This window comes from Cyprinus carpio, chromosome B12 (genome assembly GCF_018340385.1).
Source record: "Cyprinus carpio isolate SPL01 chromosome B12, ASM1834038v1, whole genome shotgun sequence".
NCBI classification, from domain to species: domain Eukaryota; kingdom Metazoa; phylum Chordata; class Actinopteri; order Cypriniformes; family Cyprinidae; genus Cyprinus; species Cyprinus carpio.
In genome coordinates, this window is record NC_056608.1 from 16,229,804 (window position 1) to 16,301,514 (window position 71,711).

At 37.7% G+C, this 71,711-nt stretch overlaps 5 protein-coding genes across 10 annotated transcripts; 3 read left to right on the forward strand and 2 right to left on the reverse strand.

The window, feature by feature from the left end:
• Positions 1-3,582: 3,582 nt before the first annotated feature.
• On the forward strand, positions 3,583-22,130 carry adgra1a (adhesion G protein-coupled receptor A1a). Of its 4 annotated transcripts, none has more exons than XM_042735653.1 (7): positions 3,583-4,026; positions 4,471-4,626; positions 12,095-12,222; positions 13,625-13,748; positions 17,590-17,741; positions 18,982-19,077; positions 19,285-22,130. In XM_042735653.1, exons 2-7 carry the CDS (start codon positions 4,624-4,626, stop codon positions 20,753-20,755), a joined length of 1,974 nt encoding a protein of 657 aa, XP_042591587.1. In that variant the 5' UTR covers positions 3,583-4,026; positions 4,471-4,623; the 3' UTR covers positions 20,756-22,130. The 4 variants fall into 4 exon arrangements, with proteins under 4 accessions (XP_042591587.1, XP_042591588.1, XP_042591590.1 ...); XM_042735654.1 differs by having other exon boundaries at positions 3,583-3,964; XM_042735656.1 differs by having other exon boundaries at positions 3,583-3,934.
• A 7,726-nt stretch (positions 22,131-29,856) lies between these two features.
• On the reverse strand, positions 29,857-39,333 carry si:ch211-214e3.5 (zinc finger protein 518A). The gene is made up of 2 exons (XM_042735657.1): positions 39,001-39,333; positions 29,857-36,408 (listed from the first exon to the last, which is right to left on the reverse strand). The coding sequence occupies exon 2, from the start codon at positions 36,388-36,390 to the stop codon at positions 31,945-31,947; it is 4,446 nt and encodes a 1,481-aa protein (XP_042591591.1). The 5' UTR covers positions 36,391-36,408; positions 39,001-39,333; the 3' UTR covers positions 29,857-31,944.
• Positions 39,334-42,434: 3,101 nt separating this feature from the next.
• Positions 42,435-44,054, forward strand: mxtx2 (mix-type homeobox gene 2). Its single transcript, XM_042734845.1, has 3 exons — positions 42,435-42,532; positions 42,718-42,890; positions 42,995-44,054. The coding sequence occupies exons 1-3, from the start codon at positions 42,514-42,516 to the stop codon at positions 43,697-43,699; spliced, it is 897 nt and encodes a 298-aa protein (XP_042590779.1). The 5' UTR covers positions 42,435-42,513; the 3' UTR covers positions 43,700-44,054.
• A 684-nt stretch (positions 44,055-44,738) lies between these two features.
• bms1 (BMS1 ribosome biogenesis factor) lies at positions 44,739-57,505 on the forward strand. Of its 2 annotated transcripts, none has more exons than XM_042735658.1 (23): positions 44,739-44,938; positions 45,466-45,645; positions 45,781-45,971; positions 46,102-46,181; positions 46,551-46,739; positions 46,817-46,959; positions 47,053-47,174; positions 47,749-47,942; positions 48,164-48,303; positions 48,637-49,172; positions 49,629-49,730; positions 50,120-50,274; positions 50,394-50,475; positions 50,608-50,687; positions 50,783-50,989; positions 51,407-51,595; positions 51,796-51,976; positions 52,411-52,469; positions 52,607-52,729; positions 52,877-53,024; positions 54,752-54,927; positions 55,028-55,189; positions 56,544-57,505. In XM_042735658.1, exons 2-23 carry the CDS (start codon positions 45,476-45,478, stop codon positions 56,769-56,771), a joined length of 3,657 nt encoding a protein of 1,218 aa, XP_042591592.1. In that variant the 5' UTR covers positions 44,739-44,938; positions 45,466-45,475; the 3' UTR covers positions 56,772-57,505. The 2 variants fall into 2 exon arrangements, with proteins under 2 accessions (XP_042591592.1, XP_042591593.1); XM_042735659.1 differs by having other exon boundaries at positions 44,921-45,054.
• Positions 57,506-61,404: 3,899 nt separating this feature from the next.
• On the reverse strand, positions 61,405-67,979 carry LOC109110395 (SH2 domain-containing protein 4B). Of its 2 annotated transcripts, XM_042735661.1 has the most exons (9): positions 67,856-67,979; positions 67,467-67,741; positions 65,857-66,016; positions 65,518-65,671; positions 64,233-64,371; positions 63,844-64,153; positions 63,505-63,632; positions 61,848-62,068; positions 61,405-61,633 (listed from the first exon to the last, which is right to left on the reverse strand). In XM_042735661.1, the coding sequence occupies exons 2-9, from the start codon at positions 67,627-67,629 to the stop codon at positions 61,541-61,543; spliced, it is 1,368 nt and encodes a 455-aa protein (XP_042591595.1). In that variant the 5' UTR covers positions 67,630-67,741; positions 67,856-67,979; the 3' UTR covers positions 61,405-61,540. The 2 variants fall into 2 exon arrangements, with proteins under 2 accessions (XP_042591595.1, XP_042591594.1); XM_042735660.1 differs by having other exon boundaries at positions 67,467-67,963.
• Between the last annotated feature and the right edge of the window lie 3,732 nt (positions 67,980-71,711).

Consider the following 71,711-nt stretch of genomic DNA (forward strand, 5'->3'; position numbering starts at 1 on the left):
TTTAATATCTATTTGCATAATCCAATACACCGAATTTTCCTAGGAGCAATTATTTCATTTTGTCTTAAATTGAAAACAGTCAAGAGTAGACTTGTTGGCATGGAAACCAAGTCACAGGGTTTAATTACGCTTGGCTAGTTATGCTTTTAACGCAACAACGACTGGATCAGGGACCTTTCAGCATTCTCTAGGGCAATTGCTTTATAAATTTCAATTAGCATGCTAATACAACCATACTGAATAGCATTGTAGTGTAACTGCATATAATGAGTCTCAGAGAAAACAATAACAACAACAACAATAACAAAAAACAGGCACACTTTTGAAAAAAAAAACATGCCAGCATTGCATGAAAGCTAGCAGCTGTTCCACTGCTGATAAACAGGTAGGCCTTTAGTTGTGGACTGTTTTCATTTAGCAATGTGGGTGACAGGGTAAAAACGTGTCCCAAGGCATTGCGATACTGAGACCTAACATGGTAGAAAACAAGTGGGCGATCATAGTCTTAAGAGAAATTTGAAAAGAGTGACAGTTGTACCACCTCAGGGGGAAAAACACATCTTTGGTGTATATATAGATATGTCTATCTTTGTCTGTATTCTGCTTCTAACCTTAATCCAGAAATAAAAGTGTCATCACAGATATCTTCTGACTTCTCTGTTCATTTTATCTTATTTTTCTGAGCAGCTAAGAAGCTTATTGATAATTGGAAGATGCTTTTACTCACTTGAGTCTAACTGTGGATTAGAAAAAGGCTACAAATTTGCATTTTTTTCCTCCACCAAGCATGTAAACTTATTTTATTGCTGATTTTCTATGGCCTTTGAAGTGTTACAGTAGTTAAAAGTACTTAATATATTTAATATTGTGTTTTGCATGTTATTGGTGACATAGGAAGTGTGGGTTATTGTGGGATATTGCTCATTCTTTTGTTTTGTAATATCACTGCATACAAATATGTCTTCTATATAGACCTTATGTATCTCCGCCACTCAGCCCTGCACTTTCTGTCTTGTGGTTTGTATTTCCACAGCATGAAGGTAAGGTAGTATGAATTTATGAATGAATTGCTCGTTTTAAAATCTTGCTGATCTACTTACATTTATTATCTATTTCGAACATTAGCCTACAATGCACATGATAACTTTTGTTAACCCACTTCACCAGTTAATTACTCTTAAGCAGTGATGCTATAGAAATAAACAGCTACTGTGAAAACAGAAGTTCAAAGACAACTTTCTAAAGATGGCTGCACACTTGTTTCTCTGACAATAGGAGCATTCTAAATCACACTATTCTATGGCTGCGTCCGAAAGCACTAAAATGCTGCCTTCAGAGGCAACATTCCAAGGCAGAAAGGCAGCAAGGTATGTTCAAATCCAAAATTTTGCTTTACTTCCTGTCTCCGGAGGTACCTTCTTCTGATCGAATTTTGAAGGCAGCATACATAAAGGATACATTCTGTAGATGTATCCTTCACTGCCTTTGATATCCCACAATCCTGTGCATTCCATTCCGTGACGGTTGAGCTAAAAAATAAAGATGGCGTCTGAAAGTTGCGTTTGGTGGTCAGTTTGTGTAAATGTATATTTCTGACTAACGTTTTGCACTTTTGATGTTATTTCTAGCGAGAAATTAGTATTATAGTAATTAAATATTTGTTTAGTTATCACCAAAACTCATTCTATTTTGTTGTAGATCATTAAACCGTTACGCTGGCTCAGAAGCCTGTCCGAAATCAGTTTCATGAGGTGCCTTCATGCAAAAACGTTGCCTGCAAAGTCATTGCCTCATAAGGCAGCGAGGGAGCAAGTCAGCTGCCTAGGCTTTCGGACAGAGCCTATAACGTTTTGTAGTGTAAATAGTGCGAGTAGTGTGCTCACACTGAAAATTCCAAAACGAAAAAGTGCACTTGTAATACCCAGATGATGCACATAAATAACTGAAATAATGAAGTGTGGAATGTTGAACACTTCATGCACTCACTGTCGCAACTTAAATTACATTGTGAAAGGGAAGGTCCTATCAGACTCCGATTATTAATGACAAAATAACCTTAAAATTAATACACTACATGGTTGAGTACATAATGCATAAGTACATAGTGTATGAGTACATAGTGTATAGTGCGTCATTTGAGACGCAGTAAATGTCTGGCAAGGTCTGTAGAATATATGCCAAAAGAGTAGTATGTCCATAGTTTTCAAAGACAGCAGTTGGAAAGTACCCGGATGACTTACTATTTCCTAGACTGTGGGCATTCAATGGACACTTGGATGTAGTACATTAAACTTTTATTCATATTCATACTACATAGAGCAAACTCTTAACTGCTGTGAAGTAGCCTGTTTCAAACCAAATGTAGTAACTTTTCTAGACAGTAGGGTATGCGATTTCATACGCAGCATAGGTTTATTTACTCAATTGCACGACTGGTGATGTCAATGTGTTAGCAGCCATGAAGGAGCAACCCGCTTTTTGAGAAATATCATTAAGTGTTGGTCAAGTAAAAACTTTTTTAATTAGCAGAACATTACTAAATACACCTTTAACATAAAATTATACTAAAATGAGCATAAAACCTCTCTTTCATTCATGCAAATACGCAGACAAACGCAAATGGAAATATTAAGAAACGCGCACTATTTTTAGTGCGGCTTTTAAGCAATAACGGTGTGGGGTGAAACCTCCCGACGTGATTCTCCAAAACGCGCTGCTTGCGAAGGGTAAAACCTGGTAGGTTGTCTCTTTAAATCAGCGCTGCAGCGGTGATGTGCCCACGAGCTCAGACGGTTACAACCATATCCAACTTTGCAGTGGGTAACTTTAACCGCGCGGTCAACAGCGCCTCTCACGCGACACATGACATTCAGCTTTCGCACACGGTCTCTTCTACAGATTGGCAGATCCCACGCTAAAGTGAAAACTTGTCAGACGCCTTATTAGGGGGAAGAAGAATTTTTCCAAAAATCCAACCCACGATATTTCTGAGAAACTGTTTTACTTTTCTGCCCCCTCATATGGCATTGCTTTTATAAGAGCCATCCATCATCAGATTCTGGTTCCTTAACGGTTCAATTAGGCTAACTAATTTTTTTAGTACTTTTGATGAATAAACTTTAGGGGGATAAAAAGAAACGGATTTCTAAATGGCTATCAATATGTTTCCAATGATACCAACAAAAACATGGGCTATCAAAATTAGCGTAGCCTACATACAATTAATGCAAAAGGTCTGTTTACAAATAGGCTATTTATTCATTATTTTTCACATACTTTTAGGGGGCAACAAATAAATGCTAAATGTGGTAACATTTGATTTATTTATTTGCTTTTACAAATTTAATAATATGAACACGATGCCAGTAGCCTATCACAAGCCTTAAATCCAATAACTGTAGGCCTATTTCGAGTCGGACATGACGAATGTAATAACTTGGTGGTCAGAAAGTGAGTCATATAAATTCAGTAGCTTAATTGTTCAAAAGTGTTTTGATTCACAATAAAGGACCAACTCATGAGAGTCCTTTGCTCGAGAATCGGACAAAGCTTCTTGCGCTGTGTGTTTTGATTCACTAAAAAGAATCGGCTCATAAGAGTCATTAAAACACTGGTCTCGCTGTGTGTCTCACGCTGTAAGATTCATTGGCAGTGTTGCGGTGCATGGTAGTACGGGAAACACAGTCAGAGTATTTCACCACAGTGTTCCTTCTGCATCGGTGGAACAATGAAGATTCGAGAGCCGTTAACGGAACCGAGCGTCATGTAAATCATTTGGTTAAGCTATTTTGTTTGAAAAATGGAACCGGTTCCTCGGTCCTCGGTTCAAATCCCAAGACCTGATATTTGTCTTCCTTATAGATGGAGTAGCCTATAGCCTATTACACGCGCTCACGCTCGTCAAGTTTATCAGATAATTGGACGTAAAGATGGGGTACGACACCAGTTGCTCTCTTAAAAATAGGTAACGTAAGGATATATGAGGTGAATGTTACGTTCAGATAGCCTATATCTAATTCTGATACGGTAAGTGATTTCCACGAAATAGGGTAGCTCATGAATTCATGCTCCTGCGTTCATTTAAAAATATTTTCCGATGAAGTCTTGAGTGTGCCATTTTGGTATAAGGTAAGGGGTGTTGGCTTTTTGCTCGTCATAGGATTACGGTTTTGGACACACGAGGGTGTTAAACCGTTCTTAGGGCTCCGAAATGACAGTAAGACTGATTTAAAACCATCTTTACACTGCCTACGTTGTGAAGAGGTCGCACTGTTGTTTTTCTCGAATGCCTGTGCTTTCACATTTCACGAGTGATATTTCTAAAGACTTACGTCACGGCAAATGCGCACGTGCCCGACGGAAATCTCCGCAAATGACTGAAGCTAATCAATTCTGAGCTGACTTTTAACGAGGAAAGGGTTTATGGTGATGTTCGCTTTGTTTTTTGCTTTTTTCTCGGATGTTCTGCAGCCTCTCCTGCTGGAGAATGACCCCCCCTCAGCGCCTGTCGGAATGCCGTTTCTCTCCGCGTGCACAAGGGCCACGCGCCAGATGGCCACATCATAACCGACTGTGATACTTGATCCTATTGCTCTAAAGCTGGACCCTTACTTTGCGGATCTGATGGTGAGTGATTTAAAGTACCTCATTTATATTTTTAATTACAATTTAGGACAGTTCACGTTACAAGATAAAACTTTGGTCTCTCTTACTATGTAATCCACACACACACACACAAAAAAAAACTTTCGGTGACGATATAAATCAGCTGCTTTTCTGTGTAGTACCAATGCCAGTCATTTGAGAGTTTCTCCCAAACAAGCGGGCGTTTACGGTGGGCATTAGCATTGATCTCCGATGTGATATACGAAATTGAAGCTATGCCTCACAATGGCATCGCACCATAGATTATCGTTGCGTTTTCTCAGCGGCAGCGAAAGAGGGTCCATTTGTTGCAGTGCCAGGCGCTTGCTTTATATCGCTGCACTGTTAAATTAACTTTATTCAATTACTTGTAGTCGATGTCTTTGAATCTCTGAAAACGGTAGAGATTGTGTAGAAGGGATTTAGTCAGAGGGTAACCGCACTGGTGGCTCTGGAAGCTGGAGAGCGCGTGCAATGAATATCAATTGTCTTTGTCAACTTAATCATCACAAGGGGCTGTGGCGTGTCCGTGGCCTTGGTTATCCCTGAGGCAAAGGTGATTTCATTTTGTTTTCCGATTACACTGTTTTTATCTATGACAGCACCAAAGTATACTCGGGGCTGTATGACGTGGATAGAGGATTTAATTGTGTGCGTTATGACGTCTACATTGTCTGTATGACGCTTCCTCTTTTCAGATATCCAGCCAATCAGGTCACTTGTATCAGCCAACCAGGCAAAAGCTTTCCACCATACAGAAAAGACACGTAAAACCACAGCAGCACCATGGAGAGTGCCTTTAGCGCTTTATCTGTTTTAAGCACCAAGGACAGAGACCCGAACCAACTAGGCCTACAGTCAGTGACAGTGTTAGGAATTGCCTTGATCTAATAATTTAACAACATAGATCTTAGCAAGGGCATAGTTTTGCTTTAAAAACAGGGACATATTGCAAAGAGGCAGGGGAAAAGATTAAAATAAGATTATAATCTTTGTAAACAAACAAGCTGTTAAAACAGTGAATCACAGGACCTTGATCAGTGTTGATGCTGAGAAATGCCATTGCGGGAATGTACATCTGTTAATATAACAAATAACATTTATTTCTTCTTATCACAAGACTCATTTTGTATACTTTTCTCAGTACCTCAATGTGATAGATGACAACTGCATTCTGAGGTTTTTTTTTTTTTTTTAACCATCTGCTTACTTGTCGTTAAACACAGGTTCACTACATTAAGTATTATTCTTCTCTCAGTGGCAAAGCTGATCATAGGGTGGTCATGTTTGGCACACAATGTACTGATCAACGGATGTTATTTATTTAATTCATTTATTTATTTTTAAAGAGGAACTATTTGCTTTTTATGTTATGTTATCTGTACTGTGTAATATAGCTGTTTGTGCATGTAAACAAAGCACAAAGTCTGTGCCAAACAGAGTTAATTTTTCAATAGAAAACATATTAAATGCCTCATTTGTAGTTATTACATTATTTCCGTTATATAGCTACATCATTATGTCCATCTACTGACTACTTTATACTTCGTACTCACTGATTATGGACCAGTCACAACAGACTGGGGCCGGTTGACCAATCTGAGCAGACTGCGCTTTTTGGAAGGCGAGCAAGAAAGCAAAAAAAGAAAACAAAACTAAAAACAGACTGTTCAGAAAGTGGATAAAAACAGGCATTGCAGCAATGTAAATAAATAATAAAAGAAAAAAACTTTTTTTTTTTTGGAACATTTAATCATGTAAACCAATTCTAGTAGCCCACCTGATCAAAATTATGAACCTAAATAATATTAGTCATTTTAACTAAACATAGGACTGGTGGTGGTGCTTTTTTGGCCATTCTGTTTTTCTGTTAAAAAAAAAAAGGGGGGGGGGCTAGGCAGGCCAGCAGGCGCTTTATGTGAATATAAATATAGACATGTAAATACATGTAAATATTTTAAAAATATATACTGTATGTGTGTGTATTTATATATACATAATAAATATACACAGTACACACACAGAATTTATGCAAACAAAAACTTATTTTGGATGCAATTAATCCTTTGACAGCACTAATAATAATACTACAAATTCTACCAATAAGAACAATATAAAACGCAGTAAGGATTAACAAGCTGCTGGATTCATGAATATTAATCAGGTTGTGTGCATTCGCTCGAACTGATTTGCTGAAATCAAAACAGGGATGATAAAAAGTGAGCGCCAACCAATGAGATTGCCATTTGCTCATCAGTTCCGGCCACTACTGGAAAACCCTGCAGTTCTTAAAAGCTGAAGTATTTTGACAGGAAAAAAACAACAAAAAATATTGTTTACATTTAGCACGTCAGTTCTGCATGGTACTGTATGTAAGACACTCTTGCTCTGTCTTTCTCTTTGTGTGTGAGAAAAAAGCAAAGTGACGGCGAGTCGTGCGCCTTCACACTAGAGTTTGAGGCACGCGAAATACAGGTGCGCTGCGCATCCATTGAGATGAACTGAAAAATCACAGATCGCTTGACTGAGAGAGAACTCTGAAGCGCTCATTCAGAATGTTCTGTGAGTGAAAATATATCTGTTCTTAACTTATACTTAGCCTCCAACTCACACACTGGCAAGTAAAATCTGATAATTTATTAGCCAATGGCTAATATTAGACATCATTTAGTCGCCCAGAGTTAAGATTTAGTCACATATGCGAGTGATTTACTCGCAATGTAGAGGGTTTTACATGCAACATGAGCAGTTATTAATCTAAATTCGATTGTATAATTTTGAAATTTGAAGCAAAAACAGAATGGTCTGACTTCAATTTTGTGAAACTATAAATAAAAAATATCTGCATGAAACAAAAACATTAGACGAGCTGAACAAGATGCATATTCACTCGATGCCAGCAGGCGCTTAAAGTGTTTTCTTTGGTTTCCGATGTAAACAAAGCAGCGCTACACTTATGAACTTTAATATGCATTATACAGAGGCAAGATGAAAAGAAAAAATACACAGTAAGACAGTAAGTTCCCCTAAGACATACATTTATATAAACTCCTACCCCTAATTGAATCGCGATTTGTTTAGCATCTCAACCGATTTGAATTGTCACATATTTGAATCGATTTTCGGGGCATTTTACGCTTTGGTTGCTAGGGACATTTTCTTACCATCTCTACCATCTAAAGATACATCTACAGATCTCAGAAGGCTTTTAAATGTAGTCAGTAACAAGTTGTTTCTTCTATTTATTCGAGGTCTTCTTTGTGTCTATGTAGTGCCTCAGCTTCTACAGTTTTTGAAATTAAGTGATTAGGATCACCCTGAAGATATTTAAATATGAATAGATATAAATAAATAAACTGACGTTAAATATTGATTTTTCATTAGCCTTCTTGTCGAGACTATGGAGAGAAAGAACACAAGTTAAATAGAAAACAGATAGTCTAGATGAGCAGTCAGTTGTACAGCATTGCCTGTGTAGAAAAATATCTGAATGCTGCGAATGACCAATCAGAATCGAGTTTTCCAGAGAGCCGTGTAAAAATACAAAGTATGTTCTCCCGAGTGCCACATTATCCATTAGACCTTGCAAAAGAGCTTTTTCAGATTACAGAGGACATGAAAGTGCAAGGGATGTGCAGAGCAGCTCTTTTAAACCGCACACAAGTGCACACTTTCCACAAGAATTACAGTGAAGATCATAGCTCCCTACCACCAACATTGCAGAGGAAAACTTAATTACATACTGAAGTCAGTTTAATTATAGATCATATGGTAATTCATTTTAGTTGTTTATACGGAAGCAAAATCTTGAATATTAATTTTTTTTTAGAAAGAATACAAAGATGGTTATATAATGAGTCTTTTACTGCTTTTTGTTTTGTGCTGTGTGTAAGAGAGAGTAAAAAGAGAGCATGTGTGCATGCAAGCCTGTAGGCCTTCTGGATGCACATGCACGTGACTTTTATATATTGCACAACGTATGTTTGCAACATTTGTGTGTATGTATGCGAGTGTGCATAGTTGCTTTATGCTTATGAAGATATGCCTGCAACAAACCCAAGCAGTCATATTCTGTTGGAGAGATGAGTCTGTGCACTGGAGCAGACTGATTGACCAAGTTTTGTCTCCAAGATAAGCATGCTCACTGAGGCACACAGAAGGAGAAGCCAAGAACATTCTTAATGCTCAAGATGCATCAAAGACCTAAATATGGAGAAGTCAAGGGAATTTTTATAACAAAATAATGATAGGTTTTATGAGATTGAACAGTTTTAGCTTTGTGGAACACTTTAAAGATGCTGTATTGATCAATCAATGTTTACTTTTACACTTGGCATTAACATGCGATCACCACGATCCGATCAAGCAGATCGTCAGTCAATCAGAACACGGCACATTTACAATTGGCAACATCAGCTGACTTCTCTATCTGGATAACCAATAAGATCTGTCTTTCCTGCGCAATATTTAAATAAGTCTGCAGAGAACTGGCCTGGTGCAAATTCAACTTGAAGTGGTGGGTTTTCTTTTGAAAAGCATTTTCAGTCGCGGGACATTTTACAAACCAAAGATAAGTGTAGAAGTCTCACTAGCACTCCACACGAGTGTTCTACATCTTTCTTGTGACCGTTCAGGAGAGAGAGGGCAGGGTTTTGCGTGATGTTGACCTGCGAATGCAGACACGATGGCTGGATTGCATTTACATTACACTGAGATCCGATCACAATGCATCCTCGACTACCTCTGGAGCAGGACACGCTGATCGGATAACGTTCCGATCAGAAGCGCGTTTACACTTGTCTTTTCAATGTGTATGTGGACAACATCCGGATACTGTTCGCATGTTAATGGCAAGTGTAAACACAGCCAGTTTCAATGCCTTATTAAATGTCACTTTCCTCATACGACTGCGAGAAAAGTGTCAATCACAATGGCATATGATTGTACGATGTGCACTAAACAATTTAAGTGATTTCGCTAATTGTATAGAATCCAAGCACAGCCTGTCTGAGTGAGAAAGCATGGTGTCTTAGTGACAGCAGCCAGTCCTTCCCTATTGGATTCCTAATCATTTTCTATTTTTAACTGTTTTAAACTCATTTTAACATTTTTTAATCATTTTCAAAGTTTTTAAATTCCTTGTTTTATTGTTGTGATAATTATTTTAATTATTATTTTTTTTATTTTCTTTTATGTAAAGCTCTTTGAATTACCAATGTGTATGAAATGTGCTATATAAATAAACTTGCCTTGCCTTTCCTACTGTTTCACTGCCTCCATTTGCTTCAGAATTGGATCTGTCAGTTTTCATATGATCACCATCTCAAAACTCCCTACAATTTGTCTCTCAGTGGCACACATTTTAAAAATGATTCAAGTTTGAAGTTGAAGTCAAGTTTTATCAGTTCTTGTATTTGTGTAGTATATTTAGCTTTCTTTTTGCAAGTCTGTGATATTGTGATTGCATTTACACTTCTGGCATGGATGTTACTGCTTGAAGAATGAGGGTCAGTGTGCAGAATGATAGCAGGTCCTACTGAGCCAACAATGATCCCTTCCTCTCTGCTTGCTCGTTGGCTGAGACCTGAAATGGCATTTCTTTAGAGCACACTTTTTATTCACTGACCTTTTTTCTACTTGCTTGCTGATTGGCTAAGACCTGAGGTTAGCAGGTTCATTCATGTGATTCAATTAATCGAATCGGTAAATATATGGATGGTCCAATGCTTATGTCCTGAATATGATTAGGTAGGTGTTAGGCAGATAGATCGATTGATTGATACATATGTTGATTGGATAAGACCAATCTGGAAATGAGAAGTGAGTTTAGCAGCTCCAGTCATGTTATTCAATACATTATGTCATAAATACTGGTAGATAGATACAAATACTGTACACTACAGTTCAAACATGTTTTAATAAATTAATACTTTCATTCAGCTAGGATGGATTAAATTTATTCATCGTTCCATTCATCAAACAATTCTGAAAAAAAGAATAAGCAATGTAACTGTTTTTAACACTGATAATAATAAGAATTGTTTCTTGAGCACTAAATCAGCATGATGAATGATTTCTGAAGAATCAGTTGCTAGCATGTGTGTAATCGCCACAGACATCCGCTGGAGTTTAGTTTTACCCAACTCTAATGGAAGATTGTATTTTTCCCTGATATTTTTACATTTCTTACAAGTGAATCATTGGTTCACCTACAAGAGGTTTGGCTGCCTCTGCTGATATCAAATAAGTGACAAACACTGCTTTTACATAGGCCTATATACACTACAGTGGGAAATTCAGATCATTCATGTAGTGAGGCGACACTGATTAGATCTTTAGTACAAACTCTGACTATAGTATACCCCAAAGCCTTAATAACCGTTTTCTGGTCACACTGTTTGAAATGACTTCCTCTGCTTGGGGCATTAGAGGAGTTGATATTAATCAGCATTAACTTTCAGTGCAACAGTGGTTTGATGTCTTAGGGCATTAAAGGTATGGTATCTTTGCTGAAGAACTGAGGTTAAAGGATCAATAATGTGACGCTGAGTGATGCTTTATGGGAAACTGATTAATGGACAGCAATTGTGCTGATCTCACCTTGGATTGAAGCAGACATGCACTCTGGGAGTCAGAACATAATGGGCCCAAGTGCAAAAAACACTGCAAGGCTAAATCTCTAACTGGCTAAATTCAGGATTTTAGGATTATGTTTCCTTTTCGTTGTATGATAATTTCAACATGTATGTTGCTCTTTCGTTTATATGCAAGCTGTGGTTTAATTTTCAAATGGCCTATCTTGTGCATAATAGCATTGTGCTGATTGTACTCCCAGATATTGAAAGAAGTGTTACATGAGGTCTGCATATTTGTCACATATTTAAAGATGGAGACTAAGGGAAATTGGCTGTTGTAATGAAGAGCGTAGAGAGTATTCAGTCTGTTGGAGTGTAAAGACATGCATGTACATCTGTGGTGCTGCTTTCCAGAGGGGAAGGAGCCCTTCAGGCACACAACAAAGGGGCTCTTCGGGCTGGGTGATAAAATAGACATACTGAAAGAGATTGATGCATATGGGGGCGTAGTCTTCGGCTCACAGGGACAGCGCTCCCTTCTTGTATTGTTTCTCTTTCTTCCTGTCTCCTCCTCCAACTCACCCCTTTTTCTTTTATTTAGACAGATAAAACTGTCTTAATGGTCAGTTTCTTAAATCCAACAGCTTTCTTCATGTTGTGTATCTGTACTGCCATGCATACTTTACCATTAAGAGACTGCAAATGTTAGAAGCTGAGATAGACACTAGCAGTATATGCATTAATAAAATCATAAAGAAGCAAATTAGCAGACTGATGCTATTAGGCAATTGCATATATGCAATAAAGACTGGTGTGTTTTTATCATTTGACATGTTCTTTTATTTCTCATGTTTTTATTCTGATTTTATTGACAGGATTTAAAGAGGGTGCTGTCCTTTCCTCCATATCCAGGGGATTATTTGCACCCAGTGGTGTACGCCTGCACTGCAGTGATGCTGCTCTGCCTGCTGATTTCTATCATGACATACATTGTACACCACAGGTATGTGTTTTATTGCAATTAAGCTGCACCAGTGGCATAAATTATTAAATACAGTATAGATCTGAAAAATAAGCTGTGTGGTTAGTGATTAGTTTATTAGAGTTAAGGATGCACTGATATCAAAATTCTGGCCGACATTATATCATATTATACCACTATTCAAAGGTTTGGGGTCAGTAAGACCTTTTTTTTTTTTTTTTTTAAAGAAGTCGTTAGTCATTTATGTTCAACAAGGCTGTTTTTGTTTAATCAAAAATACAGTAAAAACTGTAAATTTTGAAATAATGTTACAATTTAAAATAACTGCTGTTTGTTTGAATATATTTTAAATATTGAATATATTCCTGTGATGGCAAAGCTGAATTTTCAGCAGCCATTACTCCAGTCTTCAGTGTCACATTATCTTTCAGAAATCATTCTACTATGCTAATTCAGTGCTCAAGAAAGATTTATTATAAATGACAAAAGAAGTTAATATTTCTGTGGAAAAATGAATTCACAGAACAGCATTTATTTGAAATAGGTTATTTATTTTTAAATCTTAGTAACCCCAAACATTAGTGTAGTATGACAGATAGATAAATATTATTTTTATCTATTTGAATGGAAAAAACAAGAATTATAATAAAGGTAGGATTTTGGGGATGCTCCTTAAAAAAGACTTTGGTACCAGAAAATAGTGTTTTTGTGTGAAATGTGTGTATAAACTCAAAAGCTTCACATATGACACAGTGTGAAAATCATTGCTTTGGTTTAAATGGATAAATTAAGAAACCTAATTTTAAGCTGAAATGAGTTTTAAATGAATAAACATCAGTTGATAAATATCTATAGGCATAGATATTTGCATAATATAATATATTTGTTTTGGTCCAGTGTATTTCTGCAGCCGAATTTCAGCATTTAAATTTAGTGTTAATGTGTAATTAAATCTAGTGAAATGTTGTATTTTCCATGCTGCCTTTTGCATTGTTAAACCATTTGCTTCACTCAAAAATAGTTGCAGTTTTCCTCTACTCAAAACATGCCATTTGTAGCACCAATACTAACACTGGAAGGTCACAGTAGGGAATGTTTTTGGGACAGACTGCCACCATAGTGCTGTGATCCTGAGTCAGACTGCCAATATTTATAGTATCATCACCCCTGACTGTCACAGATATTTCCAGTGAGTAATGCTTGCTCTGTGGAGAAGGGGCCACTTCTAACCTTAGAGGGACAGTGCCAAATTTAGTGAGCCGCTCTACTTTGAGACACTTTGCAGACGGGTGAAAAAGATTCTTTAGTCATAGCATTGTGCTTCAAAGGCAGTTACTTGTTCCCTTTAGTAGTAAGCTGTTGATGTATTACTCATGGCGCAACTGTCTCTTCATCTGATATGAGTGTGTGTGTGTCTCTGCAGCATAATCCGAATCAGCAGGAAAGGATGGCACATGCTCCTCAACTTCCTCTTCCACACTGCCATGACGTTTGGGGTGTTTGCAGGAGGCATCAACCAGATCAAGTACCCTGTGATCTGTCAAGTGGTAAGTCTCCCAGTTCTCTACCCTGTTTCTTTGGCCTGAGTAAACCACATTATTCATGCCCTGTGTCTGTGGCTCTCAGCTCAGAGTCACTAGCATATGGCCTCTTTGACTCCCGAATTGGCATGGTCGCCATTTACTAAGGCACAGAGGGCTATGTTTGGCACGGCTGCCCAGTGTTGAGAGGCTAATGCACTGGGGTTCAAGGATTGCTATGGCCTTTCAAAGTGTATCTACTTATTCTTTCATCACAGACAATTTCCAGCCTGGACCAGTGAGTTAGATTAATTGGATTATGTTTATAGCTGCACGCTTATTAAACATATTTCAGTTAATGACAGCAGTTGATTCCCTGTCAGTGAAGCTTTAGAATTAAAAGCATCAGATTTATGATTGAAGGCATAATGAGCAAAAATTTGAGACGCGGCCTAAACACAGTATACACCGGGGCGGTGAGGGTAAAATACTGCATGATATAAATGATGATTAATGTCATATTCGTCCACTTTCACACTAATCAAGAATTAAAAGAAAAATGATGTTTGTTAAAATATATACAATTATAACATAAAAATATTAGAATTGTGAATATCAATTGATCGAAATATCAGCCTATCAATCTATCTTGTTTTTTTGTTCATTTGTGACAAACTTTGCTTTTGTAGTTAAAATTACATGTATCCACCTTTTTATAGTGAGTCTATTGCATTTTAAATTATGGGATATTCCACTCAAAAAGACTGAAACAAATAATTTATAATCATAAGGTTGCACTGCAAATAATCTGTCAGTTTGACTGAACGACCTGAACATTTTTCAAATGTCAGAAGAATAACATAACTGTTGGTATTTTATTGTGTATTACAAGAATTACAATGGTGTATTACAATGGTATAACAAAAATATCTCTGTTAAGAGTGCTTTTTAGTCTGCTGCATTATTTTCTTCCTTATTATTTTATTTTTGTGAAATCTTCATGTCTCTTTTCAGGTTTGTTTTCACACTGATTCTTTAAAATGTAATTGTCTCCTTTTTTCACTGCTAATCCCTGTCAGTTGCGTTTATGGGAATGTTTCTAAAGTAGGTAAATACAATATTTGTTATCTATTAAATTAACAGAAATTTATTTGAAATAGAGAAAGGAAAAATTGAAATCGCATCATATGACCCCTTTAATAATAACAGTGAGTGAGTCTTTGGAGTGTTACAAGCTTTTGGTGCATAAAGAAGATCTGTAAAGTTGCAAAGACTAAAAGTCTCAAATCCAAAGAGATATTCTTTATAAAATTAAGAGTCAACCACTCCTACCTAAAACAGCTCATTCTAACATGCCCCCACATGTCTATGTCACGATGTGGGAATATTTGCATAATGCCACCCAAATGTTCACGCAAAGAAAGAAGGCGAAACTTTTATTCTTACTGTTGCCGCAGCCGCCATGTTGTGGAGATGCTGTGTGTTTCACTGTGAAAGAGAAGCTACTTTGTTCGGCCTTCCAAAAGAGGACACAACTAGAAATCAGTGGTTAAGTTGTATTTACAACACTGTTCCAGAACAGTTCAAACTAAATATTCAGATGTGTGCAGTGCATTTTGCGGAGGACGAGAACTGTTTACTTTGAGAGTAGCCTAGCCAATTACAATGCACTGGATCGCTGGCCAATCAGCGTACACCTCACTTTTCAGAAAGATGAGCTTTGTAAAATTCTATGCGTTTCAGAAAGGCGGGGCATAGAGGAGCAACAATAATGTACATTATGTGGAAAATAATGTGTTCCTTAAACCGCATAAACACATTGCATTACCAAATACACAAATTAATGTTCTTTTTAGCAACGTCATATGACCATTTAATTAGAAATTTTAATTAAGGCCACTCATTTTACATATAATAGACATATATAACTATAGTGATATTTAAAATGTGTATGATATTGATGACCGGAATAATCATGCTTTTGGGGTTATTCATGATATGTTGAAAGTAATTTGTTAATGCTTTAAACACTTTTAAATTTCCTTTTAATGATCGATGGTTAAGGGGTGTGTATAATAATTTCTCCTCATTACCCAGTAAAAAAACAAAACAAAAAAAAAAACGTATTATTGTGTTCATAGAGTGAACCTTGTGCTGATTGTTTACAGTGTAATGGAAGTTACTCCCATAATTCATGCAAAGCATCATGGGGCATAGGAAAACATATGTATAGTATTTCTGTATGTAATAAGTATTTCTTCGAATTTCAGTTTATTTTAATTCTACATTCCTAAAAATACAAATTGCAAATCTGTTTCCTGTTTGCTACAAATTGCTTGAATAAAATTAAGGAATTGAATTGGTGTTTAAAAGGAATTGTCAATTACATTCTGGAAAATAGGTCAGGTTCACTACTGTAACTGTATGTAAAAATGACTGATTGAAGTTTGATTGAAGGAAACTGCAATTAAGTTGCACAATACAAAATGTTGGATGATGTCAAATGAAGGCATGTGCCAGGTGAAGACAGAGAGCAAATGATGAGAAAAATGCCAGCATTTGGCCAATTGAATGGGACAATGTGGTATTTTACCACTGCCATGCATTTCTTCCACAGGTCTGTAGCCAGAGATAGACAAACAGTGTGATGCAGAGGATCGCTTGTGGCCAAATTATGCCGATTTGACACAAATTGTCTCCATAACTGTGCTAATTGTGTGTGTGTGTGACAATGAATGTATTTTATGGATAAATGTAGATGCTTTATTTTGTTGTGCAGTACAGTGCCCTCTCAAATCAAGCAGGCATGGGCCCATGCCCAAGTGGTGGGCATTAGAGGGAGGGAAGCACGAGTCATACCATGACAGATGCAGCTAAATTAGATCTGAATCTGAAAATTTTGTTGAACTTTTGTGATCAAATGTTCTCATTATGTAACAAAATATGTATAATGATTAATGTTAAAAGAAACATTTGCTGTAATGAACTCACTTTGTTCTTTGTGAGTTTTGAGAATTTGTGGTATATACCATATGCATTCTAGTGCTACTTTCTGTGTAAAAAAAAACTAACAAAAAATAAATAAAACACCCTGAAATACAAGATACACTACTGTTTGAAGGTTTGGGGTCAGTAGGATTTTTATTTTCAAAGAAATCAATACTTTTATTCAACAAGGATTTATTCAACTTTTAACTTTTGTGTGGTTGTAGCAATCTGTAATAGTCTTGTACTGCTACTTGGTTTTAGTGTTTTTAGGGTCAATGTGTTTTGATGAGTGTGAATGTTTGCTGTTAGAAAAGAATAAGTTGATTTTGAGACCTGTACGAAGTATTTGGCCCTAACTGCAGTGTCAAGCTGGAAAAGACAACTGTGTATGAGTTTGGAAAAAGTATACTTTATTTTAAGAACACCTGTCTGGTTGGTTTCTGATTATATAGTTTCTCATTATTTTTATGTGACTGTTTGTCCTAAAATTTATGTATAGAGTGTTTACATCATGTTCACTTTTTACACATTTACAGTTTTTGAAAAGCAAGACAGACATTCACAACATATTATTTACATTCAGTCCCCATATAGATGTCATATATATCCTATATGAATGAATGGATGGGTCGGTTGATTGGATGCAGTATGCGCATTGGCGCAAAGAGGACAACAGCATGACCTCGCTGCCTGAGGAGGATTACCTCAAACTCCCCCTCAGTGCATCCTTTCTCAAACACACACACACACACACACACACACACACTCAAACTCAACCTCAGTGCAACACACACACACACTGCTGCTTTAGTTTTCTGTGCCAGTCTGCTTTCTGTTAGTGAGCTTTCAGTGTTTAATGATTCGTCTTGTTCATTGACAGGTTGGCATTATCTTGCACTACTCCTCCCTCTCTAGCATGCTATGGCTGCTCTTCACTGCCAGGAATATTTGCAAGGAGGTGTCCAAGGCTCCACCCATACCTCAGGACAGGGACCTTCCCAACCAACCACGCCCTAAAACCACCATCTTCAGGTACACAGCACAAAGATTATGAATTTACTAAAGGCTGAGAATTCTGATTCAGTAGGGGTTCTTATTCAATACAGAGTTTATTTTTTATTAAAGAGATAAGTTGGTAGGTACAATATATTAGAAGGTTTGGGGTCAGTAAGATTTTTTTTTTTTGTTATTCAGTCTTGTGTGCTTGTCAAAGCTGTATTTATTAACCAAAAGTACAGTAAAACAGGAACATTGTGAAATATTATGACAATTAAAAATAAGTGTTTTCTATTTTAATGTATGGTTCAGTCATGAAACTCTAGATGGCGCAGGCAGATGGGTTGTTAATGTAACTGAAGATATTCAGAGAGTTAAATGACTTGGCACAAGCTGATTGGTTAATGCTGCATATGTAGCAAATGAGCTTACTGCCTTGCATTTATATGGCTGGCTAGCATTCACTTGAGATTCCTGTAGTGCGCTTTCAGAGTTTCTCTGAAACCCTCCACCTTCCCCAGCTCCACCTTTATAGATCTGCTACAGGTTATTTTAAATGCTATTTGTGCCACAGCTGCATGTCTTAAACACTCACGGCACCGTATCGCCATATGTATTGGCAGTAACAAGTTCCTGTACTTGCTTGCAGCAGCAACAGCAGCAATAATCTACAACTAGAGCAATAACCAACAGCAGCAGCAATTCAGCAGCAACGTGGCATATCTATTCCGCCAAGACCAAATACATTAACATTGTCATATCATCACCATGCTAAAATCTTCAGAGAGTTGTCATGATAGAAATATATTAAAAAAATTCTGTGATGGAAATGATTTATTTTCAGCAGCCGTTACTCTAGCCGTTACTTCAGTGTCACATGTTCCTTCAGAAATAATTCCAATATGCTTATTTGTTGCTCAGAAATTATTTATCTTCGTCATCATTATCAATACTGAACACAGTTCTGCACAATTAAGCAGTGCTGCTTAATATTTTTGTAGAAACCGTAATACATTTTTTTAGGATTATTTAAATAGAAAATTCAGAATAACAACATTTATTTGAAATATAAATCTTTTGTAACATTATAAATGTGTTTACTGTCACTTTTGATTTCAATCCTAAATAAGAATTTTTTTTTTTTTTTAAATCGACCCCAATCTTTTCACAGTAGTGTAATATTTTTCTTTTAATTGGTATGCAATGTATTTGAGGTTTGGGAAAAGATCTCACATCTCTAGACAAAACAAAATTTGTTTTATCCTCATTTTGTCAGGTTTTATCTGGTCAGTGGTGGGATCCCTCTAATTATAGTGGGCGTTACAGCTGCTGTTAACTTGGATAACTACGGTAGCAGAGATGACGCCCCTTAGTAAGTATCATATTTACTGGTAGTGCCCAATTAGATGTTAGTTGTAATATGTTTACTTCGTTTTCAGTAATCCAGTAAAAATCACAAATCTCACTGATTCTCTGAGATGTATCTTAATTAATGCTATAGTAACCATGAGATTCTGTAATTAGATCTAGAATGGTATCGACACTGTCAGTTTAATCATTGTCTCTCTCTGTGTTGCAGCTGTTGGATGGCCTGGGAGCCCAGTCTTGGGGGCTTTTACGGTCCCACTGCCTTCTTGGTCTTGGTAATGTGCATCTACTTTCTATGGACATTTGTGCAGCTAAAGCGGCACCCGGAGCGCAAGTACGAGCTCAAGGCCATGACCGAAGAACAACAGCGTCTAGCCGTAGCTGAAATCGGCCATTGCCATGCTGTCAGTGGAGAACCAGGTGAGCACAGCGATCACACAGGCTGCACAGCCATCACAGCCTCCATGCTGGCCAACGAACACTCTTTTAAAGCTCAGCTGAGGGCCACTGCCTTTACTCTCTTCCTCTTCCTGGCCACCTGGGGTTTTGGAGCGCTGGCCGTATCACAGGGACATTTTCTAGACATGATCTTCAGCTGCCTATATGGAGCATTTTCAGTCACATTGGGGCTTTTTCTGCTGATTCAGCACTGTGCGAAACGTGACGACGTGTGGCACCGGTGGTGGGCCTGTTGCCCCAACAAACCAAAGGTGGAGGTCAACGGAGAACCGGCGGGGAGCGCTGCTCCTCCTACTCAAAGTCACAGCCATACACCATCCCACGGCCAGAACCAAATCCACTGTCAGGTCGACTCGTCCTGCCTGGGTAAACCTTTGCTTTCCCCACACCTACACTCCCCTTTGCCGCACTGCAAGTTGGGTACTCTGCCCTCCCCCCAGAACCACACGAGCACCTGCTGTGCCACCCTTCACAGCCCCTCTTCCTTAATCGGGAGCACGACTCGCCCGCAGTCCCTCCCTGATGAACTGCCCCGGCCAACCCTTCCCCTGCAAAGCTGCCTGAAGGACAGGTCTAAGACTCGTTCCTTCAACCGACCTCGGCCCTGCCTGAGGGACTATTCTTATCACATGACCTCCACCAGCATGGACGGCAGTGTGCACAGCTCCCACCTGGACAGCCCCCACAGTGTGCACCTGGACAACCCTCTCACCTGCCACACGTCCCACTTGGACACTCAACTGTCTTGCCACAGCCCCCACCCAGACAACCAGCTGCGCTGCCCCAGTCCCAATCCTCACCTTGAGAGTTTGGCTTCGCACGGCCTTCAGGATAGCCTCTCCTGCCATAGCACACACTTGGACAGTCAGCTCTCCTGCCACAGACACATGTGCTGTGCCAAAGCAGACCCATTCTCGAGCATATGCTGCCATAAAGCTGACCCGTTTGTCAGCCCTTGCCAGGTGGAGGATCCTGACACGGGTCCGCTGGTGTACAGTTGTGCAAAAATGGCCGATAAAGAAGATGAAACCATGCTGCATTTGGATATAACCCCTCCAAAGGCCACTCTGCCGTGCTCCCAGGCCACGCTTAGCAGGAAAGGCACCCTCAGCCGGAGAGGGACGCTGAGTCGGAACAGTAGTCAGCATGAGGACTACGTACTTACCTCTGATTCCACAGGTAACATTAGGACTGGACCTTGGAAAAACGAGACAACCGTGTAGACCTGTGAATGATGTGCTAACCTGTTTCTCTCGCCTGAGCTAAACTACTGTGTAGTCCCAGGGCTGTTACCCAAAGGCCCTCTCTTCTTTGAGCTAAGCTACTGTGTAGTCCCTCTGCTGTGACTTCCCCTCTCTCACCCACCCCATATACCTTCTCTTCACCTTTAAAGAGGTTTGAACCTCTGCTTACCTCCTCTTAGACTTCATCTCATGTCTCATCCCAGCTCCATTCGGTGTGTCCTCTTGCCATTTTGATATGGCAGCAAAGATCACATGACATACATTTTAATTCGGATGATTTTTTTTATAATCAAACTGATTTTTGTACATGTGTTTTTGGGTATGGTAACATAATGTGAAATTATGTCGTTGTGGATGTGTGTGAGTGTGTGTATGCGTTTAGTAGGTGAGAAAGTACTGAGTGCATGTGTTTGTGTCTATTTGCATGTGACAACATGCTTGTGTGTATATAGATAGCAAGATTTCCATTCATGCAAGAAAAGTCCTCTGTTCTAGAGCCAAAATCTCCCACATTTGTGTTTAGCCTTTTAATAAAAAATGATAAATAGATCGGCAAGTGTGAAAACATCAGCACGTTGATTTTTACTTTTAAGGAAAACTGTGAATTACCACTAATGAAATTAAGATTAATCAATGAACATATATGTGAGTTTCAGTATATGTGCCAAACAGTATAGTAATTAAAATACAACCCTTAAAATTGAGATCTACCCCAAAGTACAAAGTAGTTTGTGATTATGTGGATAATGGTGTGTGGTTGTCACAACGAAGCTGTCATTTTTTTCGTCTACAGACATAAAAGCAGCAAACAAATAGGCTCCCTGTGTTTCCATGGTGATAAATCATGAAGAGAGGTGCCCAGTCAGAATGCATTTTGAACTGCACATGTGATGTATGCACATACAGTATTTAATTACTGGCAATGAGGTGCAGATCAGTTCAAGTCGATGGCCTTACAGAACATATCAGTTTTGCATTGATCAAAAGTCTTATGTTGCACTAAATCATTAAAGCATGCTCACCATAATGTAGAAAGCAATCATTTACATATACCTAACGAGCTACATATAGCTACATATATTCATGTGATTGACAGGAACGTGTCTTAGCTCATGGTTATTTATTCTGAGGCAAAAAAATAATAATAATAAAAAATGGAGGGCTTCACTTTTTACATTAGAAGAAAGGATTCTCATTAACAGTTTATATCACTGTGCCAACTCACCTTGCTCACAAAAATTGTCTGATTTAACTTAATGGAAGCTCATCTGTCAAACAAGCAGTGAGTAAATGAAGACAAAAAAAAATGCTTCTCTGCCAACTCATATTGTAAATAATTAGGCACATTGATTCACATTGATTCAAAACAAGTAAATCAAAAATAGTTCAATGAAACATGAGGGCAAATGACCAGAATTTTGATACGTGACATGGATAAAATGTACATAACATTCTTGCTTTCATTGAACTTAATATGTGATTTATTTATTAAATTCTATTTATTCTTCATTTAATTGTTTTGAATCAGCACACCCGATTTACAATATATAAATTGGCACAGATGCAACTGTCTTTTTTTTAAACTTAATGTATGATTTGGTGTGCATATTCTATTTTATTCCTAATTTAAATGGAGATAAACACATGATCACACATGAAATGTGCCAATTGCTATATGTATCTATTTTCATTTTTAAGGGTAATATAATTTATAAAAAGTACCATGTGATCATATTTGTCTTATTTTGTTCTTAATAATATGTGCCATTACTTAAACAGAATGCCAACCGAAGAGTAATGTGAAACATTTGGAAGATTCCTTGTTTAGGTTGGGTTTCTTTGTGATCTCAGGTATCATATTGCATTTACAACTACACAAGATATAAATTTGCATGAAAACAATATTGGCTATTGACCCCAGAGTGTTTCACCATCAAAAAAAAAAAAAAATGTGAGTTTTGTATTGTGGTAAATGTTAAAAAAAATATATATATATATATATATATATATATATATATATATATATATATATATATATATATATAAATTATTTTTAACTTAAATTGCCTTTCACCAGCCAACCCATGCTATCTTCAGATGTGTAGCACATGGATACTATTAAGCATTCTCTTGAATCTATGGAGGAAATGAAATTTGTCTAGCAGCCTGATTTACCATGTGTTGTGCTTTATCTTTACCCACAAGACCCACCTGTCATTTATAGCAAATTCATGAACTGTAGTCATTTTATGGTCAGTACATGTGATTTGTGCTATGACCTGACCCAAAGCCATTTTTTTTCCTTTTTTTTTTTTTTACATTTGTCACAATTTTCAATAAATGTATTTTATCACCTGATGCTGTGGTCCTGTTTACTTGCTCTCTTTTTAGAGGATTCAAAGTAGCGAGCGAAAATGCAATGCATAATGCGCAAAGTTGAGTGCTTCCATAACTAGATCTATTTCTCATTCCGTCCATTCGTTGTGTGAAGGCCAGTGTGCTTTGTCAGAATCATTCCTGAATTTGGCAGGAAGAAAAGGCATCGCCTTCACCTTGAGTCGGGCGTGTGCTTATCGTGCCTGTGTCTCAGCTCTTGCTGACAGTCTTCAGAGCTGCAGGGCCTGGACGATTGTTTATTCATCAGTCCTCCCCGTTCTGCAGCTGATCCCTGCTCACGCATTCTGTTGTCAAGGACTCTGACATCATCTCGGAAGTGTAGGAGACCAAGAGATGAAGAACTGCCAGCATGTCCTTACTCAACCTGTATAGGAGTTTTTAGGCTCCCAAATAAATAGGTGTGAGAGGTAACCACTGGTACATGCTTGGAAACTTTTCAATATTTTATACTGAACATTTGCTGCAATACTTAGTTGCCCACAAGGTTTCTTGAGGTTGTGACTAGTAGACTTCTCGAAAAAGAGAGAAAAAAAAACAATTATGTTTAACTGAAGAGGCCTTAAGTCTACTTAGAAACGTGTAAGAATTCAAATCAAGAAGAAAAGGAGAAGAATTAAGGGTCAAACGTAGGTCATTCATTAAAGTGGAAAACAAACTGCAAAATACATTCAAACTAAACAATGAATTCACACAGCTAAATGGGATTTAAGCAATGTCGCGTTCATTGAGTAACCCATCGAGTGTTGTAAAAATGAAACAAGACGACCGCCTTTGCGCTTCCAATTGCATCAGAGGATGCAGTGTCTTGTTCCCTTCTCAGGGAACCATGGTTAGACACGTAACCTGAGACATTCCCTTTCAAGGGAACTTCAAACTGCATCCTCTATGGGGCGCTATGGGGAATGGTATACCCACGCCACCATGCTGAGGGGAGTGCATGCCAAGCACAAGTACCAACTCTACCCAAGCTTAAGGGAGTTGCCCCTGGGACAATTCGACGGCTGTCAGTGACATTATCCCCTTCGGCCAAAGGCCTGAGCTACGTACCTCAGAAACTTACCTGTTAGGGGCCGGGCCTCCTGAACCCAGGGTAGATCTCAAAGGCTTGGAATCAAAAGAAGAGATTATTATTATTATTATTTTTGAGGGGATACGACCAAATGGCTAGGAAGTAACTAGGTCTTGGCCTGTCACCCAGGGGCTACCATTTGCTCTGCATGAGCTGGCTGAAGGAATTGTCTCAACAGACTCTTGGTAGCAACACCCTGTTCAAGTAGGTATCACTGTGAATACATAGGTAGAGTGGTGCCCAAGGTGAAACCGGGACCTATCCGACTCAAAGAAAGGGCACGAAGCCTCAGCGCGTAATCCTTACCATACAGGATTTTAGAAAGAATGCAAAATGCCTGATGTGCGTCTTTACCATAGCATGGACATTAGAAAGTGCACAGAGACTTAGCGTGCGAACTTACAGTAGCATGGATTTTAGGGATACCGCTACTAAGGGGTCATAGAGGCTGTTTAGCGTGGTACTCTGAGGGAGCAGTCCCTAGCATACACAGAGTGCACATAGATGGAAATGGTGCAACCCATTGAAAAATCTGTCATATGAAGAGTCACCAACTCATCATCATGGTCACAAACCTGGTCTGGCTAGCAGTAAATTACCTAGCTGAAGGAGCAAAGCACCCAGCTCTCAGCTGAGAGGGGGAGACAGATGCTCGCCCTACAGCATGCTCATAGATAATCGTGAAGAGTAAGTGTACTGCAAGCTTAACCATAAATGCAGCATATCAGGGAGGCAGAAGAAGGGGCCTAGTAGCCTGATGTTACTGGTTCAAGGAGCTCTGGGAAGCGGAGAATGAGGGGAGCACTGCTAAAAGCCCACCATGAGAACAGCCGACGGAGCGGGGAATTCAACTCCTCCAGAGGGGAGGGAACTCGGATGCTCAGAAGGGAGCAGCATGCTCATAGATGACCCTCTACAGTGAGGGGAGCAATGCTAGCTAGATTAAATAGAGCTCACCAGGGAGGCAACATTGTCAACCCAATCCAGCCCTGTGCTCTCTACCCCAATAGAGAGCATGGGTCCCATTTAACCAGACCCGCAGAGCCTGGAAACAACGGGGCCCAAATCATGCATGGAGAGCTGTTCTCCTCAGAGCCAGAGCACTTGGGAACGGTTTCCACAGAAACACCCCACACTCATACCTCAGGGAAAAACAATGTACTCAAGCCCACTCCCTGGTTCACCATGAGGGCAGTGTGACACAACTAGTGGACTGAAGAGTAGAGTTTAGGGTAGCAAAGTTGCTCAATGCCTCAGCAGGAGGAGCTCCACTCAGTCACTAGAAGGAGGACCCACAGGTCTTGGGATTGCGGAGCTGTACTGGGGACCTGATGACCAAGAAGGCTCCCACAGAAGCCTAATGACTTGGCCACATGATCCAGGAGGCATGAAGCCAAGAACAGGGCTATCACCCAGTCCGGATCCAGTATCACCGAGTGAGGCCATCACCATAATGAGTCAATAGCAAGGTGCCACTCTCTCGTTAACATAAATACGACAGTTAGCAGAAGCTATAGAGATTACTGTTTATTAAGTTTTAAATATGGAATATTTTTCTTACACAAATGCGTTGATTCACTTCAGAAGGGCCTTTTTAATCCCCGGAGCCATGTGGAGCACTTTTTATGATAGATATATGCACTTTATTTTGCTTCAAAATCTTGACCACTATTCACTGCCATTATAAAGCCTGGAAGAGCCAGGCCTTTTTAAAACTCTGATTGTATTCATCCGAAAGAAGAAAATTATATACACCTAGGATGTCTTGAGGGTGAGTAAATCATGGGGTAATATACATTTCTGAGTGAACTATCCTTTTTACTCACCCAGTGCTAAAGACCTGATGAAAACTTAAATCACAAAGTGCAAACTCAAATGCCATTGGCTCTCACTGCTTCAGTAGAGCAGCCAACATACTGAAAGACCCATCCCACCCTGGACATCAGCTGTTTGACCGGCTGCCTTCTGGTTGATGTTTCATGTCTATCACATCACAGACAAACAGACTCAAAAACAGTTTCTACCTCCGAGCCATTCAGGAACTGAACACTGCCAAACAATCTACACAGACTCTTGGTCTTTCTTGACCACAATACCACAGAACATTGCATAGAGGCAACAGTATTTTCAACTGTCCCTCGTTTGTTTACATTTCAACTGCACTACTTGTACATAGGGTCACCGCAATCCAGAGATGTGCAACATCCGGATGTGTAATACCTCACCTCAGCTGCTATGCCATTGTATAATTTTGTATCATTTTATCACATTGTCCTATTGTTGTATATATTTATTTTTATTTGATCCCACACTTTAAATGAATAGTGTTCCATTTCTTTTTGATGTTATGTGTGAATTACAAGAAGGATTGCTACCTAATTTCATTTTACTCTGTGCAATGACAATAAAGGAATCTTGAATCTTGTGCTCATCTTTAACAGTTTAACGCATTAGCTGAATATATACTATCTGCCTGTTGGAAAACGTGACCAAAAAGATTAGTCCCCACAGAAACACTGAATGACTTCAAGCTCCACCATCTCATTCTGTAAGTTCTTTTTAATGTCCATAATATGCATTTTCGTGTGTGACATGGTTGCAACGTTCTAGTTACTTTTTTTTTTATAAAGTGCATTATTAATTAATCAATGTTTTAGGCGATCAGTCATTGGGCTTTCAAATCTTTTTTCTTCTGTTATTTCATTGTTGCACTTTCTTGTCAGCAAAAATGTTTCTTTAGTCAAATAAATTGTTATTTTAGTGAAATTAACATTTTAGGCTATATACAATGTTGACTATATTTAAATCGTTTTGCTACAGACAAAGTATTGCTAATAAAAATTGAGTCATGAAATTTAAATTTTGTATGCAGTGTTGCACTATTTGTTGTAAATTATTTATCTGTGCACTCATTACTTTTTTACATTCATGTTACCTCATTTTTAAGCAAAAATATTAGTGCCTCTCTCCTTTTAATGACATCTCTTCCTTGATTGGGAAGAAAAGTTGTTCGCAATTTCCTATTTAGGTGACTCAGCCAAACATTGCTTAGTTGTTATATGACAGTCAGTCCACAGCACTCAGATAGTTCTCAGTATCTGAGCACTCCTACAAAATTACAATTACTTCACCCTTTGACATTACTTATTTAGTTTCACTGTGACTTTATTTTGTGCCTTATATAGAGGCAGGTGTACGCTTAATCCCTGATGTTCTGGTATGCTTTGAGTGGTAATGGACAGAATGCACAACAACTCAAGTCAGATGACATACTATTAGAGAGAGTGGGAGGTGGAGGAAGCAGTGAAAATTAGGTACCGAAAAGGAAGAAGGATAAATAGATCCATAGACGGGGGAAGGCACAAGACAGGAATAGAACAGCGTGGTGAGCTGGATACGTGGACAGGTGTCTTATAATAGCTTCATTTGCTTAAAATTCAAGGATAGTTCTTTTTTAAGCGATTCTTGGCCATATGATGTCAAATTTTGGGTAAGATACATATCTATATATGTGTTGGTTATATATACATAGAGCGAGAGAAAGACATGAATATTTTAAATAGAAAATTTATCCCCAGGCAAGTTTGGGCAGAAAACCCAGAGTGGCTTTTTGCTGGTATTTGATAATAATTACATTTCAAACATATATATATATAAATTTATTATTATTATTATTATTAAACAATGCAATCAAATGGTGACTGTTAAACAATAGCTTAATCAGTGCTGTCCTCTTCTTTTTCCTTCCTTTTCTCATCTTTGTGTGTTAATGCTTCATTTCTCATGGAATGGGCTGCCTTCCCTCCTTCCCGCAGGCCACTTCATGGCCTGAACCACTTCAATGGCAGGAAGTCAGAGGCAGTCTGCAGACAGCTCTGGTACAATCCTGACCTATTTAAATCCTGTCAAAACAGGCGGACCTGTCTCCCACTTTCCTGTTCAGTGAGGGTCCATGGATTTTCTATCAATCAGTTGATCCCAAACTAATCAGTCAGTCACAGATCTGGGATCTGTTTGATTGTGGGTGTCATGCGGTCCACTCATGAGGCTACAAGTCTCCCCTGCTTCAATGCCCCATTTATGCATCACAAATATCCTCATAGTGACAAAGGATAACGACTCATGGCAAATCATAGCCTGGGTAGAGATTTTGCCCTCATTATCATGACAGAGCCTTCATGAGAATGAAGGTGAAAGCCGAACCAAGGTCTGGTAAATTAGAGCGTGTATGGAACAGCATCTAAAATAGAATAATAAATACATTCATTTGGAGTGTCATGTACTGTTAAACTCTAGATTATCTTGTTTCATTTGATACATAATATCCACACTAGCATGACTCTCTGCACAAAATAGGCCAGTTTCATTGGAATATATGAAAATGAAAAGGCCCAGAAATTTGTTGGAATAATAAGAAACTCTATTTTATTAGAAGAGGAATGAAGAGACCACTTCATATATCACCTTTTTTCTACTATTATTACATATTTAACTGATACATGCCTTGCTTAAAAACTTAACTTTGCCATTCTATATGTAGATTTTATTAATGTTCATTAAAAAAAAAAAAAAAAAAAAAAAAAAAAACTTTGCCGTTAGAAGCTGCTGCCTCTATAGGGATTAATTTTTGTGAGAGATGTATGAATTGTATTACCATACAGTTTATCATAGAGTTGGATAAAGGTCTGTTATAGGGTTCTTTTGTTGTGTTTTTTTTTTATAATTTATTTGATGATTTATTGTATTTTTTTAATAATCTCACACCAAACAGCAAAGAATGCATTGATAAACATATATTTGCTCTATTGTGAATTCATTAAAAGTGTAACTGACCCCACAAAAATGTTGAGAATACATTTCTTGCCAGAGGAAAAATACCCCCGTGTTTGCATCATACTGTTGAATACCAATGAAGTCAATATTACGCCAATGTGCCAGTAAAACACCCTCTGCATGACATTATAAAGACAGTGCTAACCTAATGCAATACTGCCATCTAGAGGTGAGTTCTCCCTTGCAACAGCTGCCTGCCAGATCGAGATATATACTATTAGGGCCAGATTTTAAGTAACCTATATATAGTGCAAATCCCATATGCGATAAAAGTGTCAAGAATTTTTGCAGTCATTAAAAATAACCATCTTCTTCAAAGGTATTTACATTTATTAAAGAAGGAACTGCAAGGAGGTAAATACAGTACAATATAGTGTCAACCTGGTGCATCACATTTTAGGCACTTAGCATAAAAAAATAAACTGGTCTCTCAGATCCCAATAAAACCTGTGTGACATGGGCATTACAACAAGGAGGAAGGACGTTTTTGCTTGAGGACAAACATTATTCGGTAGACAGGTGTGAGTGAGGACTATATTTTTGCTCATTCATGGCATGACATTACTTGTTTCAAGCTGGGCCATTTGAGCTGAATATTAATCAACTGTTATGGTTTGCATAAACAGTTCCACTACTTCACATGTATAACAGTGATTGTCATGTCACAAAGAGGATGACAAACATACTGAGTGAATATATATATGTATGTATAAACAACTTTACAGGCCAACAACAGTTCTCACATGTTAGAAACAAAGTTAACCAACTGGACATGGGAAAGTAAAGCTTCAGAAAATCCACTGATTTATTCGGACAACTATAAAACACTGAACAATAGCTTTTTAAATCAAGGATGGATTATTACCTCTCTGCCATCAAAGCTTCTTTCAAGCACAATGGACAAAGACCAATTAATGTACACAGACAAATGAAGACACCCGTCCTAACAATTAGACAGATCTCTCAGGGAGACTTAAGTGTGGCAGATCAGAACACTTGTGGGGTGTTTATCTATATTTAACAAGAAATTATATAAAAAAAAAAAAAAAAAAAAACTCAAAAAAAAAGCAGATTCACAAAGATTTAGAAGCACCATTGAGTACACCATCAGCTCTGGATAGTGTTGACTTTTAAAACAATAGTTGTATTCAATTTCTAGTAAACCGAGCTTTTAATGCAAAGGATATATTGAATTTTATAACTCAAATGACCATCTGTGTTTTGATAAGTTTTGAACTGTCAACCAATTGTTTCTATGGAGCATAAACCCATATTGAAAAGACTTGATATTAGGGCTATCAATGAGAATATAAATATAAATTGTTTAAAGGAAGCCTCAACTCCTAATTTTGTGGTTTATAAGGCAGTTGAAATAAAAAACTAATGTAGCGAGGATAAATGGTCACAACTTTCAATCTTTGAACTCTGCTAAGCACACAAGAATCTTAGAAATCTGGACTTTACCATGGAAAAACAGACCCTTTTGTTAAAACTTTGAGGCAGAATGAGGCACTCAAGTATCACAGAAAATGAAAATACAGTTAGTGTTTGGTTGGCTATTTGAGGTTTGTTGGCTTGCATCTCAATACATCCTGTTTTATCCTTTTTTTTAGTAAAGCATAATAGTACATTTACAGGTGCATTACTTCATTTCAAATAGGGAAAAGGACAACAAAAAGCACCAAAGCCATAACTGACAGATGTAGGTTCAGAATATCTTTACAGAGAAAAATTCCAACTACAGTATTATAAAGTCCATTATTGCTACTGAAAATGACACCGGGTCTAAACTGACATAATGAAGGTAGCTGCATGGTACCAGCGAAACATGAAACTGACCCAAAAAACAACAACATGAGAACAAATACTGCGTATTAATGGCAAACCACCTTAAAGTACACAACATTTCAACAGGATGGTTTCCACAGGAACCAGTTGGGCATTTTTAGGCAATATCATGTGTGTCACAATTCCTAAATAATATTTAAATGGATAGTTCACCCTTAAAATGAAAATTCAACCATCATTTACTCACCCTCATGTCACATCAAACCTTTATGAAGATATTTCGAAAATTGTCAGTAGAATGAAATTCAGTGGGGTCTGATGTTTGACCCTGTTGACTTTAATTGCATGGATGAAACTGGCGATACATTCTTCAGAATGTTTTTTGTGTTTCACATAAGAAAAAGTTGTGCAGGTTTGGAGCGACATGAATGTGAGAAAATAACCATTTTTAATTATGGGTGAACTATCCCTTTAAAATTTGCATATAAAATTCAATTTCTTTGAACATTTTCATGATATCTAAGCACCAAAGGACGTTGATTGGAAATTAAAATTGGTTCAGTGATGTAGGTATGACAATGTAGCCAACTTAAACTGTACTTAAATGGTACATAAAAATCTACAATCAAACACAGATTACTTTTTTATAAACTGGACCATTCACTCATTCATTGAAAAATGATGGAATTACCTGAGAATTCAGTTCAATTGTCTGCATTAAAAGAGGTCTATAAGAGACAGCACCATCTTATACCAGTGATCTTTCTGCTTGCACCATAAACATACAGTGTGTCCAGTTTTCACAGTTCCGTTCTATACATACTCAAGGGTTTTGATTTAAATATACAAGGGTGAAAATTATTTACATACAAACTGGTTTCAGGTACCAAACTCTTCTCTATTACACTATACCCTTTAAAAGCTTCTGAAGACAAATCTATGGAAAAATAACATCAACAGGTTAACTGTATCTTACTGTACTATAAAAAAAAAGAAAAGAAAATATTACAAAAAAAAAAAAAAATCAGTTTTCTACAATGAAGGATGGAATTTGGCCCAATCCAGGGGCTCTGTAGTTGCATTAGAACAGCTTATTCCAGTCTCTTGTTGCCTCCATTAGATGCCGTTGACCATGGCCGATCCAGTCCTCTTGGTTGTTGAAAACTCGGCCACAAAACCAGCAACAAAATGTTGACTGCTGCTCTGAACCAGCAGATGAGGACCTCACCACCTCATATTTATTTCTGCTAGTCTTTTTTAACTTCAGTTTCAGTATGAATCTCTCTTGAACAGCACCTCCTACCGGCCTTGATCTTTCACCCCCACTGCCATTGGAAGCATTCTGCTTTGCAAGTGTTCTTGGAAACTCCGACAGGGCTTTAACTGTATCTTGGGACAGCGCCACCTTGAGAACTTCACCTTTGTATCTGTTCACGGACCTCATGATGCTAGCAACTTCAGGAATGTCTGCATCTGGATGGTTCAGCACAACCACAGGCTGGTTTTGCCGGGGACATTTGATTTCTTGAAGTGGACTAAAGGGACAGAGCCTCAGCGTTCTCACCATATCTTTCGCAACAGGCTCCCAAATTGAGGTAGCGTCTTTCTCGGCCGACGACTTGCTGGAGATTCTCCTCATTTTGGAGGAGCTCTCCAGCATTTCCTCAAACAAAGCCCTTCGCCTCCGTTTCCTTTGGCTACGTGGACGGATGGAACAGGGAACAAGTGGCGACTTCTGTAATGCTACATCGTGATCAGCCCTGCTTTTGATCTGAACATTGGACTGGGGTAGAATATGTTTAAGCTGGGATGCGGGGATGAGTTTATGAATGAGACCTTCTGAATTAGTAGAGGTTTTAAGTCCTGCAGACACATTGGTTAAAGATTCATTTGAGGACATTAACAAACAAGGTGACTGCAGAGAGCTTGTGGCAAGGTATACTGATTTTTTGCCTGTGGTGTATGGAGCAGTGGAGAGAAATCTGGTGCCATTGGGACCTCGAACTATCTTAAGGAAAACCCTGTTTTTGCCAGCCTCGTTCGAAGTTTTCCCGTCTGAATTGTTCAAAAGTATACCTGACTTGGCAGGAGAAATGTATCTAACCAAGTAAGCTTGTCTCCCAGCCTGCAAAGGACTGGTTTTATCTGCAGCATTCACAGGCATGGCCAATACAGGACGAGTTGCAAGCACAGTCTTAGAACTCGAAGCACTTGACTCACTACTAACTGGGGTAACAGGGAGTGGTCTCTGAACCAAATAACAAGTCTGTGGCACGTTGGTCGCCTGTTCTCCGGATGAGGACTTGACAGCACCTGATAAGAGAAGAGATGTTTTAAGAGCAGAAGCATTGACGAAGTAGCGGTTTCCACTGCCACTTGGTGCCATCTGTGCAGACGCTTGACCTTTTGTTTCAAGATTGGAATTCTGTGCAGACAAGCCAATTCTGCCTCCATTTAAAGTAAGAGCTACTCCCGTAGTCTTGCTGGCCATCTCAATCCCAGGTTTCACATAAGACACATTAATTTTGGGAGAACAGGATTTAGTAATTAGCTTGAACCCAGCTCCACTTTTCAGCTGAACTGGGACGGCATATGGAGTGTCTGTAGTTTGAAGGAACATCTGCTGTTTTCCTTCAGGTGTCTGCAAGATCCGAAGTGTGGTTTTGGTCGGCCTAACAGTTTCTTGTACTGTCGCTGAAGACCTCATTCTTTCTTTCTCAAGTTGCTGGCTGATTATGGCGTCTGAGTGCTTTTCAAGTATCTTGCCCAAAACAGCTGCACTATTCACACTTGCTGCTGTGTTCTCGCTCGCACAGGTGACACCTTCCTGTATCTTCTCTGGTGCTGATGAACAAGCTGCTTCTCCTTCTTTTTCTGGAAGCACAGGAATGAGTGAATCATCGACAGTAGCTATGCACTCATCGACCTCAATATCACTATCTGACACTCTCTCTAATGTCTTCTCTCCACTTTCAGAGACCAGATCACTCTCATCAGCCCCTCCCTTGCTATCTTCTTCAGTTGGAAGAGGAGGCGATGGTGGCAGAGTTAAGCTCCAATCACCAAAATCCTCTTCACACTCTTCTTCCTCCAAGCCCTGCGTTAAGTCTTCCTCAGGCAGCAATGAATCAGGAGAGCTCCCAGAAGTGTCTTTAGAATAATTGTGGAAACTAAAGACCTCTTGACTTGGGGAACTGAGAAAGTTATTTACAACTTCTGTGTTACTATCTTTGGCTTCAGTTGATGCACTTTTACTAGTTTCATTTTGTGCGTTAGCCTCAGTTGTTTTGTTTTTAGTTACTTCAGACGACTTTACAACAATACTGTCTGAGGCTGGAGTCTCACTTGAGTCAGAATTAGCATTTTGGTAAAACTGAAAGCTCTCTTCAACTTCTGCGGTAGAGGTCTTAATGTCAGTCATCTTGCATAAGGTCTCAACTTGGTCAGAATCCTGCTCTTTTTTAGCCTCTAAATCAAGGATGCTCTTTTCGACAGGACTTTTGATAGTGGAGTTTGGTTCAGTGCTATTCTCGCTGGGTTCCTGGATAAGAGATTCTTCCAACATCCCTGAAAATGTTGCATCTACAGTTGCTTTTGATGGAAGTTTAGATTTCAGGATATCTGTGTTTGTGGACTTGCCTTCTATAGACATTTCAGGGTTTGATTCTAAATCAGAAACTGCATCAGGACATGTGCTTTCATCAGCAGATGACTGTGATCCTGAGGGTTCATCCATAACTGAAGCTAACGCTCTAGCCTCATATTTAGATAAATCTACTTGAGCCATCTGCAAATCAGAATCAGTGGAGGAAAGCTCTTTAGTTGAAACAGGAAGTGTGCTGGCTGTCTGGATATCATCAGTGGAGCATTTCTCAATTGAACAGAGGAAAGATACCTCATGCAGATGAGGTGATGACCTTCCATTGGATTGACGGCTCTGACACAGGGAAGGTGCAGCATCTTTTGATGCCGTAGACAGTACTTTAACACTACGTGAGACTTCAGTATCCTCATTATTTACCTGCCCTGCTTTAGCTTTACTTGCACTCTCAAAGCTAACTTTGTGCTCATCTGTCATGGGGAGATGGTTGCCAATGTGATTTTCAACTTCCTGTGACTCTTCTTTTATTGAAGATGTCTCATTTGATTCACCAGACTCTAAACTGAGGAGAGATCCTATGCTTGGTGAGGATGAAGAGCACGGGCTGCTGGTTATTTTATCTTCATCGTCACCAATGTGTGAATCAGAACCCTCATTTTCAGTGGAGTCCTCTTGTTTTGTCGGTATGACTTTTAGAACTAAATGTTTTTTACCATCTACCATCTTAAAGCCCATGACTTTAGTGGTGCAGTTCGGTGGAATGGAAATTTTATTTTTCACCATAAGGACAGTCAGTCCATTGTTGTTGGCTGAATTCAGAAGTCCTGGACTTCCTGGACTAATCTCATGCTCTTGTAACTTTGGTTGTGGCGTTGTTGATGGAATGAGGTGCAAAATTTGCGGCTCACTTTTTAGGGGAGACTTTGTCCATTTAACACTCTCCTTTTTAACCCCGACCGCTCTTTCAAGGAACTGCTGGGTCTCCTCCAAGGTTTTTTCAGGATTAAACAACCTGCCGTTATGATCAAGCAGACCTACACCGGCGATTGAGTTACGTTTTGTTTCTCTGGATCCTCCAACTGGAGGAGACTTTTTAAGCAACCGTCCAGGTGAATTAACTCCAGAACTATCCTCATTTGCTCTCCACTTGTTCATTTCCTCACCGTGTGCCACAGTAAGATGTTTGTTCAGATAATCTCTGCGAGCTGCACTATAGCCACAAATCTGACAAGAGAAAGGAAAAGTCCCAGAATGCACCATGTTATGCCTCTGATGCTCCCCTTGTGTGGGGCTGCCATGTGGACATTTCATACATTTGTGATTACGTTCGTTGTGATGATGGATGTGTTGAACAAAGGTTCCTGCATCTCGGGTGGAGAACTCACACTTTTTACAGAGAAACTGTCCATTACGGCTGTGGCAGTTGGTAAAGTGCCTGGTGAGCAAAAGAAGCGAATACTGCACCCCATCGTTGCAAATCTCACACGTGACCAAAGTGTTTCGATGTCCGATGCGATGTCGCTGAAGAGATGAGAATTCATTGGTGACAAACAAGCACAGATCACAAGGATAAGTAGGAAGCGTCCCCTTGTGTGTTCCTTGAAAATGTTTCAGCAAGTCATTAGGGCTGTAAGTGGTGTCGTCTTTGCATTCAGAGCAACAAAAACTCAGTATTTTTCCAGAGAAGATTGCACCCTGCTGCATCTTACATGGAGTCTTTCCAGAAGCTTTGCCGTCTGTGTGAAGATTATCAGTGGCTGACTCCTCAGGGGGTGTTTCTTGGTCACAATGTTCATTGCAAGAGGCTGTCTCTGGAAGCTGATGTGCCAATTTGAGAGGCAAAGTGTGGTCCAGTGAGGTGTCATCATCCTGGCTCAGGTCATGGCTTTCAGGGGGATCATCTGATGTCGTCAGGTCAACCTCCATGCTTTAAAATAAAGGCTCCTGCAATATTAAAAAACAAAGAAGCATTATCATATTGTAACCTAGGAATAATACTACTGCACAATTCATGTTTACAGCATTTAAGGAAAATGACCCCTTTAGTAAAAACTAGTATGCTTTTAATTAATGCAGCATGTTGAGTGTATAAGCTTTGCAATACTAGTATTTGTTTAAAAAATGACAGGCTACATTTTTTTTTTTTTTTTTACTTTTTGACTTTTAACGCTTGTTGTTTTGGCATTTCCATCAAGAAATAAGGACAGAAATATTTCAACACCATTCACCTCAATTTCTTACATCCTGAACAACTATAGTCTAAGCTCTTAGTCATAAAAGCATTTCTATGAAAAATTCAATTGTTATGAGTCCATATGGATTTATACATCAATTTTTTGAATATTCTACACTCAGAAGTTTCTGTGGAGCATTCTGCAGATTTATATATATTTTGTGTTTCAGAGATGTTTAGAACAGCATACTATCATACTGCTGCAGTTTATAGCTTGTATACTGTGTTTATTATGCCAATGTTCTGTATGCATAAAATACATGGATGTTTTCCTACATTTTCCAAAATGAGCAGTACACAGAATATAGCACTCAAGTGTAAAGAATGAACCAGAAGAAGAAATTCCAACTGCAAATTTTTAACTTATTTGTGTCTCATTATTGAACTGCCAAATGTTAGGAATTATTATATATATTTTTTCTTTTACTTTACACAAAATTAGAAATGCAAAATACCAAGAAGATAAAATTTATTTGGATTACCTAACAACAGCTCTAATATTGTTTAATAACTAAAATGTTTACTGTTGGAAAAATGCCTAGTACACTCAGTCTGTACACTGGTAAACTGTTGAAATGTAACAATGTCTAATAATGTCAATGTCTGTTAAAAAAAAAATTCTACAACAATCAGTACAATTTGCAATTAACTCATTTAATCCCACTTTTTGAGTCAAAGGTAAAAATCAGTTGTTGATATACTTTACACATACTTTGTCAACTGTATATAAAAGTGCAGATTGTCTTGATTTCGTGTGATCATTTTTACATGGCTGGTGTAAACGGTCTAATTACTAATTAAAAGTTTAATTCAAGTTTGCAAGCAAGCATGGGAAACGTCATAATACACAGAGAATTTTTTAAACAAAATATTCAAAGGGTCTATTATTGATGTAGTTTAAGATTGAACATATAAACCTATAAACATGCCATAAGTCAAATGTGTGGACAGTGGGGAAGCCCAGAAACTAATGCTTAAAATTGTAATAACATTCAGTATTTAATAATAACAACTTATTGATTCACAGTATTCATTTAGATTTAAAAGTATTTTTACAAAAAAAAAAAAAAAAAAAAAAAAAAAAAAAGTCTGTTTGAATTTTGTTGTTGTTGTTGTTGTTGTTGTTGTTATTTTCTATTAGGTCTCATTAACCAACCAAAAAGTTTGATGAACTGTGACAAGCATCACTAACTTATGTAAAACTTTAGAAGATACATTTATTTAACTGGTCTATCTAAGGAGCTGTGGAAATACTGGGGTTAAATGGATTAATATTAGTATGATGACCTTCATAAACCAAAAAAGGAAAACATTTCGATTTTCAGTGCTGTTAGAAAGTGGATGTAACAACTTTGTGTGCATCATGGACCATGTTTAGATCTAAAGGAATGAGATAAGTAATTAACACATAGGACAGAATGAGAGAGACTAAAGCTTCTCCCTCATTTGTGCAGTCCCAATAATAATAATAATAATAATAATAATAATAATAATAATAATAATAATAATAATAATCTATAAAATGTGTTGCAAAGTAGCAAAATGTGCCATTTGGCAAGCACAAATTCTGCTTGGTGTCTCTGGGCAGTAAATTTCACTTGCCAACAAGAAAACCAGCTTTATTCATAAACTGGGAAAATTAAACCAGTTTGAACATACAAAGTGAAGTGATGCATGGCACATCATTTCATATGTGAAGTGTGAACTTCATCGGCATTACGGTAATCTCAGACAGCGTTGATTTATCTCTAACGTTACTCATTTTCCTCAACTGCTATATTAGCTAAACTTTTGACCAGGAATTCATTACTTCACAATCACTCTACAGATGTACAAACTTTTTTAAAACATCAAACAAACTAGCAACACTCAACAACTAAGTCCTCCATCTGCGAATGATTAAAGTCGGTCATTTAGATGAAGTTGACATTCACCAACTTTGTGCAACGCGGACACGCACAATACACATTCAACTAAAAAGGAAGTGCCTTGTCAATCGACTCAACACGATAATTATGGCCGTGCATTTCTGGATGCACACCGACTATCCCGCTACACTCATAGCGAACACGTCTACAAATGACACTCAAAGTCAATCACCCATAAGCCACGCTATTTATCCACATCAACAAAAATAAAGCAAGTCGCCCCCACCCACGCTGGATGTAATCAAACGATTAAAAAACAAAGAAGTCAACGAAGGAGCACACTACTAAAAAAAGTGACCGTTATAGTTGAATTAAATGCAATTATCTGTTAATTAATACTGCTGGTTTAAATAAGCGCAGTTTGGAGAAATTTACCTCTTTTTTCTCTTTAGACTGGCAGGTCGGTGACGGCAGCCATGACAGTTCCATCCGGGTTCCGCTCCCTTCACTGCGCGTGAGGCAGGAACTCAGAGCGGATGAATATGGATTACCTGAAAGACTCATTAGGTCGTCTTTACCAACAAATATCTCGCTTTAACCATCGAGACAAAGTATCTAAATGGAATAGAATACTCCTTTGGTTAATTCATGAATAGAATGCCTTGTTTAAATTAAAGTTCATGCAATTCTCGCTCTGTATTAGAAGCAGTTAAACCCATTTTTAAAAGTGGCCATGCATACTGCTGTTTTGTGGACTCTAGGGACGCCATGACTCACTCTAGATCATGGCGCGCCATCTTGACCTACAATATCATTACTCTTACGATGGATAGTTCAAATAATGTTTACTAGGTTGTAAATGTCGGTGCACTGACCTGCTGCAAATAGATGCATGGATTTTTGTACTATTGTGATGGTGATATTGACGATGACAATAATACTCTTCAATATTATCTAGCAGATTTATGTAACATGCACACAACTCTAATTTCCAGAACAAATAAGTGACTAAAACAATTACATATTACAATAAATGTTAAAACAATTACACTAAACATGACTAATTTACACACTAACATAAAATTTTACACACACGCACACACACAAAACATGAATTTGCAATGAAATTCTGACAAACATTTTCCTTATTGCAATTTGGGGCTTTATCACATTTTATTAGACACTTTTCCATGATAGTTATCTAAAAGATTTATGTAACAAATGCTCACAGCTCATGGTTATTATTTTCACAATAAATAAATGAATAGGCTACTACAAGGTTTACAGAATGTTAATGCAAATATATCTATTCATAAGACGTTTATATTTTGTTCTGCTATATATATATATATATATATATATATATATATATATATATATATATATATTCATGTAACTAGCTAAATAACTATCACAATGATGTGAGTTCACAAATCAGAAAAACATTGTCTTTGCATTTCAACCTACAACTCCAAAATTAATTTTTATTAACTTCAGATCTAGAATAAATGATGACCAGGGTCAGAAATTCACCAGCACAGAAGGTTACCAAAAATGGCAATACTGCCTTAAATATTCAAAATGCTATTTTGATATATTTCAGAAATAGACTGAAAAGTCTGCTTGCTATAACTGTATTGTTACTGCATTATTGTATTTTTAATATTCTAAATTTAATAAAAGTTATCATTAACTTTGTAAGGTATGTATAATCACAGTGATTTATTTACTAATATGACAATTAAAATATATGTAATATATTGAAAAATATGGGAACATACCTCCAAATATATTTCTTGTAAAAGTAGTAAGCAGTAACACTTCTAAATAACATTACTGTCAACAGTCTTGCAAATTGTCTTGATGTGTTTGCAAATTGATCAAGTGTTTGTTATGAACAATAAAAGAGGATGAATGAATGAAGTGTAAATTAAGGTGTGGCATGTGTGACTTGCCCATTAGAGATCATAGAGCCCACTGACTTCAAATTTCACATTTGAGATATTACTACTGTTTGTCTTTGTAGGCCATAATTATGCTAAGATCCAGAATGAGGAAAGATGGCCAGGATCAGAAATTAAGCAGGCCTTGGGGCAATACGGTGACCAAATGTGAAAAAAATGACATGCCTACTGAAAATGTTAAGGATTTGATATATTTCATAATATTTTGTTCATAATGTTAATTTGTCACTACTAAATGAATGTTTAGTGTTTAGTACAGTTTATTCAGTTCAAGTATATGGAACACATTATGTGTTATTTGTTAGAAATAATATGTCCATATTAAGGTAAATATGTCAAACTGCTTGTGTACACAAATAATTGTTAGTTGTTATTCATTTTAATTTATTTATCTTGCAGCATAACAAATATTTTAATCAGGAATATGTGAAATTTACAAAAAATACTAAATATACTTACTAGGAATAAGTATTGTCATATCAGGTAAGAAATGCAGATATTAGCTTAGCCCAATCTGTACCAACAATACTGACTCTGGCCTTAAAGCAGCAGATTATACATTAGCCATAATTTAAAAGATTGAATAGAAGAGCTAAGCTTTATTGTTGTATTCATTGTTTAAATAAACCATGTCAGTGCTGTTTTTTTTTTTTTTTTTTTTTTTTTTCATGTTCTGATAACTTGGAAATATGGTATGGAGAAATATAATCACATTATTATTATTGTAGTTGTCAGGGTAAAAATCATATAGACCTATAGCCATCTGTGATTGTGGCCTATTCATATTAATGAAGGAGTATTTACAGCCGTGAAAGTGTTGGAGTTGGCTCCACAGAAGCAATTGTATAAATAGATTGGGGCATATCAATCAAACAGGTGTAAACACATTCATCAAACCCGTTCACACCTACAACAAAAGTAATCTTTTAATTTGATTATCACAAAATGTAGAAATTGAATCTTTTTCTATTTCTTGTATGATATTAAGAATATACAGTATATGCACCTTTTTATGATTGAGAAAATGTTCCAGCACAAAACAATGTTTTAGTCCTAAACTAGCTACTTTTAGGATCACACCGTTTAATACAAACTGTGATGAGAAACAGTGTGGCATGATCATAAATATCTATACTAATATTAAGTATTGTAACAATTCCTCTTTTGAAATACAGTTTTAAAATGTTTTTATTAAACCACCACACTGTGGTTATACAAAACTTCTATACTTGAAATGAGTATATACACATAAAATAAAAAATACACAGGAATCTACTTGTATATTATTTTTTCTTTAAATGTATATCCTGTAACAATACATAATTCTAATGTATATTGTTATTGATAATAATACATGCAAATAATAATAAAGGTAGAGAGAGTAAAAAAATTGCTGCTATGTACATATTTTATTATTGTTTAAATAAAATTCACCATAAACTTTGCAAGCTAAATGTAAAATGTATTTACAGACTTTGAATTAATTTAAATAAATAAATACATACATACATACATAAATAAATGTAATGCACTGTAAAGTAATGCAAAGTAATGTAGGCTATGTAAAATCCTAATAAAGACATGGTCATGTACCTGCAAATGTATTTCTTTTTCAAAATTAGTAAGCCATAATAGGCTACTTAAATCATAAGCAGTTTTTCTATAAACAATCTTACAAATTGTCTTGACATGTTTGCAAATTGATCAAGTGTTTGTGATGAACAACAAAAGATGATGGATGGATGAATGAAGTGTAAATTAAGGTGTGGCAGGAATGAAGGTGTGATTTGCCCATTAGAGATCACAGAGCCCACTTAACCTTTTAAGTGTACAAGTGTTAGGACAGCCCCTTTCTGGACCTTTAGGTGGGCAGGTATAAATATTGGCAACCTTCAGTTGTTGTTCAGAGCACAAGGAGCAGTAACAAAGCGTTCAGCTTGACCTACTCATTCTTACATTCTACAATCAAAAATCCTTGAAAGACATGTGGACTGACTGCATTGGTAATAATTCCTTTTTTTAAAAAAAAGTATTTATTTTAAGTAACTTTTGTGAAATATTATAATAGATATTTTCAAGATATTTTAAGAATTTCTTTTCTGGAATATTTATATTATTAAGATCCACTTGATGCATTTGCAAAAATGTCAAGACAATTAATAATGACATATATTTTTTACTTTTACAGCTCAAGATGGAAACTCACAGGCCAGTAAGATTGCAGGCCGCAGGAAAAGAACCAGTTTCAACAAAGAGCACTTGGAACTTCTAAAAATGGCTTTCAGCGTGGATCCTTACCCTGGTATTAGTGTCAGGGAAAGTCTATCTCAAGCCACAGGCCTTCCAGAGTCACGTATTCAGGTATGTCAACATCAATATAGAAGACAAACTGTTTCATATACATTTCAAAAAGTTTAAAAATGTTAATCCATCAACATGCTAACATAACTGTTTTGTTTTTCCAGGTGTGGTTCCAGAACAAGAGGGCCAGAACCTTAAAGAACAGAGCCACTTGGACCTCACCACAGCTGGATAGTACCTCTCCTCTGCCCAGTCCTTTTCTACCCCCTCACATGGCTAGTGTTGGGGCCAGTGGACAACAGAGAGGCATTCAAGAGGCGTCCTTCAACATTCAGATGGCTCAAACATCTCCACAGCACTTTACCTTTCCTCCAACTGACTTCAGCACACCTGCTATTAAGCCACGGCAAAACAGGCTGATGGGAACCAGCTCTTGTTCTCCCACCCTTCCCTCTGATCTGCAAGCTGTAACAGACAGCTGGAGCTCTGGAGGAAGCACACTGTCCTCTCCTGAGTCTACATGGAATCTACCAGCACAGAGTTTTGGGAATTCCTATAAGGATGAGAGCCATTTCTTCCTCTACCCACCACCTCCTTACCCTCATGGAAGTGTCAAAGTTGGGTGTGTAAGTGGCCTGGAGTCGCTTCCCACTTCTCCTGCCTCTTCTGATTCTGCATTTTGGGACATGGGACTGGAAAACTGCTCTCCCTCTGTGCCATACAGCGACTGTGGAAGCCCATGGGACAGGCTCGCTGAGGAGCAGCCTGTGGCCCCACTTCCAGATCTGTCCTCTCAGTATCTGGAGGATGTCCTTGGGGAAATGGAGCCAGCCTGGTGGAACTTCAATGGCCAGATGGATCTACAGTAATCTTGCAAACATCCATAACCTAAGGAGACAAAGACTGTTTTAACATTGGGTTTAACTTGAGGGGTAGGATTCTTTCGTTTGGACTGTATTATATAAGAAGCATGGTATTGTGCAAGTGCTGGTTACAGAACAATATCAAATGTCCACATCATACCTTTTATTTATATAATGGACTTTATGTATTTATATTTTCTACCAAGGAGTAGATTGGAAACAGTAACCTATGGTTGCACCAGAATGTAATTTAGAACTTATTTATTCTTTATGCTCTTTTAAGGTATTACAGTGCAGTTGGGATATTTATTCTACATTAAATTATGCTCACACAACCTGTCACTTTGTAAAATAATGCATATTTATTTAAAATAAAATGTTCAAATGTGTGAATTTGTGTCCTCTGAATTGCTTATACATTTAATTGTATTTATGTATTTGTTATTTTCAGATATTACATGAAATAAGAATTTAATCTGGGGCATTGAGAGTTGAAAGTCAACCCTAGAGCTGATTAACAATAACAGTTGTCTAACATGTCCAGACATATAACATTGACAAGATTAAAAAAAAAATACAGTTTATAGTGGGTATTTTGATTCTAATCAGTGACTCTCTACACCAAAAAAATAAAAAATAAATAAATAAAAATATATAAAAAATAAAATAAAAAAGAGAATAATTTTCAGTGAGTCTGATTTATTCACTTATTCTCTCTCTGTAGGTTAAAAAAAATTACACAAGTAAGTCTTTGATTCGCTCAAAAGATCAATTCATTACAAAAATATGTCATTCTCTGAAAAGATTGAAATTATTCAAAACTCTTGACTCCATTTAAAGCATTTCCTGCCACTATTCCACATTGCCATTTTACCACAAAGAACGCATGCATATTTAACGAGTTATGATTGTTTTTTTCCGTTGCTAAACAACTTGCTTTATAATTCGGTTTTACTAGCACGATAAAATAATTATCAAGGTATCATAATCCAGGGTTGAAAACAGATTAGGCTCATGCATGCGGAACGTGTGACACGGATCGTTCATTCTAGGGTCCTGTTTGACCATGTGTTTGACACGACACACATTGTTGAACGTAACCACTTCCGCCCCTAACCGGAAGTTTAACACACGTGTAAACAGTGCATATAGTCACGTTGTACGCCTGTGAAATGATAACATGAATTAACATCTTGAATTCTGAGATCATATGTGCACTGGATTTAAATAAACTAACCACAAAAGGTGAGCCTCTATTTTCATTGCTAAAATGCACAGCGACTGCACTGATGGTCATTTAAAGACGTATTTATTCCTGAATTATTCCAACGCGAAACGGATGATATTATATTAAATAACCAGTAAGTTTAACTGTTGTACGTTGTAAGTATTTTGGTCGTTGTTCATGTATGTTTCCTTATAACTGATAGACGTTTAAAGGTTACTAGTGAGTTTGACTGTAGATGCACGTGATACAAACGTGTGATTTATTCAGTTCAGTTAAGTTGGTTTAATTTTCACACTGTTGTGTTATTGGAATGCTTAAGAAGTAATGTCATTCTGATCCTGAAAGTTCAGTGGCTATTGTTTCAGACTTTGATTCCAAAGAATATACAATGTAAAAACAGTAGCTGTCACTTTGCGGCTCTTGTCTGGTTTTCTACTAAAGTTAAGCAGGGTTGAGTCTGTTTAAAAACTGAATAGGAGACACCTTCATCACTCTGTAAAGTCAAAGATTATTGTTGATAGTCTGTTTTAATCCCTGGACCCAGAAAAGCAAAGATGGAGAAGAAAGAACAGAAGCGGCACCAGCACAAGCACAGTGGACCCAAAGCACAGAAGAAGAACAGAAAGAAGGAGCAGGGCACTGAACAAGGGCAGGATGAGCGCAAGAGGAACCCACGAGCGTTTAGCGTCCAGTCAGCTGTGCGCATGGCAAGAACCTTCCATAGGTCAGTGCTCAGACAGCATCATTTAACATTACCCAATATCCACTGTTGTTGTCATGCACTTTCACTTTCCACTTTTGTCAGGAGAATCAGGTGTTATTTCATTGCTTTTTAATCTATTTTAATATTGTTTTGTAGGGCTCAGGATATTAAAACAAAGAAACATCACATTCCTCTGGTAGACCGGACCCCTCTGGAGCCTCCACCTGTTGTTGTAGTGGTGATGGGACCTCCAAAAGTGGGCAAAAGCACCCTCATTCGATGCCTGATCAAAAACTATACACGGCAGAAGCTTTCTGACATCTGTGGACCTGTGACCATAGTTTCTGGTTAGTTTTGTAATCCATCATTTAAGAATTATGGCTCATAGTTCCCATTTACACCTGTTATTACTTGGGTGTCACATATCAATAATTGAATGTTTGGTTAAGATTGGTCAAATCTTGCTAATGTTTGTAGGAAAGAAACGCCGACTGACCTTGATTGAGTGCAACAATGACATCAACAGCATGATTGATTTGGCAAAAGTTGCTGATTTGGTGAGTGCAGGCCTGCATCATCTGCAAATCCATCCAGGATTAAACTCACGCAGCAGTACACAGGGCTGTGCAAAAAATCGAATGCGATGATCATGCGCATCTCATTAGGAAAGCTGGTTCTGTGATTAGTAGTAAATCTCCATCACCTGCTTTCAAATGGACCAGCCTTTACTACACAGAGCAGTAGTTCACTGACAAGCTACGAAATATCGTGTTCATAATAGCAGGTGATTCATTGCCAACAATGAATGCGATATTGCATAGTTTGTCATTAAAAAGTTGCATTTAAAATTTTTATTAGATTGTGTTATTACTTGTTTTAATGTTATGTTTTCCAGTAGGGCAGTATTGATATTCTGACTTTATTAGGTTCTGATGCTGATAGATGCAAGTTTTGGCTTTGAAATGGAGACCTTTGAGTTCCTGAACATTTGCCAAGTTCATGGCTTCCCTCGAGTCATGGGGGTCCTCACACATCTGGACACTTTTAAGAACAACAAGACGCTCAGCAAAACAAAGAAACGGCTAAAACACCGCTTCTGGACTGAAGTTTACCAAGTACGTCAACAACCTGATATATAACTGACATATCACTAAAGAAGACTGTCTAGTGTCTAAACATTAAAGTCTTACAGGGTGCCAAGCTCTTTTACCTGTCTGGGATGGTGTATGGAGAGTACCAGACACAGGAAGTTAAGAATCTTGGGCGGTTCATCTCAGTCATGAAGTTCAGACCTCTTGTTTGGCGGACCTCTCACCCATACGTGGTGGCTGACCGGTGAGTGAACTTTAAGTGTTTCTTATATTTATGATTTTTCTAAGCATATGTTGCCTTTTATGACCAACAATTATTGTTCTTTTTCCTGGACAGTATGGAAGATCTTACTGATCCTGAGACTATTAGGTTAGATCCCAAATGTGACCGAACCGTATCTCTGTACGGCTACCTACGTGGGACATTCTTGAAGAATAAATGCCAGGTCCACATTCCTGGTAAAATATCATTTATGTTTGCCAGATTCTTTATAGATATTCAGGGCTTTTTTACTGACAGGTTTTGGTTCAGGAACCAGATTTTACATTGTACACGTGGCAACCCAAGTTTTACAAAACTGCATTTGGACAATTTTAATTATCTTGTCAGGTAATAATTTGTTGCACAATACACACTATGGCAAGTGCAAAAAGTAATTGCTGCAAGAGAACCTAAATTTAAATGTAATCTGATGTCTTGTTTTTCAATTTGATTTTGATGTTTCATGATTTTTAAGGATTAGAGCACCAGAAAGTTGAATTAAATACTTAGACTTTGTTGTCAGTATTGACTATTGGGACCAATTTTCAGCCATTCCATCACATGAATAAATTCCGTTTTAACATACATTAAAATAGAATATGGTTTAAATTGTAATGATATTTCACAATATTACTGATTTGACTAAACTAAATGCAGCTTTGGAGAGACTTCAGAAACGTTTGAACATTATTGTATTTATTTTGCTGTGTTAACTGTGCATGATTAAAGGGTCTAGAACTACTGATAATTGTGATGTAATTCCCTTTATAGGTGTGGGTGACTTCTCTGTGGCAGATGTTAGCTTCCTCCCAGACCCCTGCCCTCTACCGGAGGTGATTAAGAAGAGAGCGTTGAATGTAAAGGAGCGGTTATTGTACGCCCCCCTGGCTGGCGTAGGGGGATTGGTGTATGATAAGGACGCAGTCTACATCGATATGCCCAGTGGACATGCCAGCCAGCAGCAGGTCAGATTTCAGTCACAGCACGTCCTGCCATGACAGCATTACCTACAGTAGATTTAATACCAGACGCAATGATGTCTGCAGTTTACAGCATATTACTCCAAGTAATGACACTTTTTACACTCAATTTTGTTCCATCAGTGAATATGACCTTGAGGTTTAAAGACGATTTGTGATCTGATGGATGTTAAGTGTTTTAATGGTGTGAGAAATGTCTGTCCCAGGAGGAGGTGCGGCCCACCACTGAACTCGTTCAGTCTCTTATTGGCACACAAGCCACTTTGGATGCAAAAATGGCTGCCAGCAAAGTCTCACTGTTCACAGGAACTGCTGCACTGACACCAGAGGAGGTGCAGGAAAATGAGTAAGCTTTGCTAAACAACTCTGATTATATTGTTGTAATGTATACGAGGATGGCCCCAGTACCTGAGCACCCAGAAGTGACAGCAATGATTGATAATGAAAACAAATGTTGGCTTTTTTTTCTGGTCACACTTTAGTTGTTAAGTTTAAGTATTGGGTAGGATTGGGAATGTAGTATATAGTCATGCAGAATAAGTGCTTTATAATAAACAGCCAATAGTTTAATAATAGGCATGCTAATAAGCAATTAGTTAAAAGTTAGACTTGGTCCCTATACTAAAGTGTTACCTTTTTTCTTATGCACTTGTTTGACTTTCTCTGAATTAATCATCAGGAAACAGAACCCTATGGAAAGCCGAGAATGGGATGAGAAAGCACAGAGAGAGAGGAGGAGAGCTGTTTTTGCTGATGAAGATGAAGAAGATGATGATGAGGAAGAAGAAGAGAGTGATGAAGAGGAGGAGGAGGAAGAAGAGGAGGAAGAAGATGAAGATGAAGAGGGGCTGATAACACTAAAAAAGGAAGATGAGAAAGCAGTTGAGACGGCAGCACCTCCTGTGAAGAAACAGAAGATTGAGGAACCCATGGAGATGCCTGCATTTGCTGATAGTGATGATGAGCTGGAAAAGAGTGAAGGAGAGGAAAGTGAAGAGGAGGAGGAGGGTGATGAAGAAAATGAGGAAATGGAAGAAGGGGAACCTGCAAAAAGAAGCTCGGGTCCAGACTCTGGTCTCTGCTCAGAGGAAGATGATGAGGATGAAGAAGAAGATTCTGATATGGACGAAGACGCAGATGGGATTGTAAAATTCAAGCATCCAGAGGAAGAAAAGATAGACACAGAGGATGCAGAGATGGCTTATGAAACTACAGGTACTTTGTCTATGATTTGCAATTTCTGAATGTTCAGCTCAGATAACGACAAGTTCAAAATTTAGTGTCTAATTTTATCAATAATTTCAGTTAATTAAAAAAAAAAAAACAATTATCAATTTAAAAAAAAAATCATATGAATAATGTAAATTGCTCAGAAACTGTAAACTGTTATATTTTCCCAAATACTCCCAATATTATGATATCTTATAATTTGTTTTGAAATAATGTTTTGTAATTTAATTTAATCCAGTTTTGGCAATTATAAAGTAAATCATTCGTTGTGTTTCCTTTCCTTAAATGATCCCCTAAGCTATGTTTATTCATACAGATTTTTCCCCAGGCTATCCTTTGTGCTATTTTAGAATTATTAGTATTAGGGAATTTTGTACTGCTCTGAAAGACCCTTCTGAATATGTGGAATATGTTTTTTTTTTTTGGATGTTTATGTTGAAGGAGCACTACGGTGGAAGGAGGATTTATCCAAAAAAGCATCAGAGGCATATTTAAGACATCAGCTTGCGGCGCCAAACCTGCGCAAACTAGTGTACGGCACAGGTAAGTTTCTGAACTTCAAGTTCACTACATAATTAAAATCTTGAGATTATGTACACACCCAACCTGTATGCTTGTTATATTGAAAACAAAAAAGGGATAAATACACTGTAAAATTGCATGGCCTCCACATGACCTGTGTGCTGCATATCGAGTCTTTTCTGAATCTGAAGCCATATTTTATTTATTAAATACATTTTTTATTTAATACTTATTTATTATTTACACAGAGAAGGACAGGTTAATGCTATATATAAGAACTGACATTAAATTCATTCATTGGGGGAAAAAAATAATAAGGCACAACATAAGGATCAGCATTAATTTACATAAAGCACATAAATCTCTGGGCTGTAATGAATCTGCTGTGTATATATATATATGTTTGTCAGTGGCGGAGGAAGAAGAGGAGGATTCTAATGATGAAGAAGAGTTGGGCGGTTTATTTAAAGTCAGTCGACCAGAGAGAAGTAAGAAAGTACGAGCAGATGCAATGGACTGCTCTCGCTTTCACCCAGACAGCAGCCATGACTGGGATCAGGAGGAGGTGAGATGCAGTATAAAATCACACTTGCATATACATGTACATTTATTTGCATAATGTATGCGAATATGCCATTTGTTGTCTATGTCCTTTGCATTTTCTTAAGAACTGTGTATTTTCAGATGCTAGCCTCTATAAGGGACTGTTTTGTGACTGGAAAATGGGAGGAAGATAAAGATGCTGCAACACTGCTCAAGGAAGATGGTAAAAAAAAAACTGAATACAGACTTGGTTTTAAGACACATGAAATTTCACTGGCTGGATATTGGCCACTAAAATTGTGGTACTATGACACTATATTATAATGTATTTCCTCCCTTTTGTTTTACTAACTAGATGAACTCTATGGAGATTTTGAAGATTTGGAAACAGGAGAAGTTCATAAAGCAAAGACTGGGAATAAAGACAAAGCTGAGGTATAAAGATCAAACTCGCATTGCATCATTTGATTTGCATCTGACAAATTCTTGTGGTGCTTTTTATTTATTGCTTATTTGTTATTTAAACACAGGGAGGGAATGATGATGAAATAAATGGTGATGATGATGATGAGGAGGAGGAGGAGGCTCCCCAAGTGAAACTTGACGATGATGAAGTTCAAAAGAACAAGCGTTTGGAGAAGAAGAGGCGGCTGAAGGAGAGGTTCGATGCACAATATGATGATGGCGACGCCACATACTTTGATGACCTGAAGGAGGAGATGCAGAAACAGGCTGAGGTCAGAGGTCAAAGCTGAGACACAATCAGCCTCCTTTATAACCTAAATTAGCCTAATGCATTTCAATTTTAGATTCACTTATTTATTTTCATTTGTATTATTAGATTTAAGCAATGTTACAAACCTGTATGCATTTCTTTGTTTCTCTGGAATACAAAAGAAGATATTTTGCAAAATGTCCCAGTGTTTTGTCCATATGATTTATTTTTTTTTTTTACCCCATTGTATGGTCAAAAACAGCTGAAATGTTTTTCAAAATATCTTCTTTTACACATTTAACAGAAGACAGCAGACCATACAGGTTTGGGATGACATGATAGTAAAATATAATAACAAAATTTCCATTTTTAGGTGAATTCTCCCTTTTATTGAAAACTTGTATTCATTTTATTCATTTTTATTTATTTGTTTGTGTAGTTAAACAGGCAAGAGTTTGAAGATGTGGATGATGAAGTCCGTGTTCAGTACGAGGGCTTCAGGCCAGGCATGTATGTTCGTGTGGAGATCCCTGCTTTACCTTGTGAGTTCGTCACCAACTTTGACCCCCACTATCCTATCGTTCTTGGTGGACTGGGCCCCAGTGAGGGCAATGTTGGCTACTTGCAGGTAAGTCTGAAGGGATTGATTTTACTTTCTCATAGTGCATATATTACAACATCTTAATCGCTATTTTTCCAACTACTTGTGTAGTTGATAACCTTGTGAATAAAGTGAAGGGCACTTGCTTTAACTCCAAGCATAAAATGTCTTTACAAGGCTGGACTGGGGAAAAACATTCAGGTTCATTCTTTATCCCCTCTGCACAGATGCGTCTGAAGAAACACCGCTGGCACAGTTGTATCTTGAAAACCCGTGATCCTCTCATCCTGTCTTTGGGCTGGAGGCGCTTTCAGACCATGCCCCTCTACTACATCGAGGACCATAACGGACGTCACCGCCTGCTCAAATACACACCTGAACACATGCACTGCGGTGCCACCATCTGGGGTGAGAGACAAACCTTACACACCTCTCTAGTATTTAAAGGGTTACTCCACCCTAAAATCAAAATGTTGTTATTAATCACTTAACCCCATGCCGTTCCAAACCCGTAAAAGCTTTGCTCATCTTCGGAACACAATTTAAGATATTTTGGATTACATCCGGGAGGCTTGTTAGTTAACTGCCAAGTAAATAACAGTGTCAAGGCCCAGAAAAGTATGAAAGACATCGTCAAAATAGTCCATCTGCCATCAGTGGTTCAATCTGAATTTTGTGTAGCGACGAGAGCACAAAGGCACCTCCATGCTGTATTATTTAACAGCAGTTTTGTACAATCTCGCTGACTGTCCATTTATTAGTTGTGAGGTTCTACTCTGTTTCTCGCTTCTCCTTCTTGCCATCTCATGCACACCCCACTCTTTCTTTCTACTCTTGTACAGGGCCTATAACACCCCAGGGTACAGGCTTCCTGGCTGTGCAGACGGTTGGAGGTTTTAAGGTGAGACACCAGCATATGATGAGAGCGCAGGAGCAGCCTGGGTCACAGCTTCAGTCCGAGACCCCAGTCCGACAACCACAGCCAGATGAAAGGCTTCTCTTTTTTCCTTGGACTCATCCTATCTTATTTCCCCTCAGGCCAATTTCCGCATCGCTGCCACAGGAGTGGTTCTGGACCTGGACAAATCAGTTACAATTGTGAAGAAGCTCAAACTGATTGGATACCCTTATAAAATCTTTAAGAACACCTGCTTTATCCAGGTAGGGAGTCCTGCAGAGTCAGGAGTTTCTCCATAGCGTAACAGCACAGCACACCAGGGAACTATAGAAATGTACACCTCACACTCTCTCTGAATAATTGGACCCTCTCGTCTTTGGTTATAACTTTCTCTCTTTTTTCCATCTCTAGGAATGTTTAACACTGTCTTGGAGGTTGCGAAGTTTGAGGGAGCGTCCGTCCGCACAGTCAGTGGCATTAAAGGGCAGATAAAGAAAGCCTTGCGCACCCCGCCGGGCGCCTTCAGAGCCACGTTTGAGGACAGACTACTGATGAGTGGTGAGTCAGACTTGTTTTTCTGTTTATAAATATTATTATTTTTTTGCTGCAGTATTTATTTATGTGAATTTTTATATAATGAGCTGTGCAATGTGCTTTATTTATCAGAAAAGTCTGCAAATGTAATGACTCCCAAGAATCTCGGTTGTACATAAACAACCACCTTGTTAAAATGGAGGGGTATTATTACTGATTATTATGCTCCCCTCTGGAGAGACGGGCATGTGGAAAATCCTGCAGTGAGGCATTTTGCGTATTCGAGGCTTATTAGGTCTACTGCATCTTTTGTTAGATGATCATTGTTTTTACTAGGGCTGCAAAATTAATCAGAATAATAAATGGGAATCATGTTATGGCCTTGTGTGGTTGTTAAACTGCAAAAGGCTGTAATTTAATCGAAATGTGACATGTGAGTATGCTTGCACTATGTGTTTCAAAGTGAAGGTGGATCACTCTGCATCTGTATTGTGCTACATATAGCTTAATCCAAGCAAAATACATTTTGCATAATTTCAAACATTTTTACATATACAAACATATACAAATCCATATATACAAATAAGAAATTTGCACAGTTTAGGTGATTTTCCTAAGTTCCCAACTATACAGGATATATAATTTTTCTTGTTTATTACTACTACTGATAATACTTGTTACAGTCATAACAGCAGTTTTTCTATAATAACAAGTTTATTGTTTTTTATTATCAATAGTTATAATAATAATTTATCATGCTACTTAAATAGTATAAAATACCTTTCTATATACGGTCGTTCAAAAGTCGGTACAAATTTTTTAAACGTTTTAATCACCAAGGCTACATTTATTATATAAAAAATAGGGCTGTCAAATGATTAATCACGATTAATCACATCCAAAATAAAAGTTTTTTTTAAATATTGTGTTTTTGTGTGATTGGTATATTTTTTTTGTATATATAATTAAACACACATAAATTATATATTTTAGAAAATATTTACATGTATATACATTTATATATTTATATTCTTATATTTTATATTATATATAAATATATTTAATATATAAACATAACATATTCTTCTTAAATATATACATGCATGTGTGTGTATTTATATATACATAATAAATATACACAGTATACACACATATATTATGTAAACAAAACTTTTATTTTGGATGTGATTAATCATTTGACAGCCCTAATAAAAAATACTGTAAAATTGTAATATTGTGTAACATTACAATAATATTTTGAAATATTATTACATTTTAATATAGCGGTTTTCTGTTTTAATATAGTTTAAAATTCAGTTTATTCCTGTGATGGCCAAACTGAATTTTCAGCATGCATGACTCCAGTTAAACAGTTGTGTTGTTTTGTCACATTACAAAATCCTTTAATGTCACTTTTGATCAAATGAAAGCATCCTTTCTTAATAAGTGTTAATTTCTTTAAAAAAATAAATAAATACTGACCCCAAACGTTTTACCAAGCAGTGTCTATAATATAAAAACTTGCCTGGGTCACCAAAAAAAAAAAAAAAAAAAAAAAAAAAAAACAGAAATGAGGGAATAATGGACCAGAAATTCGGAAATCCAATGACTGTATATGATTTTTGATTCTTTTAACTAATTGCCCCACCAATTTAAGATGTTAAATCTTTATCACATTTGCAATTCAAATCACAAAGACAATTTTTTTTTCAAAAATATTGCAGCCCTAAATTTGATATGAATATGTGTAGATATTGTGTTCCTGCGCTCCTGGTATCCGGTCTCGGTTCCTCAGCTGTATAATCCAGTGACGTCTCTGCTGATGCCGGTTGGACAGAAGGACACATGGGCAGGCATGAGGACCCTTGGACAGCTTAAACACGACCTGGGTATCCGCAACAAACCCAACCAGGACTCACTGTACAAGGTAAGCCCTCTTACAGAAAAGCTGAGTCACCAGTGACTATTATTATTATTATTCGCTGTTGTCCTCTTCATTGACACACTCTGTCTTTGAATCCTTACAGCCAGTTGTGAGGCAAGTTCGACACTTCAATACCCTCCACATTCCCAAAGAGCTGCAAAAGGCCCTCCCCTTCAAGAACAAACCCAAACAGATGCAGGCCAAAGGCAAAACCCCGCGGGACCTGCAGAGACCGGCTGTCATACGAGAGCCCCATGAGAAAAAGGTGCGCGCTGTCAGACTTGTCCATCTCTGTTTTACATATGTCATGCCTTTGTAACTCCAGTGAGCTGTCATTACACAAAGACGGTTTTAATATCCACTATTAGTCTAAAGTTAATCCACCAAGGAAGCCTCCAGAGTGTTGGCTGCGAAATATCATATTTCTTTAATCCATGTCCCTGGCAAAAACCAAGACGGCTTGCTGGCCAATTTCTTTACCAATCCCCTTTGAAATCCTCCTGTCTGAAAGATGACACAGGGGGTTACATTTTTAATCAATTTCTTCTCCTACTCCTTGTTCCAAGATGTGCTAGGCATTGACATGAGTAAGTAATAAAGACTTTTAAATCATAATCATCATTTAATCAGCAAGAATTTTTTTTAATCATTCCTTTAGAGGTTGGTGTATTATTTCTTAGTTACAACTAAAAGGTTTTATTCAGTTACAAAACTGTAATTACATGGACAAGTCGATCAAAGGTTAAATTGCAAGGTTAGGAGCCTATAACTCTCCAATCCTTTGGTCATTCTCTCTTTCTATTGGTTCTGGGTCTTTTTGTGAGGATCCTGGCCTATTAACCAGCAAAGAAATAGTTCACCCAAAAAATAAATAAATAAAATAGAAGAAAAAAAAAATCACATACATTATGACATCAAGAAAGCTGTTTATGTAGAAGATAAAAATATTAAGACAGAAGTTTTTATGTACAGTACTGTGCAAAACTCTTAGGCCACTAGTATTTTCACCAGCTTGTAAATGGTTTAAAGTCAGTTATTCCTCTCTTTTGCTGTAGTGTGTCAGTAGGAAATATCAGATTACATTTCCAAACGTTAATTTTGCTATTAATTGTAATAATCCAGTGAGATTTTTGTTTGCAAAGATCTGATCTCATCATCATCCAGTCTGTCTGGAATGACACAAAGAACCAGAACAAACTGAGACAGACTAAATCCAGAAGAACTGTGGCAACGTCTCCAAGATGCTTTAAGAAACCTACCTGCAAAGTTTTAGGCACTTGTGTAAAAAAAAATGCTATAAAATGAGGATGTTGTCAGAAATAATGTCGTAAATAGATTTATTGATCAATTAACTTCTATTTACTAAATTGAATCCACAATTGGTGTGACCATCCTTTGTGTTTAAAGCAGCTTTTGCTCTAGGCGCACTTGCACGTAGTTTTTCGGGTAGCTTTGCCACAAAACTTTAATATTTTGTTTTCTTATTCAGTCAAGTTCATATTTTGTTAAAAATGATTATTCTTAAGTGTCCTTTTGGAGGCCGCTTTATGTTGTCTGGTTTCAACCTCCAGGGCTCATGTCTCAGATTATAAATATGACCTCTCCATCTTTTCCACCAGGTGGCAGCATTGCTTGATGCTCTGAGCTCAGTCTACGCATACAAGAACAAGAAGGCGAAAGCAGAGCAGCACGCCAAGCACAAAGAATTCCTGAAGCAGAAAGAGAAACAGGATGCAGAAAGGCAGAAGAGGCTGAAAGAAGAGAGAAAGAAGACCTACCGTGCAATGGGACAGAAAGAGAAGAAGAAACTCAAATCCAGCCTGAAGGGAGCATCCAAGGACAATTGAGTCTACCTCACACCTGATTCTGTTAGACTGTGACTCCAGGCCCATCGGATCAGGGTCTGTTACGCTCTTGGTTAGACTGTTTGAAATGCGCCATAATTCGATTCCCACACCGGCTGCTGTTACTGAGCAGGCTCAAGAGTTGAGATGATGACACTGCAGGAGACCTGATGGGTTTTGCTGAAGTCTTTAAAAGATACAATCTCCCTAGAAACAAGAACAGTTAAACCGCCTGGTTAACTTTTAGTGACTCTGAAAGGATTTTCTGTAAAAAAAAATATGGCAATGCTTTACAATAAGGTTCAGTTTGTTCATATGAATGTATTAGGTATAATGAACCAACAGTGAACATTTACAAGCTGGATTAATTCATAAATATAAAAATAGTTCATTGTTAATTCATGTTTGTTAATAATACATTCATTTGTGCAACTTGTTAAAATGTATTAGTACATATATGTATAAATTAACCTACATTAATAAACGCTTTAAAATGATTGTTCATTGTTAATTTATTTGCTGTTGCATTCGCTGATGTTAATAAATTGAACCTTTTTGTAAAATCCAACCAAAAAGATCCATAATGCATAAAAAAAAATATACAGCCATTTCTTACTGAAACTGCTTATACCTGTTTTATTCTGCTTGTTTTTAATAAAAATCGTTGTGTGACTGGAAAAATGCAAAGGAAATTACATTTATGTCAGATAAAAGAGTGGGATGCTTGTCAACATTCAGTGGCGTGAGCTTGTAATGAATTCTTGAGCAGACCACTAACGTTCTCTGTAATAGCCTAGTTATTGGCACGTACATTTTGTCCTGGGCCCTGTTATTTTAAGCGACAACCCTGTTTTTTAGGGCTTATTAACGAGTTGGAGTGAATTTCTATGCTGTTGTGGGCTATTGAGCTAGATATAATCCGTTGCCTGCTGCTGAGCACTTTCCAGAATATACATTGTTGTTTTTCTCACAAAGCAAAATGGCGTGTTGATGAAAAATCTATGAATAGCAATTGAACTGCAATATGTCAGCATCAGGGGTTGTATGGACAGATGTTGCAGGGAGTGTCTCCATATGTGTGATAGCGATTTATTGATGGGGGTGATTAAGCATGTGAGGTGTTTTGGTGTATTTAGAGGAAGTAAACATCACTGAGAATGTCCTAAACAAACAAGAGTCTCTGAGGACTAATATACGTCTGTCATGCACCAGTCTCCAAACAGTAGCAATTAACAGCACTGTTTTTTTCTTCAAATGTTTTATGCTTGAACCAGCTGGCAGGTAGTCACACAAACCTGCCAGACCTTTGGCATATCGACTTTAAGACGGGTATATATAAAAAAGACCATTTCGCAATAATAGACTGTCATTGAAGAATTAAGCCTATTTGAAATAATGGCAGTCCCTGTGAACAGCTGCACAGAATACACTTGGGGAAAATAGTGGAAAATATGTATATATCAGAATGTCTGTAACAATAAGCACAGAATGTTTCACAGACAGAAAATGAAGCACACTATATGGTTTTGCTTGGGGAGATCTAGTATGTTGCCAGCAAGTCCCTCAAACAAAACTGTATGACTAAGGATTTGATGCCACTAACCTGACTGTGACTGACAGTACTTAAAACTAAAGTGACCAAGTTAAAAAAACAACAACAACAACAACATTGGAATAAAGCTAAAATAAAATATTAGATTGAATGTTTTTTTTTTTTTTTTTTTTTTACCAAAAAATATGTTTGAAGCAAGTTTAAATATTTAAATGACCAACTAAAAATAAAAGATAAAAAGAACTTCACATAAATTAATACAAATGACACATAAAATTATTAAAAGGTATAAACTACTTAAATTTTATATTAATAAATATACTATAATAGAATATATAAATATTATTAAAATAACACTGCACTCTGGTGATCATTGGTTCAACTGATTGTACAAACCTTGTAAAAATCACTTTGTATTCACCCTGGTCCATTTCATTTATGTTTCATCAGGGGCTATTGGTGGTTGTTGTTCCATTGCTTCTGGCTGGGATTGTATGGTAACCCATACTGTTGCAAGATAAGCTGATTGTAGTGGGTCTAAAAACTCTTCAGGCCAATCAAACTTAACTTAAATAGCTTAAATTAAGTCCAAGTCTCTTTTGTTGAGTCTAGATATACCCATTTTCCCCAAGGTCGCCCATTTTATCTCACCATCATTTAGAATTTTATTGCAAACTGCTGTGTCTTGTCAGTGAAACTAATCAAAGTCAAGCTTCATTGACAACATGTTGTAAGGGTACCTGAGCAATTTTAGGACACAATCACCTAGTTATCACCTTTATTGCTACTCCTACAAGAGACTGGGCTTAATAGCTCTTCAAATCATGGTAGAAGAAAAATCAATGTTCTTGCCGAAAAAAATGTGGATGTAGTAGCAACAGCAAGTGAAGTTATGGCAGAAGGTTGTTGGTTCCAACCCTCATGTATAGCTTTGCAATGCACATTAATTTATTTTTAGTAACAGGCACAGCAAATGTTGTAACTTCACAAGTTTTTTTTTTTTGATGATGATGAATTTGAATAGGCATGTAATTTTTATTTGCTTGGATATGTTTGGGTAAAGCAGGTGCTATGAAGATCATTGGGTCAGTTTAATGCATGTTGGCATCATGCTACATTGGCTGGCATTTGACAGGAACCCTTTGTGTCCAGGGTAATGGCTTCGTTACTTTTTTATCAGCTGCCTGGTACTGTATATCAATAAGTATCTCATTTTCCATTCTCCAACAGTCTTATCAATCACTGATGGCCATCAGAAAAACACCTGCTTGACTGGAATTATATGGGTAAACTGAAACTGCCTTTCCAATGTTTTTTTTTTTTTTTTCATAGTCTTTCATCAAAGTTTCTCTGTGTGTCACCCTGCACCTCTACTCCAGTGAACACTGTGTTTGTCAGGTCTTTGTTGATCCTGCTATAGCTGAAACAAGCTCCTTCCTCTTGAACAATGTGCAGATTAGCAAGGTCAGCCATGCACTTCACAGTAACCTGATCCCCCTTTACGCCTCTGTGTGAGTGTGCGGGAAGTCAGAGAGGTAGCTGTTGGTGCTCAGGGACATGGGACATGGAATCATAGAGGGACACTTGTGTAGGCTGCATACCAATGTTTCCATTTGGTTAACTTATAATTTTGACCTTTAGAAGACCTGGAACAAAACTGATTAAAGTAGTTCATACAAAAATGAACTTTTACTCACCCCCAGGCCATCCAAGGGGTGGATGAGTTTATTTCGGAAAAGATTTGGAGATATTTTGCTTTGCATCAATTGCTCACCAACGGATCCTTTGCAGTGAATGGGTGCCATCAAATGTGAGTCCAAACAGCTGATAAAAACATCAAAGTAATCCACAAAGTCTTGTGAAATATAGACAAATACTCTATCCACAATATTGCTTTCTCTACTGAAAAAGTAATCTCATTTAAATCAGTAGTGAAATATGCACAGATGGACACGATGGATTTTGATGTGAGAGGACAACAGGGGATGGACGTTTTCATTGGAGGAAGCATTATTATAATGGACTGTTTTGGCCAGAAGCCTTTGTCCTTGATGTATTAAGGACAGCTTTTCACTTCACAAAGCGTTAATTGAGTCATGTGGATTACTTGTGGATTATTGTGATGTTTTATCAGCTGTTTGGAGTCTGATTCTGACATTCTAATGCGGCAGGTCTGAGATTATCTACATGTTCCAAAACACTACCAGCTTGATTTTTCAGCATGACCAAAGAAGTGCAAAGGTGCAAGATTTGTAGTGTTGGTATATTTTAAAATGTTAAGATTTCTCATAATTTATGATTGATTCAAAAAAGAAGACCTAGGTTGTGACATCATATCCTGTTGCCTGTATTCTCCCGTTGGAGTCTAATAGACCAATTCAAGACATTTTTGTGGGCGTGGCAGAACATTATGGAAGAATAAAAAAAGGTAAATTTGAGTGTATTTCAAAATTCTGAGATCAGTTCTGATGAGGAAAATCAACTCGTCTTTCTCTATTCTCCCCTTGGCTCAGAATCATGAGTTTATATCCCTGACCTCTGTCCGAACTAGAAGATATAAACTTGCATTTGTGAGAAAAAAAGTCAGAATTGTGAGTTAAAAGGTAAATGTTATGTAAAATGTTAATGGTAATAGGTTTAAATAGTGTTTCATGCTGTAACTGTAAGGCTAGTACAATATGTCCCCGATGAACTGCATTTGTAAATATTATGTAGACCTATTGTTTAAATCAAATTTATGCTATAAAAATAGAGTAATCATATCACTTTTCATCCATAGTCGGTCCGTTTAAACGTCTGCGTTTAGCTACAAATGGCTTCTTTGAAGACAGTACTCTATAAAAATTATTTGCATTCTGATTCTGGAATCCAAAGGCACAAAAATAATTGTTTCTCTTATTCCACGGATTTTACCCGTTTCGCTCCACTGGTTACCAGTGTTTTTCTGCCACCACAATACGCGCACAGCTGTAACTGACGTAACTGTGACATCTACTCCAAATTGGTCTATTTAGTTCTGTATGCTTTAAGTGTAATGTGACCTCACCTTTTCTATCGCCCACATGTACTAATTAAGCAGATTAATGCAAGTAAAAAGTGTTTATTTACATTTGACAGAAGACGCTTGGCAGACTATAAATAAAGGCTGTGCCATGCTGTTGAAAGGATGTGAAGGCAAGAGATACAGAAGCCAAATTGAGATTCACAACCATAGAAACCATCACAGAAAAAGCCCTCCATAGTCAGCTGTGGAGCTTCTCGGCCTGCAGGGATTCTGGAGTAGTTCTCCTCCAGACGTCGTGATCACTTCCTCCTGCAGGAAAAGCAGACCATCAGCCAACAAAACCAATATCAGTCCTGGGACAACCGAGTATCACTATCAATCCTCTGCATCAAACGCACAGATGGAAGCACAGGTGTGCTCTCCACATCTATGTTCCTCATGCCCCATGGGGTCTGCAATCGCCTCATGAGCATGTTTGTCAGTCACGCTACGACAGTAATACTATTCTGTAGTTCCAGCTTACCTTATGGAAGTCGATGAGGTCAGCTAAGGTGGCGTGACGGTTTTGGTCTACACCTAGGAAGCTGTAATAGTCACCCGATGCGTCGATGAGGAAGTGCTTGAAACCCAAGGTGGTGCGGTAGGACAGCGTGTAGCCCCAGATCCGTTCACTCACTCTGACCAAGAAGCAGCCCTCTGCTGCATTCGCTAGCAAAGCCTCTGACTCCTGGCGCGATATTATTCCTGCAGAGGCAGGAGACGAGTGACAGTGAGAAAGACAGATGGAGAGCCGGAGACGGGACGAGGCAAAGTGACAGACAGGAAGAGGCAGATATGGAGAGAGATTGAGTGAGAGTGCGGCAGGAAGTACAGGTGTTGTGCTCTGATCTTAAAGTGACGCTGGCAGCTCTCTAGTGTTTCCTGGTCGAATGGCGTCACTCAGATGGTCGTTAATCTTATCATTGTCCAATCGGAGGCCACACACTGTGGCTCCAATCATCCTGCACAAGCAGTGAATTATTGAGTTTTTCTGTCTGCCTCTCTTTTTCTCTCTCTGTCTCTTTCATTATTATTTTATCGATTTAATCGATGTCTTTCCTTCACTGCAACCACTAAACTACTGCCCGTTCCTACTAAACTGTGACTTCTGAGTCCATTTCTAAAAAAATACATCAGAGGATTTTTTACGTGACTCCTGTCAACGTCGCCCCAGTGCACTGAACTCTTTGGAGTGCTTCAGCAGTACCCTAGCACCGGTCAAGCGCTGTAATGTGTTACTTTAAGTTCAAATAATTTCAACTCCAACTTCAACTGACCCCACTTGCCACTGACCTTTTGAAGTGCAGTCAATGGTTAACGGACAGTTTTCATGATGTGTCTTTGCAATCTTTTCAGTCTTTTTCTTGCTTTCGACCTATGCTTGTCATTTTTCATACATGATTTTGCCTTTTTTGCCTCTTTCATCTGTCTATCCACTGCCATTCAAAAGTTTGTGGTCAGTAAGATTTGAAAGTCTCTTACCCTCAAATAATACGGTAATATTGTGAAATATTATGAAAATTTCGTTTTCTTTTCTATTTTGATATAATTTAATATGTACAGCTGTGTTTCAGTAGTCATTACTCCAGTCTTCAGCGTCACGTGATCCTTTAGAAATCGCCCTAATATGCTGATTTGGTGCTCTAGAAACATTTCTTCTCAAAAGTGTTGAAAACAATTGTGCTGCTTAATATGTTGTAATATGGAAATCGTGATATTTTTCAGGATTTTTTGATGAACTGAAAGTTAAGAAATGTCTTTCTGTCGTTTTTGATCAATTTAAAGTGTCCTTTTGGAATAAAAGTACTAATTTCTTACTGACCCCAAACTTAGATATTTTAACATTTTTAAAGAATTTGTCATACGTTTTACTGTTATCCAACACTTATTTGCCAATTATTTTTCTGAAACTGTCAATGTTTATGTGTTGCATTACTGTTATCCAACACTTAGTGATGGGTCCTTTGTTTTCATAGACTTATTTGCCAATTATTTTTCTGAAACTGTCAATATTTATGTGTTGCAATGATGCAATCTACGTCTTGTGTGGAGGTCAAAGGGTCAAAACATGATGCTTGTATTAAAGCCGTGATGTGAGCTGTGAAGGGCCTTAGGAAAGGGAACGTTCTAGCCGTGTTTACCGTGGAACCAGGGTGCGATGGTGTTGCTACTTCGCTCATATCCTGCTCGTCTCGGCCTCTGCTCCTCTTTAAACCAGCGGATGATGGATTCACGAGAGTTCGGCCTGGGTGGACGAATCCAGACTGGGCTGAAAGGCAATTGAAGACAGTATTGTGATGTGTATTAAGCATGCTAATCTTTCATTATTTGTTTCACTTTCTGTATGTGAGTGGCATGTTTGGTCAAAAATGTAATTTCCTCTATATTAACTTCTTGTTCCCTGAAAACAATATTACACTCGCAAAAAATAAACGGGATATGGTCGAGATCATTTATTATTGATTTGATTATTGATTTACCATTCCGTGAGCGACTGTGTGACTGGACTGCAATAACGTCGGTGTTGTCTTCGCCTGTAATGGCCTGAGGTAAGTTGACCAGAACTAGCTGCAGGTGAATGGCTGGCCTCAGCTGGAGGGGTCGGATGTTCAATGACCCCACTGTGCCGTCGGTTGTGACCTGATCCGTTCAGGTGTGTCTTATGGAACAGACCGCTGAGTCCAGCCACCAGGCCCTTCTCGATAGCTCGCAGAGACTGGCGCTTGTATTCATCTCTAGCCCGCCGTGCCTTGCACTTCATCTCCTCATCCGCCGCCTTGGAGCGTCGCACTGTGGGAAGCGGAGAGGAATTTGAATAGAAATAAGCTACTTTGTATTAGAGCAGCCAAACTACCGTTTGTTCTCTCACATTGTTCCTGCCATTCTTTGTCATCTCTCTCGCTCCTCTTTTCCTCCTGCTTCAGAGAGATGTACAGCTCCTTTGCTCTCCTCTCTTCCGTTTGGCGGATTTCTTCCTCGCCTCTCTGTCTCTCTTCCTCCTCACATTTCTGTGAAAAAAGGAGAAAGAATCAGCCCTAGCTTACACAAAGGCACAGAAGTTTCACCTCGGCTTGCTTTAGTTGTCTCATTTTCGGTGAATATAAATGATTAATTTGGTGGACGATGTCATTAACCCAAACATCAGTGGTTTCAACTCTATTATAGATCAGTTGTACAAATGTTGGCCTTGTGTCTCAGAGATCACATCTACATTCCGAGAGGTTGCCAACTTTTAAATAATTCATTCTCTGAACATGGAACACATAGTAATTAAGCCTAATTAACCTCAATCTCTATTATGAGACTATGATTAAAGGCCTGGTTGAAGAATAAATGCAAGGACCCTTAACTATTGGATTTCTTGTCACAATTGAGCCACTGAGATCACGATTATTACAATAAGTAGCAGTCACGCATGAAAAAAAGGAGTAAATATTAATATATGTATGCGTAAGACGTGTTAATAAGTCCATCCAGTTTTATTTTAGTAGAAATTAGATACTGCTATCAATTTTATTAATACAAATTGTTTTTTATTTTTTATTTTATTTTATATATCTGCGTTTTATTTTTAGTTAAAGGTGTAATAATTATGTGGTGTTTTTGTCATTTTTATTAATTTTTTTTTTTTAAAATGTGTATGGTTTTTATTAAATTTTAATTTAGTTTAGGTTTTAGCTATTTTAGTACATTAGGTTAAACTAAGCACAAATAAGAATTGTTTTGAAACTAGCTGAAATTAAAATGTGTTTATGCATTATTTTATTTTATTTCAGGTAATGTTTATTTTATTTCAAGTAAAAAATTGTTTTAGTTGTACTGCATATACTCTCATTTTTTTGTTGCAGTTTTACTTATGCTGCGCTGGCTTGTTAGATCTTATAATGCAAGACTGGATTCAGCCTCAAGCAAAGTTTTTTTAGAAATGTGAGTTTTCCACATGTTTTTCAAAAGCACCATTCATGTCTTTATTTGTCAAATTTTTAATGAGGACAAGTGTACTTTTAAAATCCACTTGGCTTTAATATCTGAGGGAACACGAGGCATGACGCTGTATTTGATGTTTTGTTTAGAACTGTCACCCTTTCAAAAGATGCATAAAATATTTTGTGTTTTTGATTTTACTCAAAGGAACATATTCCAGCCAAACCCACCTTCAGTTTCTCTCTAATGCGATCTTCCTCTTCTTCCTGCTTGGCTGCCTTTCTGTCATCTGTCTCCTCCTTCCATTTTTCTGCCACGAAGCGAGCCTTTTCCTTCGCCATGGCATCTCGAAACTTCTTTTCAATCTCTGCCTCCTTCACACGCCTCAGGAAATTCAGCAGGGGTTGAGTGATGCATTTTCCATCCCTCTGTACTTCTATCATTATTACCCTGACCCCCCTTCTCTCCCTCTTCCTCTCATTTTTAAGCTGAATCTCATCTGTCAATCTTCACCCACCCCTAATATCACACTGCTCCCTTCCCTTGACACTGCCCCATGGTTCTCTCACCGGAGTTCCTGTGCCTCTCGCTGGGCCTGCTTCTTGGCTCTCTCCTCCATCAGTTTTTCCACAATGTCTTCAAAAGGCTTGTCCCCCGGGGCCTCCCCCATTACCCATACCCACACCTCTCCATCTGAGCCCAGAAGCCACTGAATGCCTCTGCGGTCGCCTGGGAAGAGACAGCAAACGACAAATATGAAAAAAAAAGCATATTTCCTCCACTTTCCAGACCCATCAGACCGTATTCAGATAAGATAAAGACAAACTAACACAGACGGCGCGACAAAGCTAGAGGAGATTATCCTACTGGGATCCTTTGTACGCTGCGGGAACATGACAACTGAACAAGATAATGTAAGCACTTTTGAAAACAAGGGGACATTACCTGTCAACTCACAGACACAATCAGTGACACCCTTTGATGCAGTGAGCCTGCACTGGCAATATGATGTAAACCTAATCTTGCTCATTTGCACCACTGCTTTAAAGTTGAAGTGTGTCGTTTTATAGATGTACTTTCTGAAATACTTTCTCCTACACCTCTTCAGTATGCCGAGATACTCTTTTGTTTGACTGGTTTTCTTTGGTATTATTAGATATATGGCTCTGTACTTTCTCCTACACCTCTTTAGTATGCCGAGATACACCATTCATAGACTGATTTACCCAGAAAGTATTAACACTATGGCTCTGTTTTAAAACAATGATTATTTCTGCATTTTTCTTATTTGGTACATGAGGCTAATGGAACAAAACTCACAACATGAAAAAATTGTTTTCTATGTCATTTAGAAAAAAAAAAGTATAATGACTTAATAAGGGCAAAATAATTTGAACCTTTAAAATACTAACTTAGAATATTTCTCATGATGATGAAAATAAATTAATACTTTTATTCAGCAAGGACGCATTAAACTGGTCTAATGTGACAGAAAAAATATTTCTGTTTCAAATAAATGATGTTCTTTTGAACTTTCTGTTCATCAAAGTATAATGTAACAGGTTCCCAGAAAAATATTAAACATCACAAATGTTTTTTATAATTGCTAATACTAAGAAATAGTTCTTCAGCACCAAATCAGCATATTAAAAGAATAAAAGGCTGGAGTAATGACTCTTGAAAATTCAGCTTTGCCATCAAAAGAATAAATTACATTTTATAAAATATTAAAATAGAAAACAGTTATGTTAAATAGTATGTAGTAATGTTTAATTTTAAACTGTATTTTTGATCAAATAAATGCAGGCTTGGTGGACATTATTGACCGCAAACTTTTGAATGTTAGTGTATATATGAAGACCAAAGAGCATTTTATATACAGAATTTATATCATAGTTTTGCATTACCAATGATAACAAATGACCAAATAAATTACATTTAAAACCAAACAGTGCTAAAGCTTTTCTAAGGATTAATATTCATTTGGAAAAGTGTGCTTGTGTTATCTTTCTTTAATAAATGCCACTTGGTTTGGTAATTTGTTATCTAACACAAAGACATTCATTTTTAAGAGTGACTTAAATGTCAAAATATGCCTTGTAATAACTGTTTATTAAAACACTCATGTTTCATTTGTAGACTTTATCAAATAAAGGTACAAAATGAACCCTGGACTCACTTTTCTTTTTCACAGCATGACTTGGATCTCTTCTCTCTCTCTCATTCCAGCGTCGCACCTGCTCCTCCCGAATCTTGTAGAAGAGGATCTGTTTCTGCTCTTCGTTGAGTTCAGCCAACAGGTCAGGCTCTATATACATATCCTGAAGAATCCGCTGCATCATCCTGACAGCCTGCCAGGTATATGTCTCTCTCGACTCCTTTGACCTTTGCCTGTAGTCACTGCAGATTGCAAGCCCAGGTGTCAGTCTGTCTCTCAAGATCAATCTTCACTGCCTGAGGAAGGCACAAGGTGTGTTCAATGTAATGCACAGCTGATCTGAAGGTCTTTTTCAGGGTGTCATAACAACTGAGAGCCCTCTACTTCCTATCACCCTCTATTTTATATACCTCTCTGTTCAACAAGTGTTGATCACAACTGCATCCCTTCCTTTAATCTTGACCCAAGTATGGTCTCTTTCTCTTCACTTCTCGTATGCTGCAGTGGTGTTTTGTTCTTGCGTTTTGATCCTTTATGGGGTTTAATTTCACCCTCTCCCCCCTCTATCTGTCTTCTGCAGTGACCCTACAGACCAGGTGTGTCTGACACTGCTACCTGCTGTGTGTGACAGCTCGAAATGATTTTGTTTAGCAACTTTGCAGGTTAAAATACATCTACGGATAAGATTTTTTGATAAACTGAGTTTTCTCTAGGCTACACCAGTATGTCACAACAGTTATATTAAATGGCAGATTGATATCAACAATATGCAAGCAATTACTCAGTGAGGTCAAATTATGAAATAGACATACTATTACGAAAGAAGAATTTATATGTAATTATGGATGCAACATGAACATTTGGGATAAGATGCGTGTGTGGGTGTATGTGGGCATGTTATCTGACCTGTCCCTTTCTCCCTACCTTTTCATGGTGTAATCTTACATCTGCAACTCATATTACCATAGGTCTGCTCTAGCAGATGGTGTTAACCCCCCTTTAACCCTGAGAAGAAAATAATGGCCTTAAAGGGACTTTGGTTAACCGTATAATTATTTGTTTGAAGCCTTATTTATGAGGTCCCATTGTCTAGTTTTATTGGTTACATTTAATATACATTTATTTGTTCACATGCTGTTTAATGATGTCAGCATAATTGACAACTTTATTATTTTTGTGCCAGATAAATACTGCTCTGATTGCATCTGATCGTTATGTTGTTTGATTGTTGTATATTTAAAAAGATATTCCCCCTTTCAGTGTGAAATAGACTGAATAACATTGATGCAGAAAAAAATTCACTCATAAATTGCTGTTAAATTTCACAAATAATTACAAATCAGCAAAAAATTAAACACAAAATTTGGGAGTATAAAGTCAGAAATAGTAAACTTCAAAAGATACATTTAAACTAAACAGATAAAACCTGTATCCCTGAAATCAAAGGGGGTAACATGGGTTACATAATCAGATTACTTTTTCAAGTAAAGTACCGCATTACTTTTTTAAATAAGTAATAAGTAATTCTAATCTCACTTGCACAAAAACAGATCAGATTTTGATTCCTCAAAATGAATAAAAGTGAAAAGCAAACTCAGAATATTCACAAACCTGCAATAATTACGCTAATTAAATCACAAAAAAACTTTATGTATTTAATCTCATTTTATTGTGTCTTTGCTGCAGAACTTCAATGATCCAATTCATCATACATTAGAACATGACATTTGTGATTCTTCTTTTTATGATGAATTGAGGAGAAAGTGTTAAACTTTCTTCTTTTGCATCCTATTCTTCATGCCACACAGAATGGTGTGAAAAAGCTTTTTTTCCCCACATTTTTGGTGTGAAAGGGATTTAACATTTGACAAAAATAGAACAGAAATAGAAAAAGTAAAGCAAAAGTATCATAATGCAGTTAATTACATTTTTAGGAAGTAATGCAATATTGCAATGCATTACTTTTAAAGGTAACTTTCCCTAACACTGAAGACACACTAAAACAAAAAATGCCACCTGGGACTCCAAATGCTTAATCTTTTTGGAATCTGTTAATTTACAAGTTTGAACAAACCAATTCACTTGAATGAATACAAATATGACATTTTGTGCACGCTGCATTTATAGAAATAGCTAATGTGACTCTTAAGAGCCAAGTGGATTTGTCACAGGCGCAAAATAAAATGATTATTATATATGTCTATATGTAAAAATAAACTTTAAAACTGATATATACACAACAGATGTTTTATTTTGCAGTTTTGTTTCATTTTTACACCATTAATGCAAATATTCTGAAAGCTGTGATTGGATGGGCCCTGGCCTTTATGTGCCAAATCCTGCAGTTTATATGCTTGAACAAATAAGAAGTTTGTAGCTGGACATGCTACATTGTCAAAGCAGCTTCCCCATCACTGGCTCTGTGTATTGTAATTGACTTTCTGACGTCAGTATTTTCATCTTCATGTCTCTCTTAACCTCTTGTCCCTTGCTGCCCTTTGGACCTGATTTCTACAAGGGGCTGTTCATGTTCTGCATAAACCCCCCCTGACCTCGTAATTACTTCTTTCTCTCCTGACTATTATTCTAGTGTCACTTATTCATCCTGGTCACTATTAGCCAAAGGGAACAGGGAACAAGAGCGAGGGAAACAGAATAAAGAATGAGCGGAAGAGAGAAAGAAAGCAAATGAACAAATTAATGCATTTGGTAATTGTCAAACTGAAACGTTTTAGGGAAATTTTACATTCAAGAACACTACAGCGGTAATATTTTCACATCTGCTGAAACCTGTCAAAGAGGCTCCTGCGTTCATGGGAGACCTCCAACACAAATGCTAATTATGCCATTGATGTAATAATAATCATGTCTAACAGTGAGACTCGTTATCAAATACAATTAATCAAAAACAAAACCCTGTCATGCCTGTCCAAAACTCAGTGTTTACACTAATGCGGCTAAATCATGGTGGGCGAATTTGGGCACAGATTGAGACTAATTATGCCATTTAGCCTTTCGCACCACACAGCCAGTACTCTGCATGTTTACTTTCCTATCAAACTCACCGCTGCTTTCCGCTCATCCCCGCAGACTTGCGACCTGAGAGGGCCTCGCTTCCATTATGCGGAAAGCAGTGGCTTTTAAAATCACTACTGCAGTACACAACATTATCAAAGATGTGTGTTGGATGTTTATGTCAGTGATGCTTAATAAAACAGCAGCTCTTTTCATCTTCATCTGATGACCTGTCAAGTCAAATTGGCCTTATAGACAGTAGAGGACTGGGAGGAGCTGGTTTCCATGCAAGCCCATTAAATAATGATTATATACTCCATCTGATTGCTGTGCATCTTGCGTCCAGATTGATACTTGGTGTTTATTTAATGCGGCAAGGCAACATACACTGAACTTGTTTGATCTTTACTGTCATGGAGAATTTTTAATGCAAGCTTGAGCATAAAAAAATAGTCACTTCTTAAAGTGAAGGATGGAGAAGAGGAGATTGAGATCTGCATTGACAGCTGTCTTCCACTGCCAGGAACTGTGGGATTGTGGGTTGCTGTATCCAGCAATTTCCACTAGAGGCCACTGTTTTTCCAGTGCAACCACAGTGGGGCGTTGTAACCCATCTTCAGTAGAAAGTCCGTGCCCTTGCCTTCCTCTCAAAACATAATTACAGCAGCCAGAATTGGTCTAACCGGCCGAGCCCCATCAGGTAGACTCTTCCTGTGAGTGGTAATGAGAACAGCTTAGACGGCTCAGGAAATGAAAGTGGAGGAAAATGAGAGACAATAGTGACACAGACAGACTGACATGGCATGTCAATTTGACCTGGGGATGAAACAGAAAGAGAGAAGACACGGGAGGTAATCATATACACATACGCAGCAGTCATACTGTGCTTGGCTTGATGCCGCTAATTCTGTATTCAGATCTCATTTACACTGCAAAGGTCACACATACCTCATTTCTACATAATATGATGGAGGCAGTAAGAGTCTGAAACCAAACCTTCATTTCACAGTGTGTGAATCAGTTTTTTTGGCATCGCAGAAACACCCTGCTGCTTTTCTCCTCGGCACCTCAGAGGACTTGTCCTCTTTCGCCTCCTGCAGGTCATTCTCTTGAGGAAGCCTCTGTCACAGTCTGTCATCAACGCCAGCTGTGCCTCGGTGAAACCAGCATATAGATGGCCAGTTTTATTTGCGGCTTGTCAAGCTATATTTGGGCAAAGGTGAAAAAAGTAACAATTTAACATATGTTTTG

Coding starts and splice junctions, on each gene's coding strand:
- adgra1a (XM_042735653.1), top strand. Junction 13,749..17,589: donor ACCCTGTGATCTGTCAAGTG/GTAAGTCTCCCA, acceptor GTTCATTGACAG/GTTGGCATTATCTTGCACTA. Junction 17,742..18,981: donor CCTAAAACCACCATCTTCAG/GTACACAGCACA, acceptor TCATTTTGTCAG/GTTTTATCTGGTCAGTGGTG.
- si:ch211-214e3.5 (XM_042735657.1), bottom strand. CDS start 36,390: ATGGAGGTTGACCTGACGACATCAGATGATCCCCCTGAAAGCCATGAC.
- mxtx2 (XM_042734845.1), top strand. Junction 42,891..42,994: donor TTCCAGAGTCACGTATTCAG/GTATGTCAACAT, acceptor TTGTTTTTCCAG/GTGTGGTTCCAGAACAAGAG.
- bms1 (XM_042735658.1), top strand. CDS start 45,476: ATGGAGAAGAAAGAACAGAAGCGGCACCAGCACAAGCACAGTGGACCC. Junction 47,943..48,163: donor GACATGCCAGCCAGCAGCAG/GTCAGATTTCAG, acceptor TGTCTGTCCCAG/GAGGAGGTGCGGCCCACCAC. Junction 50,990..51,406: donor AGATGCAGAAACAGGCTGAG/GTCAGAGGTCAA, acceptor TTGTTTGTGTAG/TTAAACAGGCAAGAGTTTGA.
- LOC109110395 (XM_042735661.1), bottom strand. CDS start 67,629: ATGATGCAGCGGATTCTTCAGGATATGTATATAGAGCCTGACCTGTTG. Junction 64,154..64,232: donor CAAAGAATGGCAGGAACAAT/GTGAGAGAACAA, acceptor CGCTTCCCACAG/TGCGACGCTCCAAGGCGGCG. Junction 63,633..63,843: donor ACACAGTCGCTCACGGAATG/GTAAATCAATAA, acceptor ATTGCCTTTCAG/CCCAGTCTGGATTCGTCCAC.